General features: G+C 48.3%; 5 protein-coding genes and 1 long non-coding RNA gene across 7 annotated transcripts; 3 read left to right on the top strand and 3 right to left on the bottom strand.

Moving 5' to 3' along the window:
• The first annotated feature begins 8,573 nt into the window (after positions 1–8,573).
• On the top strand, positions 8,574–12,301 carry LOC128504384 (40S ribosomal protein S3a-like). Its single transcript, XM_053474417.1, has 3 exons — positions 8,574–8,665; positions 8,756–8,896; positions 11,869–12,301. Exons 1-3 carry the CDS (start codon positions 8,574–8,576, stop codon positions 12,299–12,301), a joined length of 666 nt encoding a protein of 221 aa, XP_053330392.1.
• A 1,761-nt stretch (positions 12,302–14,062) lies between these two features.
• LOC128504869 (uncharacterized) lies at positions 14,063–14,349 on the bottom strand. The gene is made up of 2 exons (XR_008355496.1): positions 14,273–14,349; positions 14,063–14,139 (listed from the first exon to the last, which is right to left on the bottom strand). It is a non-coding gene; the product is annotated as an uncharacterized LOC128504869 (long non-coding RNA).
• A 10,270-nt stretch (positions 14,350–24,619) lies between these two features.
• On the top strand, positions 24,620–33,548 carry ADAMTS4 (ADAM metallopeptidase with thrombospondin type 1 motif 4). Its single transcript, XM_053475070.1, has 9 exons — positions 24,620–25,267; positions 30,213–30,551; positions 30,640–30,772; positions 31,031–31,201; positions 31,352–31,638; positions 31,749–31,935; positions 32,023–32,198; positions 32,470–32,645; positions 33,025–33,548. Exons 1-9 carry the CDS (start codon positions 24,629–24,631, stop codon positions 33,458–33,460), a joined length of 2,544 nt encoding a protein of 847 aa, XP_053331045.1. The 5' UTR covers positions 24,620–24,628; the 3' UTR covers positions 33,461–33,548.
• Positions 33,549–39,051: 5,503 nt separating this feature from the next.
• Positions 39,052–41,619, bottom strand: LOC128504850 (palmitoyltransferase ZDHHC3-like). Its single transcript, XM_053475096.1, has 9 exons — positions 41,488–41,619; positions 40,938–41,026; positions 40,585–40,658; positions 40,301–40,413; positions 40,154–40,215; positions 39,895–40,009; positions 39,530–39,602; positions 39,315–39,444; positions 39,052–39,226 (listed from the first exon to the last, which is right to left on the bottom strand). Exons 1-9 carry the CDS (start codon positions 41,604–41,606, stop codon positions 39,138–39,140), a joined length of 864 nt encoding a protein of 287 aa, XP_053331071.1. The 5' UTR covers positions 41,607–41,619; the 3' UTR covers positions 39,052–39,137.
• An 868-nt stretch (positions 41,620–42,487) lies between these two features.
• Positions 42,488–48,908, top strand: PPOX (protoporphyrinogen oxidase). The gene is made up of 13 exons (XM_053475081.1): positions 42,488–42,564; positions 42,845–42,945; positions 43,046–43,180; positions 43,274–43,389; positions 44,374–44,506; positions 45,014–45,158; positions 45,255–45,445; positions 45,519–45,579; positions 45,879–45,997; positions 47,801–47,914; positions 48,068–48,217; positions 48,310–48,352; positions 48,467–48,908. The coding sequence occupies exons 2-13, from the start codon at positions 42,859–42,861 to the stop codon at positions 48,607–48,609; spliced, it is 1,437 nt and encodes a 478-aa protein (XP_053331056.1). The 5' UTR covers positions 42,488–42,564; positions 42,845–42,858; the 3' UTR covers positions 48,610–48,908.
• Positions 48,909–50,791: 1,883 nt separating this feature from the next.
• Positions 50,792–57,761, bottom strand: B4GALT3 (beta-1,4-galactosyltransferase 3). Of its 2 annotated transcripts, none has more exons than XM_053475080.1 (7): positions 57,341–57,638; positions 54,495–54,756; positions 54,048–54,283; positions 53,602–53,792; positions 53,261–53,383; positions 51,878–51,982; positions 50,792–51,634 (listed from the first exon to the last, which is right to left on the bottom strand). In XM_053475080.1, the coding sequence occupies exons 2-7, from the start codon at positions 54,748–54,750 to the stop codon at positions 51,085–51,087; spliced, it is 1,461 nt and encodes a 486-aa protein (XP_053331055.1). In that variant the 5' UTR covers positions 54,751–54,756; positions 57,341–57,638; the 3' UTR covers positions 50,792–51,084. The 2 variants fall into 2 exon arrangements, with proteins under 2 accessions (XP_053331055.1, XP_053331054.1); XM_053475079.1 differs by lacking the exon at positions 57,341–57,638 and adding an exon at positions 57,650–57,761 and having other exon boundaries at positions 50,793–51,634.
• Between the last annotated feature and the right edge of the window lie 284 nt (positions 57,762–58,045).

The following is a 58,045-nucleotide window of genomic DNA, read 5'->3' as shown; positions in this document are numbered from 1 at the left end:
GGGCATGGGAGTATGCAGCGTGGCATAGGTGTATGTAATGTGACATAGGATGCAGTGCGGCATATGTGTATGGAATCTAGCAGGAGCCTCTTACATATTATTGGGATTTTATTGCTCCACAAAACTTTTGAAATTTTTAGTAAATGATTCAGTTTGCCAGCACGTCTGTGTTGGTGCGCGTCTTACTGCGCATGTATTGGGTTGAAAAGAGCCAGGAGAAACGGCACAATCTTCTATTTCTCCAGCGCAGGTCAAAATTAAAATGAAATGCAGATATTTCTTAGAACTCTGGAAAGACGGGAGAAAATGCAAACCAAGTATTTTGGGCTGAAATGTATTTTTTCCAGTGCTCCGTTACTTGCGTTCATATAACGCATATAATTTTCACAGTCGGAGTATAATTATTGGTGAGGAACAAGGACCTGTCAGCAGCATGTAAAAATAATAACGGGATTAGTAAGGGTACGAGCAGATCAAAGGTGGTGGCAAATCCCACTCATTCAACACCAACCCTCAAGGGTCTGGCACTTAACCGCACAGCATCGCACCAACTCCACCCAGGCATCTCCGCGGGGCCCGTAGTGACAGGTTGGGGTCTTACTGAGCCTAGACCATTTGGAAGTGGTCAGAAGGGACACGGCCCATGGGACCCAGGCAACATGAAGCCACGCGGCTGAGCTTATAGGGAATGAGCCTCGTCAATAATGTCAACAATTCAAAAACAGAGGCTGACACATCGACAACCTCTCTGTGCTTTCATTTAACATGAATAAACAGTAATCCAACACTCGCGCACGCACAGGATGGAGTGAATATGCAGAACGTCCAACGGAAGACATCTTGGTTCAATTATACGTCCTGTTCAGAGAGATTATGGAGTTGTCGTTTCCAAGACGTGCTTGTTAGACGTACCGATAAAACTGTTTGTTGTGAGATGCAGAATCTGGATAAGAGATACAGGAATGAGGCGGCCCACCCAGCGCTGTCCCTTCCAAGACAGACGCGAAGGCCTTTGTAGCCTTTGGTTCATGAGCTTGCTGTAGAGTGATGGGGGGGCCTTCAGCAGATAAATCTTTCAGGTTCTTGGAGCTGAGAGCAGCCCTGATGGGACACGTTATACTCTTTACTCACATGGACATTAGAAAATATTGCAAACATACGGACTCCGCTCACGTGACGCCACCTTGCTAACACTCGTGGTCTCGGGTTGCTATTTTGCGGGTTCCAGACGTTGATGCTTTTTTTGACATTCCATCCTTTTTTTAAGAAATGTGTATAAATCATGGTTTTATTGGATGGGCGAGGAGTTACTTGGATGATTATCACTTTTAATTTATAGAGCAAAAAATAAAAATGCCCCTTGAGTGTTCCCGATTAAGCCTATACACAGCCAACTCGGAGGATCGAGGTCTTAGTTGGAAGTGAACCAGCCAGGGTCTTAATCAGAACCCCATGCCGGGAGAGAGGATGTGGGAAACGGGGAGGAGGGCGAGTGGGAAGCATCATTTTTCTTCCTGGCTGTAAATTAGAAAAACAGCTGTGCTGTACACGAGTTTGATGGAGAGAGAGAGGATAGCCCTTCCGGCTGATAAAAGCCTCCCTGAGTTAAGGCTGCAGGAGTTCCTCTTGCCCCTGGCTGGTTCACACCTAATTTAAAAACAAAATACACAGTGGCAATTAGGGAGGTGGCAGTTCAAAGCGTTACCCCGGAACTTTGAATTCATCAGTGCATCATGCAATCCATGGAAGAAAATATTATCTTTAGAAATGTGCCGTGTTCCCGGACATATTAACTGTGCGTTTGCTAAATTCTCATTTTCTCATGAATTTAATGAGATCTTGACAAAAGGGAAATTTTAGGAAAACTCATTGAAAATCAGAAGAAAAATATAGAACAATGTTCTATATGGTGCTGTAATAGCCAATACCGACGTTTAAACAAAGGTCCTGCTTGTAAGAGCTTAGTCTAAATTAAGATAATATAACAATAGACATGATAATGCCAAGACAGTGAGCAAGAGTGGATGACTGGCTTTCAGTCCCTTCTACGTCCTTACTAAACAGGGTCATGGTCCATCCAGTTCAGCCCATGTGCCATGTAGGGCAAGTCTTTAACGTTCAATTTCTTGCTAATGCCGTGGCCTAGGCATGCCACGTAAATGGCTTATGTTAAGTGATGCATCCGAGGCTTACTGCCCTCCATCCACCCCAAAAGCTAAAAACGAATGCAGCAAATTAGTGACTAATGGAATCTTCCCAACGTATACCGTTACGCTGTAACAGCCTTATCTGACATTCGCCCCAACTGCACCTTTTCTGTCCTAAAAAGCTCAACCCCAAAATTGAGTTTTTTTTATTTCCCAAATCTCACGCTTCTGGTTCGAAAAACGTTAACGCTTCCTCTGAGTTTGATTTTCCCACCAAATACCCAAGATTGCAACACACTCTGGCTCTCCAAATCTGACCCATCGCCAAAGTACTCTGTTCTGCAAGATGATGGATCTGGAACGGTTCCATCGACCGGCTGATGATCCCATGAGTAAAACCCTGAAGAGAAAACGACAACTCTGCGTCACTGCGAGCGTGAGTTGGAGGGACATCCGACGGAGTGGGACATATCTGCATCAGCCTAAACAAATGCCCCGTCACTTCCAGAAAAACCATGAAAGTTCACAGAAGTGAGGAGGTTGTCTTAAAAAGAATAGTGTGTGATCGGACAACAGCTTGAAAGTATTATTAACAAGAAACGAGCCTAGCCAATGAATTGGTTTATTAAGAACTATTTGTCATTTTTTTTTTCCTGGAGAAAGCAAAGCTGCTTGTAGCGATGGACCAATAATTCTTCTTATCATCATACATTTGCTTATTATCCGCATACATTTTATTTTCTTCTTGGGGCTAAAAAATGGATGTCCCCTAAATGTTTTTTACCCAAGTTTGGCTTTGTTGTGTATGTTAGATGACACTATTGTCTTCGCCCATTAATCTCCCTAGCCCATAGACGGTCCTGTTCTCAAATATATCAGTATTGACCATGAGTCAGATGTTTGTTCTTCTTGTTGCTTTACTCAACTCATCTGCTCCTTGAGCTCCTTAAATTTCAGCAACCATGATTTACGTTATTTTAAAAGCTCTCTGAAACCTCTAATCTGGTGGAATACTAGAAATCGGTGTATTCAACGTTACTCCTGTAGCATTGTTACTGTCCGGTTTATGGGACTCAAATGCTGATACCTTCTCCTCCTCTGCAGACTTGTGATCGTGGCTGCCATGATCTGTTGTGTAAATAAATAACAACATGTAAACAGAGCCAGTCCTGGTGGGTCCATGGGACCCAGGCGAAACATTAAAAGGGCCGGCCAATTGCCGGCCCAAGACGTGGTTTCTTCTAGATTGTAACATCGTTTGACAACACCTGTTGTCTCTGTTAGTCAATTTGATGGCGCTATATAAAATAAATAATAATACATGACCTCTAATGCCTCTCCCCGTTCCTCCAATTGGGGGTGAGGGTGTGCTTGGAAGCTCCGCCTTTTTTGGATGTGCATAGGGAGGAGCATTGACATACCGTGTGGTTGGAAATCAGAGACAGGAACGTGAGGTTACGCAACCCTGTGGTTAAATGCGAGGCTGCTCACGGCCGGAGGGAAAGATGCGATTGAGGCAAGAGCGTGATGGATGCGTAGGTATGTGTGAGCATTAATGCGTATGGCTAAAAATGTCAGCATTTATGTGTAAGTGTTTGTGAGGATGGATGCGTATGTGTGAGCATTGATGTCAGTGTATAAGTGTGTGTGTGTATGAGCGTGAATGTGTACATATAAATGTGTGTGGGATGGATTTCTATCGGTGTGCGTGGGAGCATGAAAGTGTGTGTAAGCATAAATGTACCCAAGCTAAGTGTTTGAGAATGGATGTGTATTTGTGAGCATGAATGGTTATGCTTAAATATGTCAGCATGGATGTGTACGCATAAGTATGTGTAAGTGTTTGTGTGAACATGGGTGTGTGTGTCTGTGTGTGGAATGGATGTGTGGGTGGTAGAGTGTCGGTGCGTGTGTGTGAGAGAGAGAATGTGTGTGGGTGTGTGAGAGAGAGACTGTGAGTGAGAGAGAGAGAGTGTGAGTGAGCGAGAGAGAGAGTGAGAGAGTGTGTGTGTGAGAGAGAGAGTGTGTGCGAGAGAGTGTGTGTGTGAGAGAGTATGTGTGTGTGTGTGTGTGAGCGAGAGTGTGTGAGAGATAGCGAGTGTGTGTGTGTGCGCGTGTGAGAGAGTGTGAGTGTGTATGTGTGTGTGTGAGAGAAGGCAGGAAGATATTGAGAGCGTGTGTGAGAGAGCGTTGGCGTGAATTTGGTAATCATTACATTACAGATGTTGACATGGTTTTGGTGGTTCGGGGAGGGTGCATTTCATCATTCTTCCTAGGCAGCACAATGTCTTGGGCCGGCCCTGCTGGACAGGCAATGTTGGCCCAAAGATAAATGTCCTAGAAGGTTTTCCTCCGAACGGGCCGTATTGTTTCAGAGCCAGACTTGGCATCTGTAACATTCTATAGGGTTTTGAAACTCTGTTTTCAGATCTCCAAATCGCTTCCCAGTTGAGAAAGCTTTTGCGTAATTTGGCAGATCCCTTCAATGGTTTGTTTGGTCTCTGCCGGGCCTCAGAAAGGCCAAATACATTACGTCTCTTCCTTTTTCTTTTGCCATGAGGGACCGCAAAGGGACCATAACTAAAATGATGCTTCCGATTTTATGAAGGTATCTCAGGAAATGGTTCCTTGGAGAGTCCAAGCAAAAGCAAAGAAAACAGCAAACCCTACTGTGTAGGAGGGTGAGTTTTACAGACCTTCCTTGTCTTCCCGGAGAGATTCATCTCGCAGATGACATGGCCTGTCCCATTACTCCGACGGCTGTTTTATGGTGGCTTCCAGTCAGGTATTTTGCTGCCTCATTACATGCACAGAAGAGGGTAATTTCATTTTAAGCGTTTTCCTCGTCCCGTGTAAGAGGTCTTGACTGCCATGCACCATATTTATTTACCCTACATTGGTAGTTTTTACTGTCTGCTGGGCTTCATCCCAAGAGGGTCTGACAGAAAGCAACATACAGGTGAATAGCTCTTCTCAGCCAACAAAACATATTCGTTACCAAATATCTGTGAGGGGCTCAGGCACTGCTTGGGCTCAGGTGTGTAGTGTCGCCATCACAGAAACTCAACCATCTTTTTCCAGGAAAGGTGGGAGCTATTAAAAAAATAATAATATTGTATTATTATTACCGCTGGCTATAAAATACAGCAAGTAAGCAATATCCTTGGGGATTGTTTTTTTTTTATTCTTTATATTTTATTTTGTACGTAAGGTGCGGTTTGTACGTAAGGTGCGGTTTGTGGGTCTACGAGGAACAGAAAAGTTTAATTAATACAATTAAATAAAGATTTAATTGTGTCCAATCACCGACAAGATCCCAACCCAGAAATCATCCGAGCCGCTTCCCTGTAACACAGCCACCCTTGTTCCATTTCAGTCCCCCCCCCTAGTTATTGCACAAATTAGTTCACTTCCCTGCATTTCTTATCAAGACCCTTTGTTTCCTCTCTGAATAAAATGTATTATCTCATTCTTTTTAGAGCCCACTGGCTCATCCTGGTGCTGGTGAGATGTCCCCAGCTGTCACAATCCTCACAATAACTCCATGACAAATATCCTGGCACTTGTAAGCCTTCTCTCCTTCCAAGACGCTAACAGGAGAAGGTAACGTGCACACGTTTCCAGAGGTGCCTCGGGAATTATCTCCAATTAACAGATACCCAACATAATCCACAGGGACATCAAATGGGACCAGTCGATAGTCGGCTCTTTGGGTTTACGTGTACAGCAGGGAGGGTAAAAAGCATTTTTACTTTTCACTTGGGAGTTGTAATCTTTGACCCTTTTTCATTATATTTTCCCAAACTTCTGCAATGCCACAAACTAGCGGTTTATGACCTGTCTGCAATCCCTGTCTGCCTGTCCCATGATATCTCTAAATCTGTGAGTGTTTTATTAGCGTTTGACTCGAAGTGGGTTATAATCTCCACTTCCTCCCGCTGTATACCAAAAAGAATGAGATCCCTCCTAGCGTTCTCCATTCCGTCCTAGCATTCCCCATCCCTGTGAGCCTTCGCCATCCCAACATTCTCCATCCCAACATTCTCCATCACTCTGATCATGGTTCTTAAAACCCAGATAGAAATGCTGTCCTGTAGAATGGGGGATGTATAAGCGACTAATGGGTTACCTTCCATAATTCTATACATCCCACATACTGCAGGGCAGCATTATATCTGGGCTGGTCAGCGATATGAAAAACGTATACCAAGTAAGCATTCTCCATCCTACTATTCTCCATCCCATCCAAGCATCTTTTATCCCCACCAAGTCTCCATCGCTCCGAGCATTCCCCATCCCCAACATTCCCCATCCCCGACATTCTACATTCCCCATCCCCGACATTCTACATTCCCCATCCCCAACATTCCACATTCCCCATGCCCTCCCAGCATTCTCCATTGCCTCGTCATGCATATTGCCGCCCTTATGCAGACTCTTACTAGTTATGGAGGACCTGCATCTAGGCCGGCCACATGACTTATTTCTACTCTTACTCAGACTCCATAGCGTGAAGCCCATTAACTACTGCTTTTGTGAGCATTTAAACATCTTTATATGACCCTGTGTCAGAGACAACCGAGTCTTCTAACCAGAGGTTGCGTTGTCTTTTGCGTTTTCAGACTGTCTCTATAGATACATAACATTCTGTCCACTAATAAACAGCATTTCTCGGTAATCAGGGCTTGACTCATTGTGGGATACCTTTTCAATGAGCCATTATTATCTACACAACGAAAATATCTGGGTGGGTGCATTGTTGAAACCACAGCAGTCTCCCCTTCAGTTGCTGTAAGATGAATTGCAGGATTAGAATTTGATAAAATCCATCTGGCCACTATGGTCAAGACCTTTTGCTGCAACGCATTTAAATGTGATTTTTGGCTTTTTACACAGCTGGTAACCAATGCCTATCCAATATCATTGGGGTTTATGAACAATTACTTCTGTATTTCTTTTGAATTGTGCTTTTGTCCCTTACAGCTGCCCGCAGTACCGGTAGTATCTCATGCACACCAGTGACTGGTCTCCAGCGTAGAGACAGGAGCTGCCGCGAACGTTAAGCACCGGACGCACCCTCTGTTTCACCGGTGACACGCACGCACACTCACTCACTCACTCACTCACTCACTCACACACCCTGCCACCTAGCTCTGGGAAGTGAGGCTTCCTTCCTGTAGGAAGACCGGGTTAGACGGGGGATATCCTATTGTGTTGTGATCTCAGCCTTATTGTCAGCGTCCCTGACGGAATGGGGACACTAGAAGTTTATCGATGACAGCAAATTCAGACCATTCAGCCCTTGAGCGACCCGGTGCACAGGGATCACACAGGACTTCACTCTCGCCCCATGCTGGAAATCACGCAAGCGCTTCCCTGACTGTCACACTCGTCGGCTAACCCAGAAATAACACAATGGCTTTCCTCGTCCCGGTCACACATTTAACAGAATGTGTGTCACCCCAATATACACCATCACCTTAAAGAAAAGACCCCTTGAGTTTATTTGTATCACCGGTACATACCCTAATGAACCCTTAGGTGGTTTTGGGGGTAGTTTATGCCTGTGACGTTAAAGGTTGCCCAAGCAATTAGCATTTCAGGTTTTACCCCTGAAGTCCCTGAACATTAGTAATTACATTACAGATCTCGTCCTTCTGACGAATCATGTATAGTCTTGTGAATGGGCCAAGAGAGGCTAAGGGGTCAGACCAGGGGTTCTCGGTGTACCCAAACACTCTGATTGCTTTCTCTGCGTTATCACAAACCAGATACGTCACGCAGTGTCGGTGCCCAATACACAGGGGCCTGCTGAGATTGATTTGTTCACCATGTTCCCGTTTGTCCCCTCTCATCTTTTACATCTCTTTAAAAGGGGACTCGTCGAGCTGCATTCTGTTATTTTTGGAAGAGCCGCGGCGAGTCTGACTCTAATTAAATAGGCATGTTCGCTCCAGAGCGAAGCAGAATTGGGTTACTGGGACAGAAGGCATACCCAGCCAAACCGAAGGAACGTACAGATCTGCTTTCAGTTACTCGGCTGAGCCAGAGCTGCCAGGCGCGGAACATTATCCCGGGAGCGCGTGCATGTACCGCCAACTCGTTAACCCCTTCTGGCATCTTATATTCATACTCAAATGTTTGAAATTTGAAGTTACTGTACTAAAGGTCTTAACACGTAGTGGTGTATTAGAAAAGTTATGTTCTAGCGATATAATGAGAGACTCCATACCAAGGAGGTTACAGTCTAGCGGTATAATGGCAGACCCTGTCCCAACGAGCTTACAGTCTAGCGGTATAATGGCAGACCCTGTCCCAAGGAGCTTACAGTCTAGCGGTATAATGGCAGACCCCGTCCCAAGGAGCTTACAGTCTAGCGGTGTAATGGCAGACCCTGTCCCAAGGAGCTTACAGTCTAGCGGTATAATGGCAGACCCTGTCCCAAGAAGCTGCAGTCTCCTTACTATTGCCGTGTATCCCAGAATGCAGTCGGAAGCTCACGGCGCCACATCTGCTCTGTACGTTGGGTATATTTCATGGTAACCTAATAAGTAGACACTACTCAGGATCTGAAGAGGTTAATATCCGACACAAAATACGTTTCCCAGGATGGAAAATGAAAAGTGCATTAAACAGAAGATTCTCCAGGGAGAGGAGGGTGGAAATGCTGACATCTGGCAGACCAAACATTGTCTGAGGTTGGGGCAAGACAGCCACAAACGGACCAACAATCCACAGCAGGCAGAGAGGTAATTACTACCCAGCTCACAAACATCTTGTACGCAGAGCGCAGGGCTCTGCATGTGTATTACAGGTAGGAAACGGTGTGTGTGGTACTGGGATCCAATACACATAGCTTTGCGTGTTATACAAAGAGAAGGGGCAGCCTTATCACTTCTGTGCTATACGGAGGTAGCACACATTGATCTATATGTAATACACAGACATAAGGTTACGGTGGGAAACAGAGGTTCAGGTGGGAAAGGCAGAGCACTGGCGGTCCAACTCTGAGGAGGAAGAAAAGATTATAAGGTGAGAGGGTGTCATCTACGTCTTGTGGGAGTTATTGGGGGGTCACAAATAGTGTTGGCTCAGGCTCTTATAAAGAATTCCATTCAGGGTGGAAGAACGTGCTTCGAATGAGAAGAAATATGTGTATAGGGCCAGACACCCCATACCCACCCAGAAGGACACCTAACACCCCCAGGGTTATCCCACTGACTCATAGCCCCCTCAGCCCTTACTATCTACCTTTAAATAGTGCAGGAAGAGGAAGTGCATCCAGTGGCCATGGCACCCCTCCTAATATTACACATCTGAGGAAGAAGCTGTGCCCTCCCTGGATTCCCACTTCTCAGGGAAGAAGACGGGAAATGGCTTTACCCGACGCAGCTTCCTGAATTGGTCACAATGCGGACGGAAGGGAGGGAGGGGACACCTCAGCACCGGGGTGGAATCAGCCCTGTCACCTTCAGAGCCAGTTCTGCTGTCTCCGTTACCAACGTTGTCGGGAAGAAAATCTATGAATACACCTCCGGTCACATAAAAAGCACACTGTACTTTAGGTGTCTATTGAACTCTCGCCCACTACTCTATTACCTTTCTTTCCTACACGCCCTGTAGAATCATGCTTTCGTCCTGGCATTTGTCCAACGCCACAGACTGTAAGCTCTTGGGATTAGGGGCATTCTGCTATTCTGTTCCAAAAATATGTAACATCACTACAGACCTTGGTGACAGATAGGAACCTGATATAGTGCGAGACTGCAGCCTCTATACTACGGCATCTCAGAAGGCAGCAGGAGCTTGTCCGCTTTACTGCACTATGGCTTTCTTAAGCGGATTGTAGTGGGAATTCACCCTACGCCTGCCCCGGTGACATCATGGTGTCCCTATGATCACTTATTAATGTTAACACATTTTGCCTTACCTGTAGTTTAAGGTGTGATTAATTAGAGCCTAGGGAATTCTATTGTGCATGAAACCTCGAATTTAGAATGATTCTGGGATATTTTTACCCTTACATTACAGGGAAATAATAAAAAATAAAGATTTTTTTTTTGTGCAAGCGTCTCCAGGCATAGTCCACCCTAGTCATTCCTCATACGTTCCAGATGCGCTGTGTATTTCTAGGGTAGTTGGCATGCGTGACGCTCGACCAGCGGGGTGTATGTAACATAATGCAGCATCTTCTGTTTAACGGATGAAACTGACGGTCGTGAAACTTTATTGCCCCTGCGATCGCCTAAGATTATGGATACAACAGAAGGACTTCCTGAAAGAATACTTTTGTTATTCGGCTGCAGAAATGAGTTTTGACATACAGGGCGGATTACACGCATCAATGTTACTGTGCCCTAACACCAGTACTTACACAATTGCTTTTAAATAGCGACAAGATACTTCAAGTAACCCAATTAGTATTTTCGTACTCCTTCCACCAGCTGAGGACTACAACCCCCATCATATCAGCCAACCGTTGTCCGGCTAATAAATCAGATGTCGGGCTTTGTACTTGTATTGCCTCCCTGGCACACTTGGAGTGTAAGCTTCCAGGTTTTGTCCCTGCTTTGTTCACTCTTCTTTTGAATATTACTATTACCCCATTCTGCAGGTAATGATAGCCTGAGGCGGTTGTATCCAAGGAGGGGCAGGAAGCTCTTTGCCGTTTGTCAAGAAGGCAGATGTGTACACACCTGCTCCATGTCCTGATTTACCCCACAGTCAGCGTACCGAGCAGCCTCAAGTCTGTAGTCAGGGCCCGACTGGGAATGAAAACTGCCCTGGAAATAAATGAATACCAGCCCCATATTTCATGGTGCCATTTTGGGGCACTGCACATGGCGCGTTTGTGTTAGAGTGACTATTGTGCAACATTTTAGAGTGGGTTCTTATGAGGAGCAAACAGGCATCATGTATCCATGGTGAGGTAGCGTGTCTATCTGCCTGTTGTCCCTAAGAGTGCACCATATCTGGTTCAAATCCCTTTGGCTCATGTGTGTGGTATAAATATCTAGTGGCATAATTGCTTTTTGTATACCAATCCTATTAGGAGCAGCTGAACGTATTGTTTTAGGGTGGATGCATATAAGTTTATGTGAGTCAGGAGAAAGCAGGCTCATATATCAAAGGCTAGAAGCAGCGTCCGTCTACTTGGTGGCATAGCGGTAAGGTAACCTGTATATCTTACAAAGTACCGCTGGTTCTAGTCTTACCGGCTCTCTTATGATGTTAAAGTGTAAGTATATATGTGTTTGTATGCATCTTTATAGTGTTAGATTGGCTGTATGTAATGTTTTAGAGTGAGTCAGGAGAAAGCAGAGTCATATATCCACCCCGAGAAAGCACCACCGACTGTCTGTTGGTGTAAAGGTAAAGTAACCTGAATACCATACCAAGGATCGCTGGTTTGACTCCCAAAGTCTCCTCTGTGGTGTTAATGCATCTAAAGTGTGTATATTGTTTTAGAGTAGGGGCGTATATATAAGTATATGTGAGTCGGGAGAAAGCAGGGTCATATATCCACGGCGAGAAAGTCGAACCAACTGCCTGGTGGTGTAAAGGTAAAGTAACCTGTATACTGTAGTAAGGATTAATGGCTCAAATCTTCATGGCTCCTCTTTTGTGTTAATGCACCTAGAGTGTATATATTGTTTTAGAATAGGAGCGTATATATAAGTATATGTGAGTCGGGAGTAAGCAGGGTCATATATCCACGCAGAGAGGCTCACGTTGATGTGAAGACCACAGATGGCTACCTACTTTGCCTATTCTGTGTTGGATTCACCAAAAAGCGTAACAACCAGATTAGAAAGACTTCTTATGCCCAGCATCAGCAAGTGTGTCAGATCCGCAAGAAGTGGATGGAAATCATGACTCGTGAAGTGCAGACAAATGACTTGAAAGAAGTTGTTAACAAGCTAATTCCAGACAGTATAGGCAAAGACATTGAAAAGGCCTGCCAGTCCATCTATCCTCTACATGATGTGTATGTACGCAAAGTGAAGATGCTGAAAAAGCCAAAGTTTGAGCTGGGCAAACTTATGGAACTACATAGTGAAGGCGGTGGTGCTGGGAAGCCTGCAGGAGATCAGACAGGGGCCAAAGTAGAGTGGGCTGATGGATATGAACCCCCAGTTCAGGAATCTGTCTGAGATGCATAATCTGAATTAGAGCCTGTAAAGAAAATAAACACTTGTTCTATATATAAAAAAAAAATTAGATATATATATATCCACGCCGACAATGCAAAACCAACTGCCTGGTGGTGTAAAGGTAAAGTAACCTGCCTACGATAACAAGGGTTGCTGGTTCAACTCTTGATGGCTCCTCTGTGGTGTTAATGCGTATAGATTTTATATATTATTTTAGAGTAGGGGCGTATAAGTATATGTGAGTCAGGAGAAAGCAGGGTCATATATCCACGGCGAGAGCACAAAACCAACTGCCTGGTGGTGTAAAGGAAAAGTAACCTGCTTACCTTACCAAGGATCGCTGGTTCGAATCCTGATGGATCCTCTGTGGTGTATATATTGTTTTAGAGTAGGGGCATATATGTATATGTGAGTCAGGAGAAAACAGGGACATATATCCACGGCGAGAAATCAAAGCCAACCACCTGTTGGTGTAAAGGTAAAGTAACCTGCATGCTATACCAAGGGTCGCTGGTTCGAATCCTGATGTATATATTGTTTTAGAGTAGGGGCGTATATATATGTATATGTGAGTCAGGAGAAAACAGGGACATATATCCACGGCGAGAATTCAAAGCCAACTGCCTGTTGGTGTAAAGGTAAAGTAACCTGCATACTATACCAAGGATCGCTGGTTCAAATCCTGATGTATATATTGTTTTAGAATAGGGGCGTATATATAAGTATATGTGAGTCGGGAGAAAGCAGGGTCATATATCCACGCCGAGAAAGTACAATCGGCTCCTTGGTGGCGTGAAGGTATAGTTGCCTGCCTGACATACAATGGATCGCTTGTTCGAATCCTCATGATGACTTCTGCACGTAAGTATGCTGTTTGGCTCTGCTTGTGTGTGCCAGTGGATGGTGTTAAATTGGCTCTGTGGCACTCTAACATCAGATGCTTACATACACATCTACAGCCTCACCTGCATACACATAACCGGTTGCAGATAACGCCTGAAGGTTGCGGTAAGCCGTGTGTCCTTGCACACAGTGACCGAAAACACTGGTTGCGGAAAAGGTTTCGGAATGTGTGTGCATCTGCTTGACCCGTTCCTGTCCATGCACAGTAGCCCACACAGCGACTTACATGGAGAATCATCATGGCGGATGCAAAACCGCAGATACAATACCGGAGATCCGGAGTATGACGGGGCATCACCAGCAGCCACCCATTTCCTTCTCTCTGCTTCCTTCAGGACTCTAATGAAGCAAACACCAATATACTCTTTGTATATTGTGAGACAAAGACCCCCTGCAGGGGCTTTTACCCCACCATCCATGCAACATGAATAGAGTATAATTAAAACACTTAACTAATTAATTAAACACTTTAACTAATTAAACACTTAGTATATAGTATTAATTAAACACTATTCATTAAGTGTTTTAAATACTATATACTAAGTGTTTAATTAATTAGTTAAGTGTTTTAATTATTGTTGTTTTTCTTTATACTCTATTCATGTTGCATGGATGGTGGGGTAAAAGCCCCTACATGGGGGGTCTTTGTCTCACAATATACAAAGAGTATATAGTGTTTGTTTCATTAGAGTCCTGAAGGAAGCAGAGAGAAGGAAATGGGTGGCTGCTGGTGATGCCCCGTCATACTCCGGATCTCCGGTATCGTATCCACCATGATGATTCTCCATGTAAGTCGCTGTGTGGGCTACTGTGCATGGACAGGAACAGGTCAAGCGGATGCGCACACATTCCAAAACCTTTTCCGCAACCAGTGTTTTCGGTCACTGCGTGCGAGGACACACGGCTTACCACAACCTTCAGGTGTTATCGGCAACCTTGTCCGCAACCGGCTATGCGTATGCAGGTGAGGCTGTAGATGTGTATGTAAGCATCTGATGTTAGAGTTGCACAGAGCCACTTTAACACCATCCACTGGCACACACTAGCAGAGCCACACAGCGTACTTACGTGCAGAAGTCATCATGAGGATTCAAACCAGCGATCCATTGTATGTCAGGCAGGCAACTATACCTTCACGCCACCGAGCAGCCGACAGTGCTTTCTCGCCGTGGATATATGACCCTGCTTTCTCCCGAATCACTTATACTTATATATTCGCCCCTATTCTAAAACAATATATATATCAGGATTCGAACCAGCGATCCTTGGTACGGTAAGCAGTTTACTTTACCTTTACACCACCAGGTAGTTGGTTTTGCTTTCTCGGCGTGGATATATGACCCTGCTTTCTCCTGACTCACATATACGTATATGCCCCTACTCCAAAACAATGCATACACCACAGAGGATCCACCAGGTTTTGAACAATCGATCCTTGGTATGGTAGGCAGGTTACTTTACCTTTACACCACCAGGCAGTTGGCGTTGCTTTCTCGGCGTGGATATATGTCCCTGTTTTCTCCTGACTCACATATATATATATGCCCCTACTCCAAAATAATGTATACACCACAAAGAATCCAACCAGCGATCCTTGGTATGGTAGGCAGGTTACTTTACCTTTTTGCCACCAGGCAGATTGCATTGCTTTGTTTTCTCTGCGTGGAAATATGTCGCTGCTTTCTCCTGACTCACATATACTTATATATACGCCCCTACTTTAAAATAATATATACACTCAATAGTTATGCATTAACACCACCTTGAAGCCATCTGGATTCAAACCAGCGATCTTTTGCACGTTGGGCTGGTTACGTTACCTTTACGCCACCAGGTCTGCAACCGGCTCTGCTTCCTCGCCTAAGGAATATGATGCCTATCATCTCCTGACTCACAAATACTTACATGCACCTATGCTAACACGATACATGCCCTTTAAAATTATGCATTGCTAACACTCTATATATATATATATATATACACACAAAGTAACTATAACAATGCATACTTACACTTTAACACTAAAACATGTAATGCGATATGAACCGGCAATCCTTTGCACATCAAGCGATGTGTCGCCATGACCCTGTTTTCTCCTCACTGACATTTACTGACATATACCCTCTCTAAAACATTACATACACCCTACATATATACACACCGCAACTGTAACAATACATACTCACACTAACACAATAAAGGAGCCTCAAAAACACTAGATACACGCAATAAAGAAGCCATTGGGGTCTGAACCAAAGACCCCTCACATGACATGCAAATGTCATTAGAAAATAATTCCCCCCTCCTGTTTACTCTCTGAATTCCTCCTCCAACATCCTCCCCCCACAGGGTCCAAGGATATTATGGCCCAAAAAGCAACGTGACCCGACATAGGGACCCTGAGCGACAGCGCCGGAAACTACCCCGGGAATAGTCCACGCGGTAGCCAGGCTGTAGTTCCATAGCTGCGGCTGGGTAAACCCCGCTCTTAAAGATTGGTTATAAAACCAGAGTTCCCAAATGAGCCTCCTCTCCGGGACTACCACCGACTGTTGCCCACCATGAGCTTAATGTAACCTCAAAAATGCGACGTGGTGGGACAACAAGTCTCCGTAGCAACACAGTTCCAATTGTCAGCGGGCATCTCGAGTTTTGTAGCCATGAATTTGCGGTTAGGCGCATCAAGCATTTCTTGGCTTGTAGAGCCTCCATAGGTCATGGGAGTCTGCTTAGGACAGACCAGATGGGGTTTCCCATTCACCCTGTGCCCCTCAAAGAGCACAGGGTGACTTAGACATAAGAGGGCTCCCCAGGAATCCACCAGTGCCCCCCTCCCAAACTCAAACATCCCCTCAGGGGATTACCGTGACATTTCTCCCTCAGGACACTAACACAGGAGGAGATGGGTTGACTCACAAGTTAGTCCATCCAGTCCAAATTGGTCCCCTAGCCCAATTGCCCCTACAAGGGCAACACTCACAAGGTGATCCTCTGCCTCTCCTGATGAACATACACACTGTTGAGGAGAAGTGGTGACTGTTCCTTCTCCTTGGAGTTCACTCAGCTGCTGGCTGGTGATGCTGACTGCATCTAGGGAGATGAGCCAGCTGCGCCACCTCACTCAGCCCCTCCCTGATTTTCCAGCTGCCTCTGGGGAGATGGACCAGCTGCCCCTTCTCCCAGGCTTTCACTCAACCACTGGGTAGTGATGCCGCCTGCATCCCATCCCTGGTGCTCTTGCTGCCGCTGGGGAGAGGGGCCAGCTGCGCCACCTCCCTGGCCCTTACTCAGCCGCTGGGGAGGGATGCCGCCTGCATCCCCTCTCTTGTGCTCCTTCTGCCGCTGGTGCTCCTGCTGGGGAGACTGGCCACTACCGCAATTTCTCAGGCACTCACTCAGCCTCCAGGGAGTATCCGCCTGTATCCCCTGGTTTGTGCTCCTGCTGCCACTGGGGAGAGGGGCCGGTTGTGCAATCTCTCAGGCACTCATTTAGCCGCTAGGGAGTGATGCCGCCTGTATCCCCTGGTTTATGCTCCTGCTGCCGCTGGGGAGAGGGGCCAGTTGTGCAATCTTTTAGGCACTAACTCAGCAGCTAGGAAGTGATGCCGTCTGCATCCCCTGCCTTGTGCTCCTGCTGTCACTCAGGAGATGGGCCGGCTGCACCCTATCCCAGGCCCTCACTCAGCTGCTAGGTAGTGATGCCTCCTGTATCCCCTCCCTGGTGCTCCTGCTGGGGAGATTGGCCACCTGTGCAATCTCTCAGGCACTCACTCAGCCACTAGGGAGTGATGCCGCCTGTATCCCCTGGCTTGTGCTCCTGCTGCCGCTGGGGAGAGGGGCTGGTTGTGCAATCTCTCGGGCACTCACTCAGCCTCTAGGGAGTGATGCCGCCTGTATCCCCTCCCTTATGCTCCTGTTGCCACTGGGGAGAGGGGCTGGTTGCGCAATCTCTCAGGCACTCACTCAAGCACTAGGGAGTGATGCCGCCTGCATCCCCTCCCTTGTGATCCTGCTGCCACTGGGGAGATGGGTTGGCTGCGCAATCTCCCGGGCTCTCACTCAGTAGTTGGGGAGGGATTCTGCCGGCATCCCCTCCCTAGTGCTGCTGTTGGTGAGATGGGCCAGCTGCACCATCTCCCTGGATCTCACTCAGCCGATGTGGAGTGATGCCGCCTGTATCCTCTCCCTTGTGCTCCTGCTGCAGCTGGGGATATGGGCCGGCTGTTCCATCTCCCAGGCTTTCACTCAGTAGTTGGGGAGTGATGACCCCTGTATCCCCTCCCTGGTGTTCCTGCTGGGGAGATTGGCTGGTTGCGCAATCTCTCAGGCACTCACTCAGCCACTAGGGATTGATGCTGGCTACCGCTCGGATGAGGGGCCAGCTGCACCATTTCCCTGGCCCTAACTCAGCTGCTGGGGTGGGATGCCGCCTGCATCCCCTCCCTTGTGCTCCTGCTGCCGCTAGGGAGAGGACCCGGTTGGGCAATCTCTCAGACACTCACTCAGCCGCTGTGGAGTGATGCCGCCTGCATCCCCTCCCTTGTGCTCCTGCTGCCACCGGGTAGATGGGCTGACTGTGCCCTCTCCTAAGCTTTCACTCAGTAGTTGGGGAGTAATGCCCCCTATATCCCCTCCCTGGTGTTCCTGCTGGGGAGATTGGCCGGTTGCGCAATCTCTCAGGCACTCACTCAGTCGCTAGGGAGTGATGCTGCCTGCATCCCCTTCCGTGTGCTCCTGCTGCCGCTGGGACGATTTACCAGATGTGCAATCTCTCAGGCACTCACTCAGCCGCTAGGGATTGATGTCGCCTCCATCACCTCCCTGGGACTCCTGCTACCGCTGGGGAGAGGGGCCCGCTGCGCCATCCCCCAGGCACTCACTCAGCCGCTGAGGAATGATGCCCCCTGTATCCTCTCCCTGGTGCTCTTGCTGGGGAGATTGGCCGGTTGCGCAATGTCTCAGGTACTCACTCAGCCTCCAGGGAGTGATGCCGCCTGTATCCCCTGGTTTTTGCTCCTGCTGCTGATGGGGAGAGGGGCCAGTTGTGCAATCTTTTAGGCACTAACTCAGCAGCTAGGAAGTGATGCCGTCTGCATCCCCTGCCTTGTGCTCCTGCTGTCACTCAGGAGATGGGCCGGCTGCACCCTATCCCAGGCCCTCACTCAGATGCTAGGGAGTGATGCCGCCTGCATCCGCTCCCTTGTGCTCCTGCTGCCGCTAGGGAGAGGACCCGGTTGGGCAATCTCTCAGACACTCACTCAGCCGCCAGGAAGCGATGCCACCTGCATCCCTTCCCTTGTGCTCCTGCTGTCACCGGGTAGCAATGCCCACTCGACAAAGAGTCGATAGTTCGGGATGATCCTGAGGGAGGGGTGTCAATCCCGGGGTACTAATGGAGAGTTTAGAATCCGAAGATGTTATGGTCCAAAAAGCAACGTGATCCAACGTCGGGACCCTTAGGGACAGTGTTGGAAACTTCCTCTGGAGTAGTCCCTCTCCTTAACAGCCACCGAGTATTGCCCACCACAAGCAAACCTGAAAAGAGCGACATGGTGGGACTACGAGTGTCCGTAGCATGGGAGTCTGGTTCCGGCAGACCAGATGGGGTTTCCCGTTCACCCTTTGCCCCCCAATGAGACAGGTAAGGAGTCTCCCCAGGAATCTACCAGTGCCACCCCCTCCCAAACTCAAACATACCGACACGTGTCCTCAGCCTCAGGTTACCATGAAGTTGTCCAATAGTGATTGACTTGGTCCCAGTACCAACAAACTGTCTGCAATTTGAGCTTCTAATCCTGCAGTTTATTCCCATAGCTCACAGGGTAGACAACGTAACTTGTCCTGGTTGCAACTAGTCTTGTGGACTGGGGCAATGTGTCAGAACAGGAAGCACCAATGAGGGCATTTACTTTATCAACTGGTATGCCCATATGTATGGTGTAAATTATGATAACTGTCTGGGAACTCTGCCAGCTCGCCTGTTTGTAAACATTCTCCAACAAGGCAGTAAGGGCTCAAGGTTGTGGTATGCAAGAATGATGAATAGTTCCTTCCCAGCTAAGAAAATTTAGGATTATAGATAAAAAAAGGGAGTCTTGGAGGGGAGAATAACCAGGCAAATGAGATCAGGGAATAGCCACACATAACCAAAATACCAGAATTACGTTCATTCTTCATCTAAACTGGACGCCACTAGGTCGTTCCCCACCAAAGACCGTACAAATAACTCACTCTCTATACATTTTAACCTTGGATATTACAGTAAGATGAGTTGTGAGTTGTTTTTTCTGCTTTGTGAACCTCTCTGGTGAGTCAAACGGAAGTAACGTCTCTTGGGGTGTCAGTGACATTGGTCCACTATGGTGGTCAGAAGAAATTAAAAGATAGCTCGGGGGCTTGTGGCAAGACAACAAAGGTATGGCTGGACCAGAGAACTATTATGAGTTGGAAATAGTAGAAGGCTATGGCTGAGTTATGGAGCTCCCGACACTCAGAAGCAGATGGAGGAAACATTAGGCTTTAGTTGATCTCATGGGACCGATGCGTTGAAGATGTCTATTAGCTGGTAAGAAGGCTGAAACTAATTGAGAGGTCTCGCTTGTTTTAAGTTACAAAAACACTACAGCTCGATGTAGTTGGTGCTTAATGAATGGCGTCAGGAGGGTTGGAGAGGAACAAGTTAAACTTTTAGAGTAAGCAAGATAATGCAGGTTTGGCTGTAATCTGGAGCTAAATGAAGAGCGGGGTCAGGGGAAGGTGTGAGAGTCCCAATAACCATCTAGAATGCAGATCCTGTTTATAGTAATGGTGTGGAAGTTTTAGCTTAAATCTTAAACTCGATACAAAGATATTTTAGGGGAGCAGAGGTGAGATGAGGGCAGCCATGAAGGAAATGCTCAAATTCTGCAAATAACGGCGCCTGGTAACAATTCCCAATAAAAGGCTACACCCCAGACGAAAAGGGTCAGGGAGAGGGGATTCTGTTTCTAAATACTAAAAAGGTTGGAAGGAGGGAAAATGGTAAAGATCGTATAGGGCAACATAATTAAGAAAAAAGACCAGATGATTATCGCAGGAAAAGGGAGCTGTCAGGCCCTTTATCCAAGCACCGGGATTCTGTATCATACCCAACATAAGATGTATAGAAGAATACATTATATAGCACCTACCAACAGAGAATATGGTACAGATTATACACGTGACGTCACAGCAGATTACAACATAAGCAGCACCTATCTGTTACAGAGAGAACAGGATGTGCTATTACACATCGCAGGATGACACAGAGAGGGAGTACAGACAGATCCACGTCGACAGATGGAGATTCTGCCCCGAACGTCCGGCTAGAGGCAGTAGAGGGAATGGGACGGCCTGGGGGCCATGGGAAGCTGTGAGTTAGTGCTTCCCGTTAGCACAGCCTGGGAATGGCTCGCTCTGACGTCTCAGCTGCAGGACTTTCCTCGTCTTGTCAGGCAGATGGGAAAACACGGAACAGTCACAGAAAATGAATTCATTACGTGTCGGAATGACGCCTTACGTCGGAGCTCCTAGCAACTCAACGACAAAAGTAACACATAACCAGTGATACAATGTATATACAATTAACTATCCGTTCACCGTATCCATGTATCATAGATACACGGACAGCTACAACATTTAGTAGATCAGACAGAAGGAATAAACAAGATGTTCACACTTACAGGTGGGATGGGGTTAACTTTGTGGGCAGGAATATGGAATCATGTGGACCTCCTTAGGAGAATCTTACCATAAATCCAAGTGCGTTCTTCTCCCAGCACATTCCCCTCCAATGGTTGTTTCAGAGCTTGTAGCAGGTCCACGTGGAAATAAGGGGCATATGCCCCACTAAATACTTTCAAAAACAACCAATAAACAAACTGAAACATGAACATGGCAAATGAAGTCTCATTTATTATTAACAACATAGGGAAAAATGGGTTATTGAGACCCCCCCAACGAAGCGGCATTCCCTCTCCCCTGAGTCACCTCTCATTCAGCGTAAGTCAGCACTCCAGATCATCCTGCATCGTGATACGTGGGTCCGAGGGGCCGGCTAGGAGCACAACTAGCCATCTAGCCCAAGAAACAGCGAGCTGAGCCACCCCACCAAGCTGTTTGCATCTGGCAAAAGCTTCGTATCGCCCTGAGCCACAAGCCTGACTACAATGTCGATGTCTGCCATTGACCACTGCCGTCATCGGAGGAGCATTGCCGGGCCCAACCACAAAGTCAGTGCCCAGTTCTGGCCCTCGATGAACCGTAGAGGGTGTTTCCTGGCAACCTTGGGAGGGAAAGCCGCATTACCACTGACAGGCGAGTCGTCGGTGGAACATTTGGTGGAGATTGAGACCTCTTTGGCAGGGGATTAAGGAGGAAGGGATAGATGGACTAGGGAGCGGGCATCAGGGAAGGCAGGGCAGGAGGGACAATAACGATGCCCGGTGGCCTTTTTTTATCTTTTTGTCCTTTCTGGATCCTGGTTGCGCTTGAAGATAGAAGGCCTCGGCTTCCATGACTTATTACAGAAAACAATGGGTTTTGGGTCTGGAAAACAAAGTAAAAAGATAAGGTGATAACAGACCTAGTCCAAAGGGCCCAATTAAATAGTCCTCTAATTTACCTAATCCCATTTATTCCCTGCAGAGCAATGCATGCTGGGGCAGCATGGAGACTATTTTAGGTGTACCTAGGGCCAAGGCACCTTAACAGTTCTCTTATTTGCAATTTGAGATGCACAGACTGCTCCAGAACGGGCTGCAAACAATAGAAGAACAGTTCTGCTGTTGAATGAGCTAATAGCATATACCATGTAACTGTATAACCCAAATACTCAAACCGGAGCAAACAGTATTAGCCTTTCCCAGCCTCACATTAGCCTCTTCTGCTACCTGGTCTAAAACCTCCAAACATATATCATAACCTGAGCTCAAACGTCTTAAAAGAGCTCTGGAAGTTAAACAAATTAAGATCAGATTCTAAAAACACAAGGTGACTGTTCCAAAAAGTTTCAGGGTAAATCCCAAACCTCCCCAAATCCGGGATGGAAAGGTGGGCTGTGAAGGCAGGTAGAGACCAACTGTCCGATGGACATTTTTTATCTCAAAGTCTCCATTGTAGACTTTATTTCCCGTTCAGGACGCAACAGTGTATGTTGCGGTGTGATCAACACTCTCACCTGTCTCTTCTACAGCGGATATTACAGAACGATTAGAACACAAAACCACCCAAAAAAAAGGAAGTGACATGAGGTAACAGTGCAGCAAGAGCTTACACATTTAGTGGAGAAAGTGACACATAGCGATACTGAGCAATACTGTGAGTATCTTCAGCTAGACTGAGTACTGTACTACTATTGTCAAATGACCAGGGGCTCCCATTCTACCATTACACTGTAAGCTCCCGGGGCTAGGGTCTCCTATTACACCACTAGACTGTAAGCTCTTTGGGACAGAGTCTCCTATTACACCACTAGACTGTAAGCTCTTGGGTCGGGGTCCGCCATTATACCGCCAGAGTGTAAGCTCCTTGGGACAGGGTCTGCCATTATACCGCTAGACTGTAAGCTCCTTGGCTGTTTAGTCTCACATCCATCTCAAAAGGTTAGCGTGATGTAAAAATATTTCTCGGAATGGTGCAGCGGTAATGTGAGAAGAAGCACTCAAGCCGGAGTTGCATTTAATAAAAGTTTTTCATATTAGAGGCCCTTATTTGGTGAAACGAGGCTCAAGTCCCAGGTTTACGTTAAGTTTCTGCTGAGTAGCGCATTGCGTGTCTCCCATCGATCTGCCAAAGAGCTGAGCTTGGCTGCCCTCGAGCTGACTGCGACTCAGTGGGTGAGACCTGTTAGTAGAACCGGCAGTGGAGCCGGTCCTTAAGCCGGACAGACCCTGTTCTGGGTTAACCTGCCTCCTCCTGTGGGGTGAAACTGATTCTGCCCAACAAGCCTTTGTGAATAGACCAGTCCACGCACAATGGAATTGCCAGATCTGATTTACACGTTTGTCACCAAACAATACATATTCCCAAGCGGCTTCCCACCGTGTCGTACCCTTAGAACTTCTGCTGAATTTTTATTCTCGCTTGCAAGTCACCGTTGTCGTTAATGAAAGTGATTAAAGGTCCAGAAACTCTCTGTTGATTGCCATTGAAGGACAACAGGTCCAATCTTTGTTGTGTTACTACAGGTGAAAAACTAAATTATTGCTCTATATGCAGAAATCTCAATATGTCCTCAATAATGCCACCCCAAATCATAACACCCCATTCATTCAAAAGCTGCCCGCGGTACCTCACGGGCAGAATCAACATTCTAATTAATCAAAATAATATAATTTTTTTCCCATGTGTATTTTTTCCCCCATTTCTAAAATTGTCACTATAAAGTATTTGCAAAACAAACCTATGGACAGTTGGATGACTGTATTTAAACAAAGCTGAGAAACCAGCGACGCGGAATACATAAAACAGCTGTGTCAGAATTTGGCCGGTTGGCTGAAATTTTGTATTTCTTTTTTTTTTTTTGCTGCCACTTCTAAACTTTCAATCTGAAAAAAATAAATAAAAAGCGCCTCTTTCCAGCTCCTCTGGGGGGGGGGCAGGGAGGGAAGGAGGAGGAAAAAAATTAATAATAACGATTTTCGAGAAAAAAAAAAAAACTGAGCGAGCAGCTCGACAATTGAGTTAAACAAGAGTTTCGAAAAAAAAAAAAAAAAAAGGAAATCCAGCCAATCTCTGAGTAGCTGGGACAGCTGTTAAATACAGCACTCGGCTTCAATGAACAGTCAGTTCAGGGGACGAGAGAGAAGGGAGAGAGAAAGCTGCTATCAAAGAGGAAACATTTCAAGAAGGAGGAAAAGCCAAAGCAACAGAAATATTTTCCATTTTACCCGAAGAGAATTTATACGCTGATCAGAACGTTATCTGGATTATTCCTTTTGGAATTCTTCTGCTGGTTTTTTTTTTTTGTCTTTTTTCGGGGGGTTTGGTTTGGAATAACTTATCCTGGAGACAAGAAAAAGAATAAGCGTGGCAGAAGTTCAGCAAGAACTTGATTTCTAAGAAAAAGAACAGAGAAAAAAGAAAGGAAAGGAGGAAAGAAGGAAAATAAAATCCGCCCGGACATTCGCTTTCTTGGATTCTAAGAAAGAGCGGGTGTTACGTCGTTTCAGAAAAGTTTTTAGACTAAGAGCAAGAAACTCTATTAATTTTTCTTTTTGGAACGCGATTTTGTGACATTCTAAGAAAATTGTGCCACGGCTCGGGCGGAAGGAAGAATTCCCGGCATTTTGTTGGAAGGAATACTTTTTTTATAATTTTTTTCAGAATTTCAAAATGTGTTTTTAATTCTACTTAGACACTGGGGCTTTTCGCTGTGAACTTGTACGAAGTGATTATTGTACGAAGATGTCCCGTTCTAGAATGATGCTGTGCATCGCTGCACTTGCTGCCTGTTGGGTGCACGTGGTAATTACTCTTGGAGAGCGATCCCAAGCCAGTTACAAGGAGGAAATTGTGTTTCCGGAAAGACTAAACTCCAGCTTGAGTCAGGAGCAGCGTGCCGGGCATGGGGATGGTTACGGGGAACCCTCCGAAAGCCACCTGATCTTCCGGTTCCGTGCGTTTGGGGAAGAACTGGTGCTGGATTTGGAGAGGGATCCAAGCTTCCTCTCAGAGGACCTGACGGTGCAGTATCTGGGCAGAAACGGACAGTCCGATGCCAGCGGTCTCTCCGAATCCGGCAGTTACTTCACGGGAGCTGTCAATTCCGACCCCGAATCCATCGCAGCCGTGAACTACAACGGAGCCTCGCTTCTGGGCGTTTTGCACTACCGGGGAGCTGAATACCACATACAGCCGCTGGAAGGCGGAGGTCAAAACAGCGCCGAGGGCGTCGGGGCGCACATCATCCGCTGGAAGGTCCCAGAGAAGACCAATGGACCTATGTGCAACGTGGGCCCGCAGGTTTCCGTCACGGTCCCGGGGAACATAGGCGAAAACGACAACAACGCGAAGAACAGAGCAACTTCAAGCAGAAGAACCAAGGTAGGAACCAGGGGAGGGTTTCGGAAACAATGTTTTTCGTTAGAATAAAGTGACAGTTCTAATAATGGTTGGCAGGCACATTTATGACGCGGAATTCTCCAAATTAAATGTCATATTTTACAGTAGAAACTGGCGCACACACACACACAAAGCTATTGGTTTTGGACGGTTTGATTAATTAGCCAACTATAGTCTTCCCCATTAAGTCCGGCTCTTTCCCCAAACCTTTGAAAAGCAAAATACACCGATATTCTAGATGGCTCCTCTGTGTCCCCGACAAACAGCTCTCTGCTTGATGAATGACCAGCACTCCATGCACCTGACACCGCAAAGAAGGCTCATTTCCACCAGAATCCAAATTTGCACGACAAATGTCAAGATTTTGTTTAAACGCGGCCAACGATCATTACCGCTTAGTATGAACTAAGGTAGGAAAGGCAAGCTGCGTCGCTGTTAAAAATGATCCAAACCATTTGCCTGCGTTAAACCGTGACGAGGACGGTTTTAAATCGCTTTCGCTACGCGTGATATGTCGTTTCTCGTTTGCCGGCAGATGTGGTAGAAAAATAAAAGCACCTTGGCTCCCAGTTTTAAGATATGGCAATGTGTGACCAACGTTAGCAGGTTTGGGGCCCCGCGCCTACCTGGGGTTCTGGGGGTCAAGTTGGGGAGATCCACGGGGCAGCCGAGCATACTGGCACCATACCCAGCGAAGCTCGTAGGTCCTGTATTCTTCATCTGATCTTTAACGACGAGGTCCATTATGGCAAAGGCCATTACCGGCTAGAGGTGTGAATTCTGCCCCGGCACTCATCAGGTTAATGTCATCTAACCCTTTGAGTGCCAGACTGGGAGGGGAGCAGGCGACACTCGGAAATACACAACAGGACCCCCTGAAACTCACTTTACAGAACATATAATCTGTTAGCAGCTGATCCTAGCAGCGTAACACTGTGATATTCTATTGTCACTAGTAGAAACTCATATGGAGAGATAAATGAGGTAAAGAATTGAGAATTCTCTTGTTCTGGGCCACGGTAGATTTATATTTGAGCAAAAGTGTATCCAGTCCTGATTAAATGTTAATAAACCTTCTCATTCCTTGTCCAAACCTGTTCTACATTCCTCGAGAAGCTGTTTCAAACGCCAAACGTTACAATGTATGGAGGCTCTGAAGTCCCCGAATGAGTTCGTTTAACGTACGAGAGGAACAGCCAGTCATTGTAATGACACGGTGGAACGCATGACTGCCGGCTCCGGTCACGCTCCGTTTGATATCGAATCGGCTGAAATTCTCCCTTTACATTTCAATGCTGTACGCCCCGAGCCGGCCGACCCAAACGGGCCCTCAACAAACCAGACTTGAACAAGGAACGATTGTTGACGGACGGATACATCGACAGGGACATGCCTCACCCGAAAGGAAATTCAGTGTTCCGAAGCTTTAGAACTCTCATCCATCATTTCAGACTCCCAAGAATATATTTGCATTTAATCCCCCACGTTTCCGACCTTCCGACGACTGCCTTCATTATATATTTAAATTCTGGCAGTCAGACATGACTCCAAAATAAAACCACATAAAAGCTAAAATTACAGCTCGTGCCTTTTCACATTGTCGAGGCTCTGGATGTTTCGTTTTGTTGACGTGACCCCGGTAGAACCTTCATAAGATTCTTCTAATATCCGATTCATTGTAGAGATTCTAAAGCAGATGGTGAAAGACTTGAGGAAGTAAATGAGGGTTGCCCCTATTAGGTTTCTGTTAACGGAAGGATGGTAAAGTGTACATCCCACTCAGGAGTGGAAGAAGCATATCCACTGTGCCGGGTATCAGACCCGCGCATGGATGCCTCCCACTGGTTTCTGTCTGGACCAACTGTGGGGGCTGGTAAAAGATGGAAATCTGACATCTCACTGGCTTCCAGGAGACGAGATTTCTCTGGTCTCCAGCCAAAGAATTCAAGGTTATGCTGGCTAATGGTTTTACCACAAACCTTTTTTTTCCCCTACAATCATCCTTTTTCCAATCACACACTTTTTCCATTTAAGACCAGCTATATGAACCAAAGTGGAAAAGCTTCATTTATTTTAACCAGGTCTATTCTTCAACGTCACGGGCATTCTGCTACCGACTCTAACAGACTCCGTACAGGTGCCTAAAACATCAGGACTGCCACCTAACACTTCTGTGCATTTAATACAGATATAAGCGCATGTAGACGTCCCGGGACCAAAAGATGAAAAACAAAGCAGATCGGGGGGGACATATGATGTCATCAATAATGACATCATAAAACCCACTGCAGGTAGACTGGGGAAAGAGGGGCTCGAAGGCTCTCTTATCACCCGGTTTCATGCGCTGCTTTGGAATTAAACGCTGATTTGTCGTTTGAACAGCGAGAGTGTAACCAGATACGTACTAAGTTACTGGTATATTATCTATCAGTTGGGTTTCAGTGTCTCCCATCACGTTCGGGACGTTTTAATAATGCAACGTCTTCCGCAGCTGTTTCATTTGGAAAGAAAAAAAGTAAGCGAAAAGCATCTCCAAACCTCGCCCTCTAAAAAACGGAAGAATCGCACAAGCCAACAGCCTTTTCTCCCAAGCCTTGGCAGTCGATCTTGGAGATCTGACCGCGTTTAGCTACTTGGTTCGCTCCCAAAGACTTGACAATGTAAAACGGTGTTGGAAATTTGTGGCAACAGATTTTCCCGGAGCCGCCGTCTAGAGCAGCGGAGAAGCCAAGATACCCGCCTTGGCACTTAATGCCCTTTTGTCGGAGAAAAAAAAACCATCTCCTTTCAAGCGAAATACGACCGTTTGGTGTCCCAAAAGTGTGTTGTATTAGTAACCCGCTACAGCACTCGAGGCTTTGGCACGTAAGCCATGAAGCCCTCGCCGATAAATCCTCCCGCGGCACGCGGGCTGCTACTGCGTGATGGCGGACACCGTGCCAGTGCCCGGCTTGGCGTTAGACAAAGCAAGGGTAAGACAACCGTGCGTGGAGACACGCCAAGGATCACTCAAGGGGTCCAAACACAGGGCTCCGACACCGAGTTCCTTACGCTGCCCCCTCAGACGACGAATGAATGAATGTAGTCTTTGTAGAACTGGCACGGCTTGGCTTACAGCACAATGCTCAATAGGTGAACGGCATCCAGAGCGCTCGCCCGTGAAATCCTGTGATGAGGGACAATGCCGCGTAACCGGGGCCGGAATACTTCAGGAAATGAAAAGGGCTACGCGGGAGCCTCTGTAACCGTACCGCACAGATAGGATCTCCGGCTTTCTCCAGCCAGATGGGTTTCTCACTGAGACGTCTTCAAATAAAAACCTATATTTCAGGAGCTTTTTGGAGCGTGTGGCCGGGATTTCCGTGACATGGAAAAGATGAGCGTAGATTCCAAAACAACGCCGTCCCTTCCATCTTGCCCCAATCCTTAGAAGTCCGACACATACGACGATGATACATGAATATTGCACAAACCAATGCGTCATGTATTGGAGCTTTTCTAAGAACATTTTGACTCGGTACGTAGCGTTCCTCTCTAAAGCCTCTTCTCCCCCACACACAAACACACAAACTAGATGCATTACTGTCCATGACACATAGTTTATTCAGCACGAGGAGGACATCCCATTAATACGGGCTTTGCGCAAGCTTTCAGAGAACCAAACACAGACGTTCAGAGTCCAGATGGAAACCATTCCAGAGAGCTGTCATCATAAAACGCCGGGATGCTACGGTACGGGAAACACCATCCTTTGTTTGGGTGTTTTTCCCTCGTCGTTCCTACGTACACGGAACTCATTACGCACGTGAATAGTAACGAGAAAAGCACGTCGTCAGAAAAGTAACCTTTATACCGATTCGTAAGAACCTGGCGGATAGCCAAGTCCTCCCTTAAAATTCTCGGGATTAGGAGGTTTTCTGTCACGACCGTAACTCATTTCTGCAAAATGTCAGCAGCACACGGCTGCATTCTGTAAATTATCTCTGCAACTTAGAACCTTTTATAAGTCGGGGATCATCAAACCCTAGTATATATATTTTCACTCTGTATTTTGTACTCATATTTATGTAACCGAACACCCCGTAAGAGCGATACGTCAGCCCGCTGACAAACATAACATCCTTCCACTTAGTGAGTGAGTGAAAACCCTGCGAGTACAGACTTGCTCTGATCGCTCCAGGGAACTTTCTAAGTCTTCACACAGAAGCCTAATTGCTCTCGGACAGCGATACCCGCATCAAAAGTCACGGAGGGGACGATGCGACGCGCTGCGGGGCAGTCAGGTAGAGTTAATGGCCTAGAATGGTCCAGCATTCACGATCAGGACTCGGCGTCCGCCAGTCGGTTGCAGGCTACCGGAAGCCAAGCGTGTGCTAAACACTGCAGCCATTGTGACAGAACGTGGCATACATTGTACATGTTCATGGATAGATTACGCAAACCCCCAACCTTCCCCCCAAACCAAAAATCCAAAGGACCTCACCGGGGCAATTGCAGTCCGGCGTAAATTCACAGCAGACCCCGCTTCTTAGTTCATTTTTGAACTTTGTTTCACCTGGTAAATTGTGAGCACATTTCGGGATGATGGATGAGGCAGAGATACATTAATGAATATCACAGATATCGGAAGAACCGGCGAGGCTGAAGCGGCATGTAGAGAAAGCGAGCGAGAGGCCCGGGTGTGATTCGTAAATCCGCACATATGTGCCTCCAAGGAGGTAATGAAAGACAGCTCAAAGCTCAGTTACAGTAACACCGCCGGACTGCGAGAATTTCATTCTTTGACGCGTTTTGGGAGTTTGGCTTGGTGATGTCATGGAATGCTTTTTTATTACACTAGTTAGCCCGTCAATCTGCACTTGTTGTCTTCTTTTTCTTGGTCTGATATGCGGAATCACGACGTTCTTTTTTTCCCCATTTCTTTCAGCGCTTTGCTTCCGTCCCTCGTTACGTGGAGACATTGGTGGTGGCAGACGAGACCATGGCGACATTTCACGGGGCAGGCCTGAAACGCTACCTGCTGACTGTCATGGCCGCCACGGCAAAGTTTTTCCGCCACCCAAGCCTGAAGAACCCGGTCAATGTGGTGGTGACTCGTCTGGTGGTAATAGGGAAGGCTGACAAACACAACAACTACTCGGGTCTGAAGATGACCACCAACGCTGCCGAGATGCTGAGGAACTTCTGCGAGTGGCAGAAAGGCTTGAACAAACCTAATGACTCTGACTCGGAACACTTTGACACTGCCATACTCTTCACCCGGCAGGTATGTAGACTGGAGTTCCAACACAATGGTTTTCTCCAGGTTGCGACAATGCGTTTTGAGTCTAAGCCACGTAATTTTTTATTTTCAGAACCTATGCGGGCTGTCCACATGCGACACGCTCGGGATGGCCGACGTTGGCACAGTCTGCGATCCATCCCGGAGCTGCTCCATAGTGGAAGATGATGGTTTACAGTCTGCGTTCACAGCTGCACATGAACTTGGTAAGAGAATAACCAGCCCGCAAGATGTATTTAAGCCCCAATATGCAGTTCAGCTATGGCTGGACAGGGATGGTGGGAATCGGAGTCTGGCAGGGCTTAGAGATGTGCAGGTTACCTTCATGTGCAAAGAGCTTCAAGTAGATGGAAGATAAAACACTTGAGTCGCATCCATAATCTATTCTAATCTATAATGATCTATGGCCGCCATTTAGTCCATGAGAGAATGATCATTACAACGTTTCCATGTGTCCTTTGTAGGTCACGTGTTTAACATGTTGCATGACAACTCTAAGCCCTGTGTGGAACTGAACCGGCCCGCCAGCAACACCAGACACATGATGGCACCTGTGATGTCATATGTAGACCCTGAAGAGCTATGGTCTCCTTGCAGCGCCAAGTTTATCACCGACTTCTTGGACAATGGGCATGGTAAGACTTTATTAACAGTCTTGTTAACTTGCAACCTACGTAGACACCTTTGCTAAAAGCCTTTCTAATTATTGCTCGATTTAATTTTTGTTATATTTAAGTTTGGGCAAAACTTTCTGTACTCTATCACAAGTATGTCCTTCTCTACAGGTCACTGTCTTCTTGACAAACCTCGAACTCCTCTGCGTTTACCCGTGCCCTTCCCGGGTAACGATTACGACTCCGACCGCCAGTGCCAGCTGACTTTTGGCCCAGACTCTCGGCATTGCCCCAATCTCCACACTCCCTGCTCGTCTTTGTGGTGTACGGGTAGAATCGACGGGCATTTCATGTGCCAGACCAAGCATTTCCCCTGGGCTGATGGAACTCAGTGCGGCGTTGGAAAGACTTGTATGAACGGACGGTGCATCAGCAAAGTTGAGATGAAAGCCTTCAACGTGAGTTCTTCCTCTTGGATTCTGCTTGGTATCCCAACGACTTTGTTCTCTAGCATTGTACGGCAAGGGGAATGCCATTTGTAATATCTTCTACTTGAATTCCTTTGCAGACTCCAGTTAACGGAGGATGGGGCTCCTGGGGTCCATATGGAGAATGTTCTCGGACGTGCGGAGGGGGAGTGCAATTCTCCCATCGTGAGTGCAACAAGCCTGTCCCGAGGAATGGGGGGAAGTATTGCGAGGGGAAGAGGACCCAGTACCGTTCCTGTAACACACAGGAGTGTGTTGGCAGCACGGGTGAGTTTCTCATGATCTACGAAGCCTGGACAGTTAGGACCAAGAGGGGTTGCTTGATACCAAATGTTCTCCTTTGTTGTGTCGCAGCTCTGACGTACCGGGAACAGCAGTGTGCCGTGTACAACCACAGAACGGATCTCTTCAAGGGTTTCCCATCTCCGATGGACTGGGTGCCGAGGTACAGTGGCATTGCAGAGAAGGACCAGTGTAAACTTACCTGCCAGTCTCGTCCTCTGGGGTATTACTACGTACTGGAACCAAGGGTAAGCAGACCTCTTATTAATGTCCACATTTTGCCAAAGAATCCTTCGTATAAGCGCATCCAAGAAAAGTTGAGTTTTAAGACATCCCAGGCCGAGGAGCGATAAGCCCTTCAAGTTGTCTCAACCCAAAAAAACTAAAGTGAAATGTGTCCAGAATGCTGGATTTGTTATGAAGGCGCTACGGAATCTGCTGGCACTCTATTAATAAAATGGAACGGCTCCAGGTAACGATATCTCGTTGATGCAGAGACCTCTCTTCTATTATCGGCAGGTGGCAGACGGTACTCCGTGTTCTCCAGACACGACCTCGGTGTGTGTTCAAGGTCGCTGTGTCCACGCAGGGTGCGACCGGGTCATCGGATCAAAGAAGAAGTTTGATAAGTGCATGGTATGCGGCGGCAATGGATCCACCTGCTCAAAGACCTATGGATCCTTCACTAAACCCAGGTAATAAATCTTGAGGTGGATCAGGTTTCTTCTGGGTGGTGTTTGGATCCGACGTTCATTGCTGCAGGATCTACCATCTGACTTTACAGCCAAATACACGAGTGCATTAGAACGATCAACAAAGCACAACGGGGACAGTAACACAAGGAGTACGGACATGGTGCCACAATGTTCCATAAAATTGCATGTTTATATTTTTAGCGTTATTTATATTCACAGGGAAAACTGTTTATCTATGAGGTTGTCCTTCCGCAAAGCAAACATCCCAGCGATAATAAATACAAAGTATATACGGGGGGGAGCTTAAAAGCCTTTGTGTTTATATATCTGAAAATGTTGTTTACTGGGTTGCTAACCTTTTGTCCAAATTTGCTCTCAGATATGGCTACAACGACGTGATCACCATCCCAGCAGGAGCCACCAACATTCTGATCCGACAGAGCAGCGGCTCATCTTCCACCAGCGACGGCGTCTATCTGGCCATTAAGAGGCAAGACGGGTCTTATGCGCTCAACGGCAATTACATCTTGGTGCCCTCGGAGCTGGACGTCCAAGTAGGAGGAGGAGTGAGCGTGCGGTACAGCGGGGCTACCAAATCCACGGAGACAATCGTTGGACGCGGGCCTCTCAAACAATCGTTGACCATCCAAGCTTTGGTCGTCAGTGACCAGAGAGCTCCACGTCTCAAATACACCTTTTTTGTTCCAAAACCCACCACCCGTTCCACCCAACCCAAAAAAACGGCTGAGGACTGGATGAAGCGGAGAGCCCAGATTTTGGAAATTTTGAGGAGAACCAGCAAAAGCTACAAATAATTGTTTTGTGATTATAAACCCTTAAGCTTTATAAAAAATATGAGATCTGGGTATAAGCACTTTGGGGGGGGGCATTTCTCAAGCAGCCCAGATCTCAATTTGAGACTCTCTGCAGACATCTCCTCTCTGAAGCCTCGTAGGTTTTCCAATTTCATGAACAATGAAACAATTAAGAACTTGTTTGCCCACGGCTTTCCGTATTCTCCACGAAATGGTAATACAGGCCGGAACAAGGGAACAAGACGTCGAATCGATGGGCAATCCACAAGACGCGCGTGGTACTATTCGTAAATAGACAGTAAGGTAACTGGTGCCGTTTGACTGCCAAAGGCTGATTCCAGCCAGTTCCTTGATCAGATTAGACATTTCTGACGTTGCTTGGTCTCAAACAAGCCCCTGATGATGGCAGGTCCACCACCGGTGGCTTTCTTTCTCCATCGTTTTCTTCTTTGGTCAGCCATTCTCTTCCTGGTGGACTTTGAATGTCAAATGCCTCATGGGGTCCATGGTGAAAAGAAAACCCCAAACGTACTTAACTTTGGAGCTCTTCGCGTTAGATGACGTTGCTCAACAAGCATCTTTTAACGAGGCATTCAAGCAACTCAGCGGAGGAGTCAACTCCCTCCTTGTGGACTGAAAGTAGGGTCTGGAAACCCAAACTATTTAATATAGACATGCAAATATTACATAGAATTATTATATTGACACAATCTTACAGAAAAGATGCCTGGGAGCTAGGCCCAAGAGCACAGTTTTCAGGGCATGGTGCTGTCTGATGGACAGGAGGCGCCTGGCTTTTGGGAATAGCTCCCGTAATGATAAGAGGCTAAATTACAGAACGGAACCATATCTATCGGGAATCTAGATCAAATTAGAAAAGATCTAGATCCGGAGACACGGTGCCGCATATCGTTGGCGCCGTTACAAACACGGTCTCGCCGCTATTATGACATCAGAAGGAGAATCTCTTCTTAACATGGTGCTATCCCAACAAATCTGCGTCGATAAGAGGCAGAACCGGGCGCAAACACAGGACTTTGCCCGGCTCCGCTCGAGGTGCTTTACCGATATGTCCCGTCCCATCAAAGCCGACGGCCGCCCGCCGTGGGCAACCTCCTAATAGCAATAACGTTATCGTATGACGCTATTTATTTTATTATTTATTCATGACATGTCATACCGTGGTAAGGGCGGCTCCGGCAAAGAGACGGTCGCGGTCATTTTCGGGTGCTTTTCATTGATGAGCCACATCAATGAGAGTCAGGGGGAGAGTCAGTCAAGTCGGATGGGCAGCCAGGAGGCATTAGTGGCAAATACAGAAAGCTCCCTAATTGTTAATTATCACATGTTCTTTGAATTTAAGCCTAAATTTAACTCAAAATATAGTTTCTCAACTGATTACCTATCTCCCGCAAACCGAGACCCCAGGATAGCGCATTAATTAGGTATTTAGCAGCCGGAGTATCAAGAATGCCCAATAATTACATTTAGAAAAAAAAAATGAATTTAATGAAATGAAAAGCTCAATAAAGCACATTAAAAGCACTAGAAATACCTGTAGCACCCGTCGGCGTTCACCGCGGTTCCCACGAACCAGACACCGCCTATGGATGAAACGAAAAGTCAAATCACCCGGTAACCCAACTACTGCGGTGACCCCAAACATACAACGCAGCCTCCGGGGCAGCATCTCAGGACCGAACGCGGATTCGAAGCGGCTCTGTAAGGTTGGTAGATAAACCCTCAGCTCTGTGTTTAATATTGTTGGTTTTTTTTTTATACTAATGTACTTTTTTTTGTAAAAATGCACAAAACTATTTAAAGCTATTTATATAAGACGAAGTCACGAGTTTTGTCTTTTGTTCTCGGCTCCCCTGCGGACGTTTCCCGGAGCGTATGGGAAATGTATATTAATAGGGGGGGGCTATGTATGAATCTGGTCTTATCACCATAGCAACCATGGACCATTATATATCGTGGATCGTGGGTTAAATCAGTAAGTCATTTCTGGGGTAGGATGATGGGAGTTGTGGTCCAGATCTAGTGAAGTGTGAGAAGTTTGCGTGCCCAGGCTTACGGCCCCCTTAATGTAATTATTCAGTACTAATTGTGTGCTAATTATTGCCAGCAGGCCGCGGGCCACACGCCCTGCCACCAAAGTACCGGCCCCTGATCTGCATGCCATGGGCCCCCAACCCTAAGCACATTAAGACATATCTCTGTTTGTGTGCGAGAACTTTAAACATGCGCCAAAAAAAGCTGGAGAGAAAAAAAAAAGTCTTATTTTCCCATCTGACTCAGATTGTAAAGAGGCCGCCGACGACACGTGGCATGTAATCCTTCCCTGCAAAGTCACGGAGCCGCCTCCCAGCAGAAGCGGTAGAGGTTAGCACACGACGATGAATGCTTTCAGACACACGCATCGCTATGTAATAAACACTAGGAAATTCCTCGGCCCTCTCTATGTGATTGGATGCGGTTAAGAAAGAGTTAAGGAGTAGTTGATGCTCTTTAATGCCATACATATGGCCGCCTCTCCCGTGTACATAACATGTGCTTCATGTTTAAAGTACCGGTTTTAACCCTTTCGTTATAAACCCACCACGCCGTGCTTAACATCTGCGATAACAAATACAAAGGGTTAATGCTTGGCTGCGGCCGCTCTGCGAGTAACGGCTGAATTTACAGAGTAGTAGCTGCGGAGGGATTTAGGCGGACAATGCCCTGCGTTTAATTAAACGGGAGCCTGGGACCCAGACAGACCCATTAGATAAACAGAGAGGATTCCCAGCCAAACAAACTCATCCCCGCTGCCAGGCCGCGCCGCTAACGGGTACACACGGCTGCCAGCTCACCCGCCGCCTGCTGGGAATTCAACTGGGGACTGCACCCAAACAGAATCTGAAAGCCAGGGAGTACCCGCCTAACAGCAGAGGTGGCATTGCCAAATAAGACAACTAGCTAAAGGAAACATAGGATGTTTAAACAATAACAGTTTGTGTGCCAGAGAAACGTCTCCTAATATACCGCTAGACTGTAAGCTCCTTGGGACAGGGTCCCCCATTATACCGCTAGACTGTAAGCTCCTTGGGACAGGGTCTGCCATTATACCGCTAGACTGTAAGCTCCTTGGCACAGGGTCTCACATTATACCGCTAGACTGTAAGCTCCTTGGCACAGGGTCTCACATTATACCGCTAGACTGTAAGCTCCTTGGCACAGGGTCTCACATTATACCGCTAGACTGTAAGCTCCTTGGGACAGGGTCTGCCATTATACCGCTAGACTGTAAGCTCCTTGGCACAGGGTCTGTCATTATACCGCTAGACTGTAAGCTCCTTGGGACAGGGTCTGTCATTATACCGCTAGACTGTAAGCTCCTTGGGACAGGGTCTGCCATTATACCGCTAGACTGTAAGCTCCTTGGGACAGGGTCTGCCATTATACCGCTAGACTGTAAGCTCTTGGGACAGGGTCTCCCATTATACCGCTAGACTGTAAGCTCCTGGGGACAGGGTCTCCCATTATACCGCTAGACTGTAAGCTCCTTGGGACAGGGTCTGCCATTATACCGCTAGACTGTAAGCTCCTTGGCACAGGGTCTGCCATTATACCGCTAGACTGTAAGCTCCTTGGACAGGGTCTGCCATTATACCACTAGACTGTAAGCTCCTTGGGACAGGGTCTCCCATTATACCGCTAGACTGTAAGCTCCTTGGGACAGGGTCTGTCATTATACCGCTAGACTGTAAGCTCCTTGGGACAGGGTCTGCCATTATACCGCTAGACTGTAAGCTCCTTGGGACAGGGTCTGCCGTTATACCGCTAGACTGTAAGCTCTTGGGACAGGGTCTCCCATTATACCGCTAGACTGTAAGCTCCTGGGGACAGGGTCTCCCATTATACCGCTAGACTGTAAGCTCCTTGGGACAGGGTCTGCCATTATACCGCTAGACTGTAAGCTCCTTCGCACAGGGTCTGCCATTATACCGCTAGACTGTAAGCTCCTTGGACAGGGTCTGCCATTATACCGCTAGACTGTAAGCTCCTTGGGACAGGGTCTCCCATTATACCGCTAGACTGTAAGCTCCTTGGGACAGGGTCTCCCATTATACCCAGCTGGTCTTACCTCGGGTTACTGTAACTCTCCGTTATAAATTAACCCCTAAACCATACAAAAGGCAATAAAGAGTGAATCTGATTTTACCATGTTAGTTTAATTTTACACCAGAAATGTACAGTATTTATATCATTAAAAACCATTAAGCAATAAATATATTTACAGCAACAAGTTCCAGTATGACCTTTTATATGTTGCACGGGGAGACCTGAGAGGGTCAGGGATTGGGTCACAGAAGCCGTGCCAAGAACACCCAAAACCAAGGATAAAATCGAGGAAATAAGAATAAATTATTGGAAGGCCCTTAAAAGCCAATAATAATAAAAAAATATATAAAATATTTCCAAAGGACCTTCCAGGCCAAGTTCCCCAGGGCCAGAAAATCCATGAGGAGTGGGTGTGGCTAAAAAATTTGTAGCCACACCCACAATGTCTTACATTAGACCTTCGATAGAAATGCGTGGGGTACACGAGATCAAAATTATTACGTCTCCATGATTAAGCAGCGCTTGAGCGCACACTCCAAGCAATTTAGTGCAATCAGTAAAATACATTATACGACCCAAAGAAGGAAGAGGGATAGGCACAAGAGGCTGCCTGAGAGCCATGGGAGTAGAGCCATCTCGAGAGGCCACGCCGTGTTTCGTACACTGACAGGCCGTACAGCCGGAGACGTGTAACGTGGCTATGAAACACATTCACGGGAGGCGGGTAGGGGAAATAGATTAAGTTGCAGTGATTTAAAAGGGGTGGAAGGTACTGCCCCCTGCTGGAGGGATACGGGAACATTCGGTCATTAACGCCGGATTTATAAAGTGCTAGAAGCCAGCACCAGAGTCGCTCAATACTTTGCTGAAAAGGGAAAGCTGAGACGGCAGCGGTATAGACCCAGTGTCTGCCAGCGAGAGTCTCCCGGATAACTGAATGGGTTGTGCCGCAGCCAAATCTCCCTATTAGAGTGCAAGACGGGTAACACGGGAAGTGAAACGGAATAGCCTCAGCACAAATGACAGATAAACCCCCCCACAAAACACAACATATCGACAGAAAAAAAACACACACAAAAGAAGAATTGCAACAAAGTAACAGAGAATGTCCGTGCAGCCGGGGACGTGCCGGCTCCCCCACCGGTAAGAGGTTTGAAGTCCACCAGTTTTTGCCGAACGAATCATGCCATGTCTGTGATGCTAGTCAATGCTGGGGCAACCAGCTCCGATCCAACCTGCTAGTCGGAGGGCTCGGTCCCGTGTTGTTGGACACGAGGTTGCTTTAAGTCGTTTGATGTAGAGCAGTCCTAGGATTCAGGGGGAGCCTCGCAAAGTCTGCCGGTGGAAGCCCTTCCCGCCACCACCAAGACAAAGACGGGTTACCTGGTGAGTGCAGAAGGCCACAGAGAGGTGGAAAGGTGCTCCACGTACATCACCGATCCAAACTAAAACGCTGCAAGAGGTGATAAAACGAGGCTGGAGGAGAGGACGTTACAGAGGGCCGTGTGTGCAGATAATACTCGCAGATCCCCTGGTAACGCGGCGTGGGGCTGGTAGACTAAGTGCGCTTTCAGACATCATAGTCCGGAAGGTAGCTGTAGGCAGGACCTCCTGAGGTAGGGGGGCTGTTACATGGAAAGAACCAGAAGATCATGTAACCTGTAAAAAAAATGGAGGAAAAAAATGAGTGTAAGAAGATCAGAATGGGTCGCAGCGAAGAGTTGGGGATGTGGGGCAGGAGACTCACCTCTGCCAAACACCTCCCGGAGCAGGGCCATCTTTGGTTTGCGAGTGTGAGCGACCTCTTTGCGGGCTTCTTTAAGGAGCCGGTTCCTTAGCTGCTCGATCGGAGTCTCATCCGTAATGATGGACACAATCTGGAAAAAGACAAACGAGCGGGAGCTGCATGCAGTCCTGGCATTCCGGGACGTAACACAGAAACATGGCGCTCGCTGGGCTTACCTGATCATAAAAGATGACCGTTACAAAGAGGCCAAAGAGGACGGATTCCACCAGCAGGAGGATGCAGTGCGCTCTAAAAGACGGGTTAGAGAAGGGGTTACTGGGGGTTAGCGGATTAATACAATTGTGCGTCAATCAGAAATCCCCCCAAGCCCTTCCCTGAGACCATCGGTTCCTGGTATCAGCCCAGAGCCACCATAACCAACGAAACGCCAGCCTCTGCGCCCGCAAGGAGCTCCTAAAGACTTTTCCCTAACGATCGGAGCTGGGGCCACAGGAGCTTTTCAGAGATCTGAACCCCCGCACAGTACGGCCCGTCCTAAAATAACTAAAGCCGCTCCTCTACGTGTGCAGCCCTCGCTTACATGTGCACGTGGTTGGTAACAAGGCCTTCCTTGTCTCCATCGTCCACCGTCCCTCTCTTGGGGGGCCACAGCCATGTGGCGGCAACCAAGCACATTGCATACAAGCTGGTCAGACCTACAATGGACATATTGGATCGGTTAACTGTTTACTAGCCACAGCACTCAGCTAACTGTCCAAAAAAAAAATATATATATATAGGGGCAGGAGAGAGAGTTAAGACGGACGGACAGATGGACTGATGTCAGTAAAAGGACATACCTGTGTAGAAGAGGAACTGGATGAAGTATTTCTGGTTTAATTCCCCCACACAGTTATTTATCCTGGGGGGAAAAAAATAAATAAAAGCTATTAGGGATAGAAACAGGGAGAGGAAGGGAGGGGGTTAATAGGGAGATCAGACGGTACCAGGGGCAGTGGTGATCCATGCGTCTGATGCAGCGGTGGCAGATTCGGCAGTGATGCGCACGCGGGGGCCGGTAGGTCTCGCAGCGGTTACACACCGTCCAATCCTCGTTGCCCTGTCGGAATAAACAAAACAAGCCTCTGTTAAACATTGCAGGGCTGTTACGAAGGGTTAATCACTCAAACCTGCCCCAGTAACTAGGACAGGGCTCAGTCTTATCTTTAACCTCCACTTGCCGACAGAGCTCGCGTTTCCAGAGGACGGCTGTCCAATCAGAGCCTCTTACCCGGTCGCTCTTGCGCGGCGTGTTAGAACGGAGGTCGGAGAAGTCGATGGCGGTGTCCGGTAACGGTACTGTCCCTGCGCCAAGGAAACATATCGGGGTTAACTCATTACACGCAGATTAAAAGAAGAAATTAAAGGCTGCGACGACGGCTGTAGCTTTTATTTCTTATCTTTGGGATTCTACGAGCGTTTCCTGCCTCGGTATTACGGGCGAGAGCGCAGGGGTATGAGCCGTCCCCACGTTACAACCTTTACCGTAACGTACGGCTCCGATCTGTTTATAAGATCTGTTTTATAAGCGCAGAGGACGGGTCCCCTATTACCTCTATCCTATAGATTGTATACGTGCTTTACCTGGGTCGGACAGCACAGCCCTGGTGTGGCAGGCGAGCAGCATGAACACGACTAGATTGAATCCGGCGGCGTGGAGCGGGCACCAGATGCTGGGTACACGGGAGGAAGGAGATCAGGCGTCACACGTCACATGCCTGATTAACCCATTATTCTCCCAGAATGACTAACCCCACACGTCTCACACGGGGCTTAACCCTTTACTCCCCTTCAGTTAGCTTACTAGACCCCATTCACACCTCTTGTAAACCCTATCCTTCATATTACCCCCTCCAGCCCAGCCCTATCCCTCATATTACCCCCTCCAGCCCAGCCCTATCCCTCATATTACCCCCTCCAGCCCAGCCCTATCCCTCATATTACCCCCCAGCCCAGCCCAGCCCTCATATTACCCCCCAGCCCAGCCCAGCCCTATCTCTCATATTACCCCCCAGCCCAGCCCTATCCCTCATATTACCCCCTCCAGGCCAGCCCTATCCCTCATATTACCCCCTCCAGGCCAGCCCTATCCCTCATATTACCTTCTCCCCTGTCCGTCCCCAGGGCCCCTCACCTCTCCGAGTAGGAGTGCAGCAGGATATGTTTGAGGATGACATAGTCGGCATAGCCCAGGCTCAGATAGGTCAGCAGGATACACAGAAGCCCACAGGGGTCCCTGACACAGACAGCCATGGCCAGCAAGGACACTTCCTGGTCCCACAACCCGCCCCTACGGCTCATTCTCCAATCAGAGAGTCGCCGCCATACCCAGGAAGTTTGGGTTATGCCACTTCTTCCAGAGCCTGACAGGGGAAGGCGTGCTTCCGGTTAGGGGTTGTCATGGATACAGTGTCAAACGGTAGTGGGAGAGATACAAGAGCAAGCCTTTCTTATATAGACTGTTCCTCCTAGATGAGAGTGACCATCAAAAAGAGACTGTCCCCTAGATGAGAGTGCCCATCACTGGGAAAGACTGTCCCCTAGATGAGTGCCCATCACTGGGTAGAGTGTGACAGATCGGGGCAGGGAATCGGCATGTAGGGTAGAGTGTGACAGATCGGGGCAGGGAATGGGCATGAAGGGTAGAGTGTGACAGATCGGGGCAGGGAATGTAGGGTAGAGTGTGACAGATCGGGGCAGGGAATGTAGGGTAGAGTGTGACAGATCGGGGCAGGGAATGGGGATTTAGGGTAGAGTGTGACAGATCGGGGCGGGGAATGGGGATTTAGGGTAGAGTGTGACAGATCGGGGCAGGGAATGGGGATTTAGGGTAGAGTGTGACAGATCGGGGCGGGGAATGCGGATTTAGGGTAGAGTGTGACAGATCGGGGCAGGGAATGGGCATGTAGGGTAGAGTGTGACAGATCGGGGCAGGGAATGGGCACAGCGGGGGTAACATCCTGGAGATGGGAGTGGGAAGGAGTGCTAGTGGTTAAGTAACAACAATCCCGTCTCTTCAGGCAGTGCAACGGTTAACTGAAAATTGGGCGTGTTGTGCAGCTGTCAGCGACCTCCCCTATAAAATGTCTGTCTCTCAGTCGCTCTGTTTGATAGGCTGTCTGCTTGTGGACACGCCCATCCTCACTGCACTTCCTTGGGCATGTGGAAGGAGCTTGTGCTGTGTGGCTCGCGGGTCTCCTCTCTGCGGAAGGTAAGGTTAACGCGGATAAAGGTGAGATCACCGAAGCTTTGAAGATAACTCCCCGCGCTGCACGGAGTTTACATTACAGGAAAGAGCAAGAATTCCGAATGATCCGACATGTAGGGTAGGGTAGGGTAGGGAATCGTATTATAGTGTGTGGTGGGGGCATTGCACAGACTCCCAACAGAGATAGGAAAGTTGGCCAGGCAGGCGTTTGGGGAGACATGACTGATGGGACAACCGACACCGCATCTGACCCGGTGCTGGAATAATACTCTGTTCTTTGCAGGCCGTGTGGACGCAATGCAGAGGACAGTGGTGGTCGCAGGCGGTGGCATCAGCGGGCTGACTGCCTGTTACCATCTCGTCAAGGATGCCGTTGTGTCAAAGGTAAGAGATCCCCGACAGTGCTTAATGTGTTCCCTTGTGGTACAGTTCCACTTACCCTTTATATAAGGCGACCCCGGCATATAACGCGTCTCTCTCACAGGTTATACTGCTGGAGGGCAGCAGCCGGCTGGGGGGGTGGATGCGCTCTACGCGGACGGACGATGGCGCCATCTTTGAACACGGGCCCCGGGGTATTCGCCCAGCAGGGGTGGTTGGCCGGAACACCCTCTGTATGGTGAGTCCACGCGCTGATCTTTACGGGGGCCGCGGGCGGACAGGGGGATGTGTAATTATACAGTAGCGGTGACATCACTTTTCTTTTCTCCAGGTTTCAGAGCTGGGCTTAGAAAACGAAATCCTCCCCGTGTTGAGAAACCACCCTGCGGCCAAGAACCGCTACCTTTACGTTAACAAGACCCTCCACAAGCTGCCGTCCAGTCTGGGGTAAGTGACCGAGGGGGGCCGCTGACCGGGACCTGGAATAGAAGCTATTATGAGACGAGAGTTTGAGCCCCACTCGCAGCTTCCGTTACTCAAATTACGTTTGTATCGTAAATTATCGTATAAGAGATAAAGCTTTCTTATCTTATCGGAAGGGCCAACTGGGTGGGCTGAATGTTTTTATCTCTGGCCAATTCATATAACTAAAACCTCTCATTTATATTATGTTTATATATTTGTTGCCAACTTTATTAGGGTAAGAAGCGCAGACAGTTTTTGTTTCTTGTATACATTGTACAGCCAATACACTGTTTCTTGCAGCATGCTCACACCTGTTTGGTAGGCCTCGTATTATACATATATATTATTTGAGCCTGAGACTAGCTTAGCGCACCGACATTTTTTCTTTTCCCTGTTTGCACATATTTGAGGTTGTTGGCTCCTCATTAGTCTGGTTGCAGCTTGCTGTCCAGGGGTTAATAGGGAGGAGGTTTAATTGCACCTCCCCCGACACATTAATAAGGTTTTGGTAGCCGTATAAACTGCTTTGTGTGCCCACTATGTAGGAGGTGAGAGTAGGTTCTCACCCTATTGAGAGTGTGCCTTGACGTGGCGGGTGAGCTTAATTATGCTTTGGCCAATTCATATAACCAAAACCTCTCATTTATATTATGTTTATATATTTGTTGCCAACTTTATTAGGGTAAGAAGCGCAGACAGTTTTTGCTTTTTGTATACATTGTACAGCCAATACACTGTTTTTGCAGCATGCTTACACCTGTTTGGTAGGCCTCGTATTATGCATTTGTATTATTTGAGCCTGTGACTAGCTTAGTGCACTGACATTTTTCTTTTCCCTGTTTTTATCTGTAGTCAGATGACGTGCTGTCACTTTGATGACCTCATCCACCTGACTCTGCTTTTGGTTGCCGGCCTCGTTTTCGTTTATTGCTGTTAATTGGCTTTTTTATTTGTGCTTCCGTTTAGCGGGGTCCTGCGTACCATCCCTCCGTTCACCGAACCTTTATTCCTCTGCGGCCTGCGGGACCTCGTGTCTCCGAAGGGTTCTCAGGAGGATGAAAGCGTCCACGCGTTCGTCGCCCGCCGCTTCGGGAAAGAGGTAAGATCTTATTGCCATGGCGGCCAACGGTCTGGTTCAGTCAGCCGGTGACTGCTGGGAATCCAATACAGAGCGCTCTCGTGTAATGGCGTCCATGCTGCATTATTCCTCCGTGACGCGGTCTCTGTATACGGCGCCCGCTGTGGAGGTCTCAAGGCTGTGGCGTAAAGCGGAATAGATCTCACTTTTGTAAAGGGAGCTCATTTTAATTTACACCAGGGGCCCACAGGGCTTGTGTTATCTGCCCCCGGCAGGGCACTGATAACCGGCGGCCCTCCTTACGGCAGCGGCTGTGAAGGTGGGGATTGAGATTAAAGCCGGGCGGGGAGTCTCCAAACCAGAGGAATTCTGCCTACGTTATCATTAACCCTGCGACAACTCCACACTTATGATTGGGGTAGGTAATGAAGGGGCAGTGGGCGCTCCTTGCCGTGTGATTATGGGGTCCCATGGGATATTATCCGCGATCATGTGACCCTTGAACGTGACACGCCATTTCTCTTCCAGCTTGCCGACATCGTCATAGACAGCTTGTGCCGGGGGGTGTTTGCCGGCGACTGCCGCAGACTCAGCGTGCGCTCCTGTTTCCCCTTCCTGTACGAAGCCGAGCGCAGAAAGCGGTCGGTGATCCTCGGCATGGCAACCGGCGGAGGTGAGTAGCCGCACATTGTGGGAGCCGCTCTCCACGTAGCACGGTTAGTCTATACCCAAACGGAAAGAAGAGCTCTGACACCTCCTGTGTTTCCAGATAAGGGCCCTCAGGCCGACTGTGAGCTGATCAGGAGATCCAAGAAAGAGAAGTGGAGTCAGTGGTCTCTGCGCGGGGGTCTGCAGACGCTCTCCGAAGCTCTAGAGACCTTCATTAAAGAGAAGGGGGTTGAGATTCACAAGGACACCCCCCTGCAGGCTCTAGAGCGGACCCCTGACAATCGCTGGAAGGTACGTCACGGGGGGCTCTTACTAAACGCTCCATGCGTCCAACGCGGTCGATTTTAACCTTTTCTTGTTTCAGATCAAGCTCTCGGACGGCAATGTGACAGCCGATCATGTGATCAGCGCGCTCCCTGCTACAGGTAATATAATATTATTGCCACCTTTCCCCACCATGTGCTGTTCGGCGAGAAGGCCTACAGCTTACAATCTAAAGCAGAGAAATCTGGGACGCTGGGAGGCTTTAACTCCCTGACTACTTTAGTTCCTATTCAATCAGCCATTGATTTGGGTTCCCCCCTCTAGGGTGGGTAGATAGGCAGTAAAACCATTAAATCACTGCTTATTCCTCCCCGGGAGTTTCTTGCTTATCCATGCTGGACTGCTTTCCTCAGGAGGAAGACTGTTGTACTTAAAAACAAAACTAATTTTACCTCCCCAGTTCTTGGCCAGCTGCTTCCATCGTCTGCTGCGCCAATGGCGGAAATCCTCGGCCAGATCCGCTCTGCCACGGTGGCCGTGGTGAATCTGGAGTACGACGGAGACGTCTTGCCTATCGCGGTGAGTGCTTCTCGCTGTTCACTGCCTGTGCTGGGGTGGAAAACCGTATTGGCCCGAATATAGGCCGCACTTTTTTTTTTATAGGTGCGGCCTATATTCGGGGTCTAGCGCCCGACGCCCGGGACATGCAGTCCCGGGTGCCGGGCAGGCAGCGGGGTTAGGATACAGATCCCCCGCAGCGGTGCAGGGGACCTGTATCCTACTGTCTGATACGCTCAGACAGCCTCCCCTGCCAGCACTTCCCACGAGGGGGTGCCGGCACGGGAGGTTGTCTAAGCGCATCGCGCGCAATGTATTTTACACCCCTCCCCCCCCGACTTACCAGAGCAGACTCCCGTGTCTTGCAGGGCCCGCGGAAGACATCTACGCAATACGCGTATACAACTTCCGGTGCCGGCACTTCCGCTGAGTGGCGGCACCGGGAGTTGTATACACGATGTGCATAGATGTCCCCCTCCGGCCCCACAAGACACCGGGGAGTCTGCTCTGGTAAGTCGGGGGGGAGGACGGAGGACAGAGTGGCAGCATATCTCGGGGGGGGGGGGAAGGACAGAGTGGCAGCATATCTGGGGGGGGGACAGAGTGGCAGCATATCTCGGGGGGGGACAGAGTGGCAGCATATCTCGGGGGGGGGACAGAGTGGCAGCATATCTCGGGGGGGGGACAGAGTGGCAGCATATCTCGGGGGGGGACAGAGTGGCAGCATATCTCGGGGGGGAGGACAGAGTGGCAGCATATCTCGGGAGGGGGGACAGAGTGGCAGCATATCTCGGGGGGGGAGGACAGAGTGGCAGCATATCTCGGGGGGGGACAGAGTGGCAGCATATCTCGGGGGGGACAGAGTGGCAGCATATCTCGGGGGGGGGGACAGAGTGGCAGCATATCTCGGGGGGGACAGAGTGGCAGCATATCTCGGGGGGGACAGAGTGGCAGCTTATCTCGGGGGGGACAGAGTGGCAGCATATCTCGGGGGGGGGGACAGAGTGGCAGCATATCTCAGGGGGGACAGAGTGGCAGCATATCTTGGGGGGGAGGGGACAGTGGCAGCATATCTTGGGGGGGAGAGGACAGTGGCAGCATATCTCGGGGGGGAGAGGACAGTGGCAGCATATCTCGGGGGGGAGAGGACAGTGGCAGCATATCTCGGGGGGGGAGAGGACAGTGGCAGCATATCTCGGGGGGGGAGAGGACAGTGGCAGCATATCTCGGGGGGAGGGGACAGAGTGGCAGCATATCTCGGGGGGAGGGGACAGAGTGGCAGCATATCTCGGGGGGAGGGGACAGAGTGGCAGCATATCTCGGGGCGGGGGGGACAGTGGCAGCATGTTATTTTGGTGCTTTTTTAAAGAAAAACTTTTTCTTTAAAAAAGCACCAAACTTTTAGGGTGCGGCCTATATACGGGGGTGGCCTATATCCGAGCCAATATGGTATGTGTTTGACGCCTGCATCATTATTCCTCCCCTTTATAAACTCTCCTCTATTAAGCTGATTGCTAAGGGAGGGGGAGAACTTAACCCCTTCAGTCCCAGGGGCTTTTGGTGCTAGAGGAAAGAAACTGCTTTCTTTTGACACCAAAGCTACATGTTGAGCCGAAAGCTTTGTATTCGTGATTTAATAAGGGGTTATAATTTCCTTCACCTTCACTGACGCGTCTGATCAGGGGTTTCTCAGCCAGCACGTACTTTTTGGAGATGGCAACCCTCTTGTACTTGGTCTTGGTTTTCCTCCATGCCAGGTGCAGCTGCCGGTCAGAAAGATCTACCCCCAATAGTTTTTCATTCCTTGGCATGTGGCTCTTTCAGGGTTTTGGGCACCTGATCCCATCTTTTGAGGACCCCACCGTGTTGGGGATAGTCTACGATTCCCTTGCGTTTCCAGAACACGACCGGCACGGATCCAGCTCCACCAGACTCACGGTAAACGGCTTCTCTGTGGGACCTGGCTGCAGACGGGACAGAACACTAAATACCCTGTGGGATCCATGCTGGATGTGGACTGTAAATGTAGGTTAATTACCCTGGGTATCGGTGCTAATTATTTGGCCCTTGTTGTGTTTCCTGCCCCCGCAGGTAATGCTGGGGGGTGCCTGGTTTGAAAGCAGCCTGGGCGAACCTGCCACTGTGTCCTCGGAAAAGCTCCTCCGCCTGGCTACAGAGGCAGCGTCTACACAGCTCGGGGTGCGGGGGCCGCCGAGCCGCGCCATCACCAATCTCAACCCGGTGAGCAGGGAATCGGCTTCATTAACGGGGCGACATCAAATACAAATGTATGAACCCAATAACGCCAGCAAACCAACTCCGCTTTCTTGCAGGACTGCATCCCGCAGTATACTCTGGGACACTGGAAGCGGACAGGTACGGCTTATCCGAGCTGACCCTACAGAGCTGGCCCTGTGTAATGTATAGATAAATCAGTGAGACAACGTGAATCTTCTCCGACCCTGCGGCTTATTCTCCTGTCTTCCACAGCGGGCATCTACGCCTTCCTCCGCCAGCACGATCTGCCTCTCAGCCTCGTTGGAGCTTCTTACCAGGGCGTCTCTGTCAACGACTGCATCTTTAATGCCAGAAAGGCGGTGGAGAACCTGCTTGGACCCCAGCAACAGGACTAGCGGACCTCACCTGACCTCAAGCCTGCATATCCCAGTTGGGTCATGCGTGCCAACAACGTCTCTATCTCCAGACGCCCAGGAGGACTTATCGCGGCGTTATAGCAGTCTAATGCTAACGAACCAGCGGGTAGACGCGCTGCCACCATGCAACCACGCCACCAACGGATGGGATCCTTCGTGATCTGGAGGATCCTTGCAGACTATCGCTGCATTGTAGAACATAAGATGGATTTAGAGCATAACAGAAATGCATAATGTGCCATATGAGATCAAATAAAAGGATGCTCTACAGGCCTGTTGATCGAGCATTTTATTTCATTAGAACGGGCAAATTAACAAATTTCATGGAAAAAAAACTGTTTACAGGCTGATTTTCACCATCAAAATAAGTGACACTGGCTGACTGCTGTGACACGAGTCTAATGCTTCCTACCGCCTCTCCCGCTGTGCGCAGACTTATTTTATAGTATAGGATTTAAACATGGCATTTTTAGAAATAGATTGTGACTGGAAAGAGCTCCTGCTAGCTTGTCCCACTGGTTTGAGGTATAGGAGTGTATTTGGGGGGTACTGGGGCAGAAGACTATCCCGGGGGGGGAGCGCGCCACCCCCCTGATTTGCACAGCCATAGGATACAACGCATACTTTTTTTTGTCATTTCCTTAATTATGCCATGAGACGCACACAGGGGGAGATCTACTAAGCGGTGGAAGATGACTGACCAGTTACATTGAGCAAACGCATCAGATTTAAATAGTATAAATATAACATACCAGTTATTCTTTCTTCACATCTGACACCAAATTCCAAAAGCAATTAAATGAAACGGGAAGTCTTCACAGGTTTAAGGTGGGATCGGTGACCCACAAAATGTTACACCGCTACTTATTCACAAATAAAAGTACATTTAAAACAAAAAACTAATCTTTAAATGTTCAGGAGTATTGTCCCAGCATGCATCTGGTCTCTTCATCCTGATTGGTTGCTCAGTTTGTTATTTTAGTTGGTTAGAGGCACATCCTAAATGAGATTGAGTTTCATTCTCCTGCGGTGGAGCCTTCAGGATCTCCTCAGACAAGCACAGGAGGGCCAATCAGCCGCCAGCACACCTGGACTATTAAGGAGCCACCTGTGTCTGTGCAAGAAGCCCGGGGCCAGGATTTCTGCCCCCCTAGTGGAACGAAGTGAGGCAGGCAGGTTGGACTCTCTAAAAGAACGTTAGGGGTATTCTCAATAGAGGTGAAGTAACACTTTATACAGCCAGAAAGGGACAGTTTTGTTTTGGCGGGGGTGATAAGTGGCATAGCTGGGGCTTTATCTTCTATGGCTGGGTATCTGTGTAATGTGGGGCATTTAGAAGAATGGGGTTTATTAACCCCGTTTAACTTATAGCTTTTTCTATACACATTATCGGGGCTTTTAGGGCCCTAGAACCCTGCGATCCCCTCATACCCAACATTCTGACCTCCTAGAAAAGAGGGGCATTAGGAGAAGAGAGAGGGGCAGGAGGGGGGTGTCCAGCCAGGCAGCAAGCGACTCCGACCCAGCCCTAGTTTCTAGAGACAGATCGTCTTTCCATAAACCGTATCACAGAACGGGCCCTCTTCATGACTTCATAAGCAATCGTTTATTTCTTTTTTCATTAAAACAAAAACAAAGAAAAATGCTCCCTCTGCCCCAATCACGTCTTCAATAAATAAGAGCGATCTGTGACGTCTCACACCCCGGGGCGTACGTAAGGACAGCGAAGATGAGGCAGATCTCCGGTTGAGAGTTTGGGGTGAATCCGCGTTCAAACACTTGGAATTGTTGAATTTAAATACTGACTCAGAAACGCCATATTCCTTAATCGTTTCACAGGTATCCACGGCAACCGAAACAAAAATATATATATATATATATATACACATTGGTGTAAGGCAGAATATTTCTCCACTCTTATAATATCCTTCTATAGAACCGCGCACAGCACAGCAAAATAAATTACTTCTTTAAAAAATAGATCCATATATACACACACGTATATATACAATACTTGGAGTCACATGGAGCTTCGCAGCGGGGAGGAAAAAGAGGGGAGGAAAAAAAGGCAACACAATCCCACTGGTTGAAGGGTTTGATTAATGGCAATTTTCACAGTAAATCCTGACTTTTCGACCAGTAGCGAGGCACTCTTCAACATGGACGATCGAATGGTAAATTAATTAAGGGACCATGGGGCAGGACATCTCCCAAACGGCCAGGAGAGACCCCCTGAGGTGTTCCCTCAAAGACCCACGGGGCAGAGCCAGCTCCTAGCGGAAGGGAGTCCGGTTACTTACCGCAAACTCTTCAGTCTGAATGAAAACGTCCCAAAACGACAGGAACGTGGCACGTTCTGTACCTCAATGGAAGAGGGGATTCAACGGAAGGAGCAGCCATGATATTTCCGGATCCCATGCCCGGCGGGAGATCTTGGAGTCTAGCACCTCGGTCTCACGCCAAGCCTTGGGTCTTGACCTCGGCGGTTTGGTTGGAAGGTCTTCCCTCCACGAGCTCCCTAGACCCCCCGCCTTGGACCAGAGGGTTTGAGGTTTCATTCTCCTCTTCGGTCTTCCTATCTGACTTTAATACCCTTTTTGTCTCCGGTTTGTAGGTTCCGGACCTTTTCTTTCTTGACCCCATGGAGAGCACAGCGGTTCCTGTTCCGTTCCCGCCCGGGCCGTTCTCTCCCTTGGCCACCAGGACAGGTTTCTTGAACTGATTCGCCTCAGCCATTGCTTGACCCGACTGCTGCGATGGAGACCGGACCTGCGCGATTTCCTTTCTTTTTGCCGCGCCGGTGCTGGAGTCGTTGCCGTGGCGACTGACCGCCGGCGGCGTGGGTCCACGAATTCTCCGAGGTTTCTGTGTCCGGGGGTCCGCTCCGATGTCCACCGTGATGTTGGTGTACAGAGGCTCCAGCTGGCGAGACAGTAGCGTGTAGGACAGAGAGTTCATCCCATCTTGGGTCCACATACGTTGCGTCCTGATGAGCAGATCAAACCTGGGTGAAAAAGTAAACGTTTTGGTGAAACGGATCGCAAGGTGATGGAGAAACCAGTCTAGGACATTTAATTCTTTGTTACTCTCTCTCTTTGTTGGCCAAAATGGGTCAGTCGAAGCCTGGTGCCTGAGTACGGAGCCTCTCATCCCTCATACAAACACAGGCTCCAGCTAATGGCTCCCAGGGGCCCAACACATGCACCGGCCCCTACCCAGATACCCCCCGCCTCACGTGGCTTCTCACCTGTGGGGGTTTTCTTCATTGCCCTGGTCGCCTTTGTGTTTCACCATCTTGTAATGGCCGACGGATACGGGGGGGCGGGTGATCTTCATGCCGGCGAGACGGACCCTGCGCGACAACGAGAGACACCCCAATCAGAGACGACACACAAAGAGGGGCATTGCCGCTAGGGGCAATTCCACCCGGCCATGGGGCAAACAGCTCATCCGATAACCAAGCTCCCTCCCTTCTCCTCCGCCACCCACCCTTCCCATAGACCGCTTGAACCGACCGGCAATTTAACAAGAGATAACCTAAAGGGGAGGAATAATTCAGCAGATCCAAAGAATAGGAAGTAAAGATGGCCGCTCCCGTAACGTACATATACCTTTCTCATATTACATGGGTGAACTTAGCGCATAGAAGCGAACCATAGCGTACGGGGAAAGGGTTAAGTCTCCAATTACAACCTTTGTAAGCGTGAAGTTTGCTTAGCGGGTTTATTAACATTTTACAGAAACTTTACAACCTTGTAAAAAAGTTTTATGCGCGACCCGGTGGCCTCCCTTACAACACGCGTGTCGCATATACCGCGTGAGCCGTCATGAAACCGCCAGTTAAAGCCGCAGTGACAGGCGTGATGGCAGAATCTCTGCGTCACGGCGCTGACAGGCCCAGAAGCGTGATGATCCTGCGTGATTCAGACATTTAAGAGACACACAGACGCATGTTTCACCTACGCCCGGACTATACAGGCCCTTTAACCCGGAATATTCCGGAATTTCCGGATAGATCGGGGGCCCCGATTCCGATCTTTGTTACATTAATCCTTCGCTCCGGATTAAAGGATTATTTTTGTGACGGGTTTGGAATGATGCGTCTCATAAAAAAAAAAACAAAAAAAAACCAGCTAAAGTATTTTTTTAGGGGAAAAAAGGACAATTAACGGATCACCAACGTGTTATGTATGTGGGTTACGGTCAATACGGGGACCCACAATGCATTGCTCCCCGTTCGTGGCGCTCACCTACCTGCTGACAGCCGCTGATTTACAACATAAAGACAATAATAAAAGACAACGACATCATGCAAAAGGAACACGGATGAAAGAGAGATGCATGCAGGGTCCCGGCGTGAGGAGCGACAGCATGGAGAGAGAAAAACAGAGAGATGAGACGCATACGATCCGGACACAAGACTTCCACAACCAAAAAGATCCACGCCGCGTACACGTGATGACATCACGCCTCATACACGCAGCTACATCACGCGGTCACATCACGCCTCGTACACGCGGTCACATCACAAATGAAAGGAACGAGTGCGGAAGGAGGGGTATGAATTGCCCCCAGGGGCAGGAGGTGGGGAGCGGGAATGGAACATACCGGATAAACAGGTATATCTCACCTGGTGGCGATATCGTCGTCCTCGCCGCCCCATCCCCAGTATTCATTGGGGAAACCATTAATTTTCATGTACTGATCTGGAGTCAGGGCGGAGACACCCCCAAAATACTGGGGGTACGGGAGGCTGCCGGAGAAAACCGCGGTCACGTAATCTGAATACGCAGGATGGGGAAATCGGCAGCAGATGGTATAAAGATTTACAGCGGAAGAACATACGAGACAGATGGGAAGATAGAGAGACGGGAGCAGAGTCCAGGAGGAGAGCTGCAGAAGAAGGAGACGCAGAGTGGAGGCCACAAGGATAACGAGATGAAAGGATATCAGAGACGCGTCCACCTGTACCTGTAACTGAACTTGTTCATGGCGACCGAGGCGTGCTTAGGACTCCAAGGGTCACATACGTAGAGGTTGTGGTCATTCTCCGGGATCAGATCCACATCGTGTAGGAACAAACAGTCCCAATCCTCGTCTCGAAGGGCTTCCTTGACCCCAACGTTTAACAGCTTGGCTCGATTGAACGTGGAGTTCCCGGCCTGCAGGGACAGGAAAAAGGAGAGAGGTGCGTGGATATACTACTCCTGCAGCGACAGGCCGCTGGTCAACCAAGCTTCAACCACCATACCAACGTCCCCCGACCACGTCTACCAACACGGAACATCTCACACGTGTCCACCAGCGCCCAACCAAACCACAAAGCAATGATACTTCCGACGGTCCTTGATCTCCAACTCGGAGGAAGGTGACAGAGAAGATCTATGGTAGACACCAAGCAGCCATGTCCTCCTCACCTGGTGGACGATGTAGATTGCATACTGAAGCTGCTGTCTCTGGAGGAACGGGTGCAGGTAATAGAGCAGGTGCCTTAGGTGGGTCTCCCGGTTCCTGTGAGGAATGATCACAGCCGTACGGTGCCGGGCTTCACAATTTGGGGGCCGGTATCGGCCTCCCTGGGTTACAAAGGGGTTCTTTTCTTTTATCTTTTGAAGGGATGGGACTCGGCTGAAGCTCACGGTGATGGGACCCACTGTTCGAAAACACGGAGAAGGCAGGTCGTTAGGAACGTCTACGGCCGTGTGCGGGAATAAGCGACCAACGAAAACGACAAGGAAAAATCTGAAGAAATCTGATTATTTGGCAGAGAAAAGAGTGGTTATATTGATACAATGAATTGATCAATCAGAGCTGCGCAGAGCGTGTGAATGTTTGGGGTTGAGAAGATACAGACATGGACTCACCCAGGTACGGAGACCTCTCTGGGCACCTCCGCGGACGCTCTCCTGCCGGCACCGGTGGAAGCTGCAGCCCCTGCAAGAGCGTAAGGTTGGTGTAGACGTCGTGCGTGCGCGAGTAGTCGAACATGGGCTCCGGGGAACGTCCGAAAATGGAGGCCAGGCTTCGGAGGCCGCCGAAGGAGAAGTACACCATGAAGGCGAACTGGAAGCCAATCAGCATAGCCAGGGTACAGGGGCGTTCTAAGGCACGACGGATCATCTTCACCTGCAGAAAGTCACCACGGAGAACGATGAATCCGCTGATGTCCCCGATAACCGACCCAACGCGTTTCACAGCACCGAGCCACACAAAGGACCATTAACTGTCTGGGCCACAAAACGCGTCGGGAGTTTGGCGTGCCGTACCACTTTGCCCCTTATGCTGATGAAAGGTTAAAGTTTGGTGAATTTTCTCCCTGGAATATGTAAGGGACAGATGTCTCTCGTCTAGACATCCCCTCGCTGTAGTAGCATCTACCATCTCTGATGGAAGGCTGTTCCACTTATCCACCACCATCTCAGTAAAGTAGAACATGTTAACCTCCGAGCCTCCTCTCCTACAATGCAGAGCGACCGACACGGACTTTACACAGCAAACATCGTGATAAGTAACTGCCTCTAAATACCCTACAGAGGAAGCCCCATCTGTCTTAGATCAGAAAACAGGGAGAACTCCGGCCACCCCTAGCCAAGCTTTGGCTGAGGATCATGAGGATGGAGGCATTTTGTCTGGGACTGTGGAATGCTCTGTATAAAGTCAAAGTGCGATGGTGCAAACGGAAAAGGTTTATAGTTCATACAGCGAGGTGTTTACACGCAAAACACACGGAGCCGTGCGGCCGCACACAGCATACATATTATATATATTATATACATAATAACATATATAACAAGATGTATAACAATAATTGTGCTATACATAATATATATAAGATATATGTATATTACACAATGATTATTATACATTTTATATATGTTACTACATATGACACAATTATAATAAATTATTTTGTTACATTTGATATTCTGTGTTATTATATATGTTGTTGTAAGTATGTATGATTATTATGTTACATAATATGTTATGTGTTATGTTACATTTGGTATTATGTGTCATTATATTACATTTTATTTTATGTGCTATTAGATATGTTGTTTTCAGTTATATTATATATGTTACATTTGTTAATATGTTATTATATTACGTTTGTTATTCTGTGTTATTATATATATGTTATGTTACATTTGTTATGTATTATACATGTTGGTAGTATGTATTATGTTATGTGTTATATATGTTGCTATCTGTTCTTATATTATATATGTTGTTAGTGTGTATTATTATATTACATATTATGTTTTGTGTTATTACATATGTTATTATGTGTTATATTACATTTGTTATTCTGTGTTATTATATATGTTATTGTTGTTAATGTATATTATCTGCAGGTTTTTACCTCCAGAAGATAGAATGATCATATGTTTGCAGTTAACCCTTAGCGCGCCAGGGCCTCCGATACTACTTTTGCAGGATTACCTGGACAGGTGTACGGTTTACAGCCCTCGCTCGGGCTCCCGGCCCCCTCCCCCAACAGGTGCCTCTCCAGGGCAAGTCAGTCCCAGTAACACGACCCGGGGACAACAATGTCAGGCTATGATGGGATTAACCCTCTGCCTCCCACAACCACACCACACAGCAAATCAGTGGCGAGAATTACATACTTTAGAAATCTTAGTCTGGGGCTGGCCGAGAGACCTCCAGCAACTGCTCCCTATAATGCGCTTCCATTAAATCCCCTCACTGTATTATCCCCTACCACTTCTGCTGGGAGGCTGTTCCACTTATCTACCACCCTGCCAGTAAAGGAAAATATAAAATGAGCACATGCTCACTCTCAGTTATAGCGGCACCCTATTCCAATGTGTCTTAGCCGACACAGTGCCTGGCTAAGGGCAGAAGGAATGTCCCCCCCCCCCAACAATGAAATGTTCTCCATCCCAATACAGACTCTGTCCCCGACCGGTCTCCGGCTCGCATACCTCGCGCAACGTGTGTTTGCATACAACACGGCAAGAACACGCGTGCCGGACCGGCTCGTTAACGCGGCACGGACTCGTATTATACACGTATGTCCTGAAATAAAGCTGGGAGCAGCGCACGGCACAGCGTGACCCCTTCATACAGCCGGCCAAAGAAAGCGCAAAGTGCACCAAAAAGAGGAGTTCCTCTCCTTATCAACACAAATGACACCGTTAACCCCTTCATACCTGCCACGCAACCCCGGATCCACGCAGGCGTGACATCCAACCTCTGGCCCACAAGGGGTTAAACGCCGGCACTTACTGTACAGCAGTACCGAGTACCGAGTACACCCCGTCCTGCACCGCATGCACCAGCGGGCCCTGCAGACGCGTCGACAACAACAATAAAGGCAATTATCTGGGTGTTTTTCACTTAAAATATTGAATTTTTGGTGCAGGAGAGCAGAAAAAACAAAAAACAAATTGTGGACATTATTCCCCAAATCGCAACAAACCGCTAACAAAAAACGCACAAAACAGCCAAAACAACACAAAAGGGCTATTTTTTGCCTTTCCATAAATGCAGCTTGGGTAAGATTGGCGGTAGCCTAGAACTACCCAGTAAACCCCCGCCAGCACCCACAGGGTTAAAGCACCTTTTGTTGGCTGGGCTAGTAAAATCCCATTCAGCGGATAGAGCCCCAATCACAGGGGGCTATAAACCAGGGCATTTCTAATCACCCCCTCCGGATAAATACCCCCCTCTCTCTATGTAAAGCACCCACCTATTCTGGCGCAGAGTACAACAGCGATCGACGACGTCAAAAGGCACTGGCAAAAGCCCAGAGGGCCCCTGTTCACAAGAGCTTGCGATCTGCAGAGCGAGCCGTAATCCAGAGCCCCTGGAGGGCTGCACAGGTAGGATGCTGGCCGCCTCGGCAACGTGACATCTGGGTATCGGGTTTCAGCCGGTGACTTGGAGCCCTTTCCAGTCTGCAGGAGGCTCAGCACACAGGTTTGTCGGGGCACCTGTATTCATGCAGCAGGCGTCCATCCCGGCCCATCCCTGGGAGTCAGGACGCGGAACGTCTTACCTGCCGAGGGGGTCCTGCTCTTTCAATTCTTAAAAACCGCTTGAGATCTGGGCTGTCATGGCTCCATCGTGGCTCTCCCTTCCTCTCTCGTGGTGATCTCACTCTGCCCTCCCCCTTGCTCAGCCTCACTACTCCTCCTCTTCATCCTTTTTTTTCTGCTGTTAAAGGGACTCTGCCTGTCCCCAGATATCACTCAATCTCATCACCCCGAAGCAGGGGGGGGTTAAATCTTACATAAAAAAAAAAGAAATGCGACGGATGTTTTCCAGCCTGCTGCACATACAATGCGATGCGCATGCTCACTGGTGCATTACTGACATTCCTGCTATAAAATTAATGCAATAAATTCTCTGATCGGCCGCTATAACGCACACCAGCCCGGTGGCAAAAGGTGAC

The sequence above is a fragment of the Spea bombifrons genome, chromosome 9 (assembly GCF_027358695.1).
Source record: "Spea bombifrons isolate aSpeBom1 chromosome 9, aSpeBom1.2.pri, whole genome shotgun sequence".
Classification (NCBI taxonomy): Eukaryota; Metazoa; Chordata; class Amphibia; order Anura; family Pelobatidae; genus Spea; species Spea bombifrons.
This window is presented reverse-complemented; position numbering and strand designations above follow the sequence as displayed.

Bases quoted from the DNA above. Each gene is read 5' to 3' on its own strand.
- LOC128504384 (XM_053474417.1), top strand. From the start codon at position 8,574: ATGGCAGACCCTGTCCCAAGAAGCTGCAGTCTCCTTACTATTGCCGTG. The intron at 8,666-8,755 runs GTACGTTGGGTA...TACGTTTCCCAG, and splicing joins CACGGCGCCACATCTGCTCT to GATGGAAAATGAAAAGTGCA. The intron at 8,897-11,868 runs GTAATTACTACC...ATATCCACGCAG, and splicing joins AATCCACAGCAGGCAGAGAG to AGAGGCTCACGTTGATGTGA.
- PPOX (XM_053475081.1), top strand. From the start codon at position 42,859: ATGCAGAGGACAGTGGTGGTCGCAGGCGGTGGCATCAGCGGGCTGACT. The intron at 43,390-44,373 runs GTAAGTGACCGA...GCTTCCGTTTAG, and splicing joins AAGCTGCCGTCCAGTCTGGG to CGGGGTCCTGCGTACCATCC. The intron at 44,507-45,013 runs GTAAGATCTTAT...TTTCTCTTCCAG, and splicing joins CCCGCCGCTTCGGGAAAGAG to CTTGCCGACATCGTCATAGA.
- ADAMTS4 (XM_053475070.1), top strand. From the start codon at position 24,629: ATGTCCCGTTCTAGAATGATGCTGTGCATCGCTGCACTTGCTGCCTGT. The intron at 25,268-30,212 runs GTAGGAACCAGG...CATTTCTTTCAG, and splicing joins CTTCAAGCAGAAGAACCAAG to CGCTTTGCTTCCGTCCCTCG. The intron at 31,639-31,748 runs GTGAGTTCTTCC...ATTCCTTTGCAG, and splicing joins TTGAGATGAAAGCCTTCAAC to ACTCCAGTTAACGGAGGATG.
- B4GALT3 (XM_053475079.1), bottom strand. From the start codon at position 54,750: ATGATCCGTCGTGCCTTAGAACGCCCCTGTACCCTGGCTATGCTGATT. The intron at 54,284-54,494 runs GTGAGTCCATGT...GTTTTCGAACAG, and splicing joins AGAGAGGTCTCCGTACCTGG to TGGGTCCCATCACCGTGAGC. The intron at 51,635-51,877 runs GTGAGAAGCCAC...TTTTTCACCCAG, and splicing joins AATGAAGAAAACCCCCACAG to GTTTGATCTGCTCATCAGGA.
- LOC128504850 (XM_053475096.1), bottom strand. From the start codon at position 41,606: ATGGCTGTCTGTGTCAGGGACCCCTGTGGGCTTCTGTGTATCCTGCTG. The intron at 41,027-41,487 runs GTGAGGGGCCCT...CCGTGTACCCAG, and splicing joins CTGCACTCCTACTCGGAGAG to CATCTGGTGCCCGCTCCACG. The intron at 39,227-39,314 runs GTGAGTCTCCTG...TTTTTTTTACAG, and splicing joins CCGGGAGGTGTTTGGCAGAG to GTTACATGATCTTCTGGTTC.